Source organism: Theropithecus gelada, chromosome 2 (genome assembly GCF_003255815.1).
Source record: "Theropithecus gelada isolate Dixy chromosome 2, Tgel_1.0, whole genome shotgun sequence".
Lineage (NCBI taxonomy): Eukaryota > Metazoa > Chordata > Mammalia > Primates > Cercopithecidae > Theropithecus > Theropithecus gelada.
Genome location: NC_037669.1, coordinates 173134118 through 173206206, shown reverse-complemented (window position 1 = coordinate 173206206; position 72089 = coordinate 173134118).

Genomic DNA, 72089 nt, shown 5'->3' with positions numbered 1-72089 from the left:
GACGTCTTACTGAGATTTATGATAAACACACAGGAAGCAAGAGAGCCCCAAGAGGTGCAGTGGCTTGCCCAAGCACACACAGTTAGAGGCAGAACCAGGGCCACAGACTCATTGTCACTTTTGCTTAGAGCTGTGATTCTCAACTAGTGGCAATTTTGTGCTCCAGGGAACATTGGGCAATGTCTGCACATATTTTTCATTGTCACAACAAGCTGGAAGGCACTAATTGTTTCTAGCAGGTAGAGGTCAGGGATGCTGCTAAACATCCTAAAACACACAAAATAGCTGTCCAACAAAGTGGTGCCAAGGCTGAGAAACCCAGTGATAGAGTCACTTTCAAATGTAAAAGTATGTGCACGCATGTGTGCACACATACACACACAAACGTGCCAATAAATGCAAAGTTGACAAAAAGAGGATAAAATAGCTATCTAAATTATTTCTAACACCTGTTTATAAGCAAAATCAAGAATAGTAATAACAACAGCAAGCCTTAGAGTTTTCTATGACTCTTCTCTTTCACTCACACTTGACTTCCAATGTCAGCATATCTTGTCATCTCTACTTTCAAACTAGATCCCCAAATCAGCTGCTTCTTGTCACCTTCACTGATGACTCCTAGTTCTGGTCATCATTATCTTTAGTATGGACCGATGCATTAGCATCCTAAGTGGTATATCTTCTTCAGCTCTGTACCTATTCAGCCAGTTTTCAACTCAGCAGCCACAATAACTTTAACAATGAAAACCTGATCATGTCACTTCCTTGTTATAAAGCTTAGTTCTCCACTCAGACTAACACTATATCCCACTGTACTATTGGAAATGTGTGGGGCATATTTTTGGCTGTCATGATAAGCTCGGTGCTACTGGCATTTGGTACCTGGGGCCAAAGAAAGCTAATTTTCCTGCCATGGGGGAGGTTATGGAGAACTGACTTGTCCAAGCTTGTTAGCACCTCTGGTAGGATGCAGTAGTTCATTGCCTACCCCACTCTCCATGTTGCTTTCTGTGCTCCAGCCATTGACCTTCTCCCATGGTCCTTGGACCTGCCAATTATGTTTTAATATCAAGGAGTTGACACTAGTTGATCCCTGCCTAAAAACCTCTTCCCCAATTACCCAAATATCTTACTTCCTCTCTTCATTCACATATCTCACTTAAATTGTCATCTCATTAGAGAAACATTAAGTCACAATCTTAAACAAAGTGTTAAATTTTAGTTAAGAATTTAACTAAATTATTAAATTATTATCCCCTTCATTAAAGTGAGGGGTTAGTCTGCTGAATGTTCCTTCATTTCACTTATCAATAGCTAATATTATTTTGTTCGTGTATTCTGTTTATTATCTGTTTTCCTATGAGAAAGTGAGCTCCAAGAGGGCAGGGGTTTTGTCTACTCATCTTTGTCTCTTCGTGCCTAAAACAGTGCCTGGACAGAAAAATTATTAGAATAATGTGCAAGGAGTGAACAAATGAATGCATACTTTCACTTAGACAAAAGAAAATCCCGCTAGAAATGTGCGTGTGGTCAGAGTGGAGAGAAAAATCATAAATTTCCTCTTACCCTGGTGGTGGTGCATTTTAAAAGCCTAACATTACCAAAAAGAAAATCCCACACTCATCAAGTATTGTTTTCAAAATTATACTTAAGAAATAGTCCTAATTGTTCTGTTTATTATTTGGTGAACATACCTTTGTGGACTGAGTATTACAAATAGGTCAGGATATTTTTCTAATACTTCAGGTATCATGGACAAAAGGGGAAACATTCAATTTCATCTATTCACAGAAGATATAATTAATACCCTTATTAAGGGATACCAAATTTTATGGACTATTTTGTGCTGACAATATTAAATGTGTAAACTCAGTAGGAATGGTGAAGTAAGGAAAATTCCTCTTCATTAACTTTGATGGGAGCTGGGAGTCTGACAAAACTGCAATTGCCTTGGGGTCTGGTTTCAGGCCAAGGAAACAAACTTCTTTCAGAGGAAAGTTTGAGTTTGGAGAGACAGGCTCCCAGAAGTCCTCTGATTAGCAAGCAAAATATGCTGTCATCTCTAATCAAACTTTTCTTAGCTCTGATTGTCCCCACACATCATCTTTAAGCCCCTGGCTAAAGAACCACAGAGGTGTAGCAGAGCAAGGAGAATGTTGTTATGGAGAAAGAAGCACCTGTAATACTCACCATTTGGATATATGGACCCCGTGTGTTTTGGGTCAGGTTCCATAATATGAGAGCCTGCGGTGGGTATTTTGGTGAAAGTGTTTTATTAGGAGCTACTGTCCAGAGAAGGGGAGGAGAGAAAGCAGAATAGGGTCAGAAGAAGAATCTAAACTAGGATATAGTCTTAACAGGAATCTAGCCTTAGTCTGACCTTATGCAGAGCTCTGGAATATGAAGTATACTGCAGAATTGGTCCTCCTAAAAGCAAGGAAACCAGCCTTTCATACCCTTTGGCAGTCCTTGGCCTTTGGCTGCTCAATAGGATGGGATGTCACCTCCCTGGTGAAGAGCTCCCACTCCATGGAAGACAATTCTCTAAGAAGGAGGCAGCTATGAGACCGGAGCAACCAACAATCATGACAGCTGTTGGGGAAGAAGTGCCCCTATACTTTGAAGGGCACTTGGATGAGGGAGCAACAGCATTTGCCTGTCTGCCAGTGGCTCAAAGAGATGTGAATCACAAATACAATTAGTTAGAAAAAAAAATACCCCATATTACCCTCTCTAAGTATCACTGCTTGGCACAGCATTATTCACAGTGGCCTTGGGAATCATGTCTGGCATCTTGAGGGTTCTCTGAGGGAATTCTGCTAATATAGGGCAATGTCCACATGGTATTTGTAAAGCCAAATAACATCTTCTCTCCTTGAAACTCTCCAAGCCTTTTACAAAGAGTCGTACTAATAAGTCTCAGAGAATAGTGGACAAAACTAAGAAAAGATGTTAAACATCAAATTTAAAAGTTAAAAAGAGTCTATTTACCAATAACTTTGAATAACGATCAACTGAAACCATTTCAGCAAGTCCTTTAGAAATCTTATTTGCAGGTATTTTGTTTTACTAATATTCTTTTTAAAATAATTCTCTAATGCAGCTTAAGGTTTCCCAGCCTCAGCACTACGCACATTTTGGGCCAGATAATTTGGAGCCGTCCTGTGCATTGTAGGGTACTGATACAGTTTGGCTGTGTCTCACCTTGAGTTGTAATAATCCCGTGTTGTGGGAGGGACCCAGTGGGAGGTAATTCAATCAGAGGGGTGAGTTTTTCTGTGCTGTTCTCGTGATAGTGAATAAGTCTTATGAGATCTGATGGTTTTATAAAGGGGAGTTCCCCTGCACATGCTCTCTTGCCCGCTGCCATGTAAGATGTGCCTTTGCCTTCTGCCATGATTGTGAGGCTTCCCCAGCCACGTAAAACTGTGAGTCCATTAAACCTCTTTCCTTTATAAATTACCCAGTCTCAGGTATGTCTTTGTTAGCAGTGTGAGAACAAACGAATACAGGTTAAATACCTGTATTTAGCAGCACCCTGGCCTCTACCTACTAGATGTCAATGGCATGCCTGCTCCACCTCTTCAACCTCACAGTGCCAAATGTCCTCTGGAAGGTAAAATGATTCCTTGTTGAGTAACATTGATAAAGCCAAAGGAAACCAGGACAATCTTTGGGGTCATGGCAGGGCTATCCACTATGTGTTTTGAGCAAGCTAAAAAGTAACTCTTAAGCCTTGGTTTTCTCATTTGTGAAATGGGAATAATACAGGCTTATTCTAATGATATAAGTAGATAATATTATATAGCATACCACTTGAAATATTAGTCAGTGTTTCTTCTCTTCCTTTCCTTCTGGACTGAAATATTTTCAAAAGTGGTTTGTATTCTTATGAATAGAATAGTGGATATAAAAGACCATTTTATACAAATTAGAACATGATACATGGTTTTACTGCAAAGATCCAACACTGATAGAGAAAAAACTAATTTATCCCAACTGTCCTTTTTCAGTTTTTATTAAATATTCTTTGAAGAAAGTATATTCGGAATTTAAATAGGCATTTATAACAACTAACATTTTCTGAATGTTTGAATAAGTGCCAGATTCTGTTCTAAGCACTTTATATTGATTATCTCCTGAGTAAATACAACTATCCCTAATTTATAGATGATAAACAGAAGCAAGAAACAGGTTAAGTTTTTCACCCAAAGTAACAGAAAATGATGACTGACATGGTTTGGCTTTGTCCCCACCCAAATATCATCTTGAATTGTAGCTCCTATAATTCTCATGTGTTGTGGGAGGGACCCAATGGGAGACAACTGTATCGTGGGGGTGGTTTCTCCCATACTGTTCTCATTATAGTGAATGTCTCGAGATCTGATGGTTTTATAAGGGGAAACACCTTTTGCTTGGCTCTCAATTCTCTTGTCTGCTGCTATGTAAGATGTGCCTTTCACCTGCCATGATTGTGAGGCCTCCTCAGCCACGTGGAACTAAGTCCATTAAAATCATTTCTCTTCCCAGTCTTGAGTATGTCTTTATCAGCAGTGTGAAAACAGACTAATACAGTAAATTGGTACCAGTAGAGTAGGGTGCTGCTGAAAAGATACACAAAAATCTGGAAGTGACTTTGAAACTGGGTAACAGGGAGAGGTTGGAACAGTTTCAAGGGCTGAGAAGAAGACAGGAAGATGTGGAAAAGTTTGGAGCTTCCTTGAGACTTGTTGAATGACTTTGACAAAAATGCTGATAATGATATAGACAATGAAATCCAGGCTGGGGTGGTCTCAGATGGAGATGAGGAACTTGTTGGGAACTGATGTAAAGGTGACTCTTGCTATGTTTTAGCAAAGAGACTGGTGGTATTTTGCCCCTGCCCTAGAGATTTGTGGAACTTTGAACTTGAGGGAGATGATTTAGGGTATCTGGTAGAAGAAATTTCTCAGCAGCAAAGCATTCAAGAGGTGACTTTCAGTTTTAAAAAGGAAACAGACATAAAAGTTCAGAAAATTTGCAGACTGATGATACCATAGAAAAGAAAATCTCATTTTCTGAGAAGAAATTCAAGCTGGCTGCAGAAATTTGCATAATTGATGAGCCAAATGTTAATTGCCAAAACAGTAGGGAAAATGTCCCCAGGGCATGTCAGAGACCTTTATGCCAGCCCCTCTTATCACAGGCCTGGAGGCCTAGGAGGAAAAAAATGGTTCCATGAACTAGGCCCAGAGCCCCTCTGCTGTGTGCAGCCTAGGGACTTGGTGCCCTGTATCCCAGTTGTTCTAGCCATGGCTAAAAGGGGTCAAACGTATAGCTCGGGTCATGGCTTCAGAGGGTGCAAGCCTCAAGCCTTGGCAGCTTCCATGTCGTATTGAGCCTGCCAGTGCATAGAAATCAAGAATTGAGGTTTGGGAATCTCTGCCTAGATTTCAGATGACGTATGGAAATGCCTAGATGTCCAGGCAGAAATTTGCTGCAAGGGCAAGGCCCTCATGGAAAGTCTCTGCTAGGGCAGTGCAGAAAGGAAACGTGGGGTTGAAGCCCCCACATAGAGCAAAGTCCCCACTGGGGTACTGCCTAGTAGAGCTATGAGAAGAGGGCCACCATTTTCCAGACCCCAGAATGGTAGATACATTGACAGCTTGCACTGGGCATCTGGAAAAGCCACAGGCATTCAATGCCAGCCCATGAAAGCGGCTGGGAGGGAGGGTGTACCCTGTAAAGCCACAGGGTTGGAGCTGCCCAAGTCCATGGGAATGCACCTCTTACATCAGTGTAACCTGGATGTGAGATATAGAGTCAAAGGAGATCCTTTTGGAGCTTTAAGATTTGACTGTCCTGCTGGATTTTGGGCTTACATGAGGCCTGCAGTCTCTTCATTTTGGCCAATTTCTCCCATTTGGAATGGGTGTATTTACTCAATGTCTGTACCCCCATTGTATCTAGGAAGTAACTAACTTGCTTTTGATTTTACAGGCTTATAGGTGGAAGGGACTTTACTTGTCTCAGATGAGGCTTTGGACTGTGGACTTTTGAGTTAATCCTGAAATGATTTAAGACTTTGGGGGACTGTTGGGAAGGCATGATTGGTTTTGAAATGTGAGGGCATGAGATTTGGGAGGGGCCAGGGGCAGAATGATATGGGTTGACTGTGTCCCCACCCAAATCTCTTTTTTTTTTTTTTTTTTTTTTTTTTTTTTTTTTTTTTTTTTTTTTTGAGACAGAGTCTCGCGCTGTGTCACCCAGGCTGGAGTGCAGTGGCGCGATCTCGGCTCACTGCAAGCTCCGCCTCTCAGGTTCACGCCATTCTCCTGCCTCAGCCTCCGAGTAGCTGGGACTACAGGCGCCCGCCACCACGCCCGGCTAGTTTTTTTTTTGTATTTTTAGTAGAGACGGGGTTTCACCATGTTAGCCAGGATGGTCTCGATCTCCTGACCTCGTGATCCACCCGCCTCGGCCTCCCAAAGTGCTGGGATTACAGGCTTGAGCCACCGCGCCCGGCCCCAAATCTCATTTTGAGTTGTAGCTCCCATAATTTACATGTGTTGTGGGAATGACCTGGTGGGAGATAATTGAATCATGGGGGCAGTTTCCCCCATACTTTTCTCATCGTAGTGAATGATGAGATCTGATGGTTTTATAAGGAGTAATCCCTTTTGCTTGGTTCTCAATTCTGTCTTGTCTGCTGCCATGTAAGACGTGACTTTTACCTTCACCATGACTGTGAGGCCCAGCCATGTGGAACCGTGAGTCCACTAAACCTCTTTTTTTTTTTTTTTTTTTTTTAAATATCAGCGCATGAAAACAGACGAATATAACAGAGTTTGAATTTATACTGAGGTAGCCTATTGGAAAGCGGAAGAGCTATGACAAAACCTTAAAAGACAGTTGGTGGTTTGGGAATAGAAATACAAGAAAAGTAGCTACAACGACAGTTGATGACATTTTGTTGGTCTGCCTCTAACATCTAGTCCTTGAGACACAATTAAGACCTTGCATTGATTTAAGACCTTAGAGGCCCTAAGCATGGAAAAATTGGAGTTACCTGTCTCTGCCCTCACCTGTCATATGCAGTTTAAATTAAAGCAATAAAAAATAAAATAAATTTTTGAAATTCCAATAAAGTTTTATTTTTTCCTATGATGAATATATTAATGCTTTTTGAAACATTGAATATTGAATTTTAAAAATATTTTATCATGTTTAGCTTGTTTATTGGATATTCAGTACTAATAACTCAGAGTTTCTTCATGCTCCTGCAAACCTATGGCTATGGAATTTATGATCTTGACCTTGGCTGTGGAATGAAGAGTTCATGACTTTGGATTGGTAAACTTGGTTCACTCATCTAACCTTGGTTGGACAGGCTCATTTAGATCTTTCATGTTCATTTTGATCTAGGGCAAACACCAGCAGACTTTTTCTGTAAAGGGCCAGATAGTAAATACCTCAGGCTTTGTGAATCTTGGGGTCTCTGCTGCAGCCACTCAATTCTGCCACTGTAGTTCAAAGCAGTTATTGACAATATATGAATAAATTGATATAGCTGTGTTGAATAATATTTTATTTACAAAAACAAGCAGCAGGCAAGATTTGGCCTGCGAGCCACAGTATGCCAACCTGATCAAGGGTCCTGTTTTCTGTGTATACTTTCTTAACCATCAATTCTTCATGCTTTCAATGCAGTGTTTTGCCTACAATTATATTATATTGCTGCCAAGTAGGTGATGATTCACTTTTGGCCTTATGATCCAGAAGACCTGGTTTCCCTAGAAGTGGTTACTCCATCATTTATGCTAAATAAACAACTCTTTATAAAAATGGAAAAAATACAATAAATGCTCCAGATAGATTTATAAATTACACCATTAATAAAGATACATCATAATTAAAGGAAGTATTTCTGGAGAATGTTGCCTAGAGGAAATGCTTGCAATCATGCCACTAGTAAGTGACAGATGCAAGAGTAGAGCAGAGCTCCTGAGCCTCAGTCTGGTACGTTTTACTATACCCTTTTACCTCTTTCCTCCAATCCTGCTTACCCTGTTTTTTGAATAAAACACTTCTCATCTACTCTATGTCTCTGAATTTAATGTTAAAGGGCTCTGATGTCTAAGCTCTTTTAGGTAAAGGTTCTCTTCACCTGGTTGTGGCTAAAAAGAGGAATCAATGATTGAGTGACAAAGTCCAGTGGCTATTTCTTAACTCTCACTCTCTTTGACCAACATACTTCATTTGACCTTTTCTTTTTTATTTTATTTTATTATTATACTTTATGTTCTAGGGTACATGTACACAATGTGCAGGTTTGTTACATATGTATACATGTGCCATGTTGGTGTGCTGCACCCATTAACTTGTCATTTACATTAGGTGTATCTCCTAATGCTATACCTCCCCTCTACCCCCACCCCACAATAGGACCCAGTGTGTGATGTTCCCCTTCCTGTGTCCAGGTGATCTCATTGTTCAATTCCCACCTATGAGTGAGAACATGTGGTTTTTGGTTTTCTGTTCTTGCGACAGTTTGCTGAGAATGGTGGTTTCCAGCTGCATCCATGTCCCTACAAAGGACACGAACTCATCCTTTTTTATGGCTGCATAGTATTCCATGGGGTATATGTGTCACATTTTCTTAATCCAGTCTGTCATTGATGGACATTTGGGTTGATTCTAAGTCTTTGCTATTGTGAATAGTGCCGCAATAAACATACGTGTACATGTGTCTTTATAGTAGCATGACTTATAATCCTTTGGATATATACCCAGTAATGGGATGGCTGGGTCAAATGGTATTTCTAGTTCTAGATCCATGAGGAATTGCCACACTGTTTTCCATAATGGTTGAACTAGTTTACAGTCCCACCAACAGTGTAAAAGTGTTCCTATTTCTCCACATCCTCTCCAGCACCTGTTGTTTCCTGACTTTTTAATGATCGCCATTCTAACTGGTGTGAGATGGTATCTTATTGTGGTTTTGATTTGCACAACCTTTTCTTTTCACAACCATATTTTCTTTCTAGAAATTTCCTTCCCTTACGGTTTCCCAGCATTGTTTCTCAAGGTTCTTTTTCCTCTCACAGTACTTCATTTTAAATTTCTTTTACTGGCTCTTTGTCCATGTAAATGCTAGTGTTCCCCACAGTCTTGCCCTCAGTCTTTCCCTCAGTCTTTTTATTTTTCCGTAATTCTCTCAGAGATCTCTTATCCATTTCCATGTCCTTGACTACCGTTGACCTGCTAAATCTTGCAAAATCTATATCTTGTCCCTTTTCTGAGATCCGTATTTCCATTTTCAACCAAACACAGTCAGTTTTGCTATAACGTGACTTATGAATTCCAACATTATGCAAAATCATGCAACAAAAACAGTAGGACTTGTGGAAAATCAGAGTTAGAAGAACAGTCAGCCAGTAACTCTAGTGGACTGAATGTTTGTATCTTCCCCCAAATTTTTATCTTGAAATCCCAGCCCCTAACGTGGTGGTATTCTGAGGTGAAGCCTTTGGGAAGTGATTGAATCATGAGGCTAGAGCTCTCATACATGGGATTATAAAAGAGACCCCAGAGAGGTCTCTTGCCCCTTCCACCATGGGAGTTACAAATAAGAAGATGGTTATCTATGAGGCAGTGAATCCTCACCTGACTCTGAATCTGCTGATGCCTTGATCTTGAACTTACCAGCCTCTAGAACTATGAGAAATACGTTTCTGTTGTTTATAAGCCAGCCACCGGATTTATGGTATTTTGTTACAGCAGCTGAGTACACTTAAGACAATGACACAGAGAAAAAGATAGAAACCTAAGAAAAACAATGTCACAATTTTGCACATATTAAATGGTTAATAAATGCACAAATACTATCACAAATATGGCACTTTACCTTAAAGAGGGCTTGAAGTTTGCTTGTAGAAATGTGATTTGAAATCATTGTACTCTGTGTTACCCTGAAGTGGTAGAAAGAGGGCTATGTAAAATCAGTTGGAAAGTTGTGAAACCAGATATGGATGGGTGTGGCTCATAACAAACAAATGCTGCAAACTGGGATAGTGGGTAGATGTCTGAGGTAGGCATGTGTGCAAGTTTTGGTATTCCTGTGTAGTTTGATTCACTGGTGTGCAGTTTTCTGCCTTCACCTAGTGTTTTTTTGTGGATGAAATCACACATAAGCAAATGCAAAATTCTTGTTATGCTCAAATTATCTCCTAATATATTAATATCATTGCAACACATTCAAGGTTTTACAAGTGTTATGCCAGAACTGATGCCTCCCAGGTATCTCAGTCTCAACACATCAAATCATGATATGTCCAACTATTTTTTTTTCTGCAGTGTCTTTCTTCCTCCACAAAGTCTGTTGATGCCATCAACAAATAGCCAACTGCCTGAAACAGAAACCTTGACATGGTCTTCATCTACCTCTCTGTCACTCATTACATCCAATTAGTCATCAACTACTGTCAATTCCACCTCATAAATATGTCTAAAGTTCATCTTCTCTTCTCCATTGTGGGAATTGTACTGATTCAAACTTACCATCTCTTGCCAGAGCTCTTGCAAGAGCCTCCTACTTTGTTTTCTGGCTCAATTTTTATCTCCCAACACCTGATATTTTAAACAGCCATCATGATGATCTGTCTCAGAGCAAGTTTTCTGAGAGTAAAGGCACTGAGTTTAACTCCATGTCCTGCCCTATTATCTCTATGATTTTAGGTAATTTACTTAACCTCTTTATACCTCGACTTCCTCATCGAGAAAAAGGAAATAATAATAAATCTTGTGTCACAGGTTTGTTGTGGGGATGAGACCTTTAAACAGCTTAACACAGTGTCCAGCATATGTGTTAAAGGAATAACAGTTATAACCAGTATCATTATTATGATTATGATTAACATTGTCATCATCATATCATTGTTACCATCAGGATATCATTATTCTAGGAAAGCTGGAATTAAGTTCTTCAAGCTGAAAAACCAGACTTTTTAGCTTTTATTTCATTTATTTAAATTCAATATATATATGTCACATATTGAATGCTTACTGCATCCAAAGCAGCACCAAGGGAGACAGTTGAATCTAACTACCAAGACTGACAAAAATTATGTATTAATATTTCCACCTTAAAGCAGATTGTCATGATGGCTATAAATAAAGTAAAAAGGGAGTATAGGAAAGGAGATAAATTCTAATGGAGGATTTTGGAGGCCTTTGGGGAGAAAATAATATTTCAATGGTCAAAAAGATTGGATGGCCCTGAGAACCATCTATGAATGATAATCTCTATCTTAGAAACATGATGTGGTTTGTATGTACGTGGAAGAAGGAGAGTTTAAAAAATGACAACTATGTCTATTGTGGCTGGAGTGTGGTATGCAGGATGAAAGGAGCTGGAATGAAACATGGGTTACTGATGAACTGGGTCAAGGTGAGGGTTCAGCAGGTCTGGTTCATTCTACTTTGAAGTGAACTCTGAATCCATTCATTCATCTTCATCCCCACTATTGTGGCTCTAACCCAGGACATGGCCTTTACTCACATGGAATACTGCAGAGCTTTCCTATCCAAATCCCTTTCTCTGGCCTGCAGAGCTTTGTGCTGTCTTGACTTTGCTATAATACACCTGCATTAACCACACCCCTTATCTCAGTCATGATGGTTTTCTTATGACCCTTGAAGAAGACAGGTCTGTTACCATCTTCAGACTTTGACTCTTCCTGCTCCTCTACCTGAAGTTCTTCCCCTTTTCTTTGGATGACTAACTTATTCTCACCATTCAAGTTTCAGCACAAGTATCTCTACTTCAGAGAAAACTTTCTTAACAATCCTATTCAAAATAGACCACCCTTGTCACTCTCTATAGCATCACCATAGATGACATATTATTTATTTATCACCTATCAATTCCACCAAGACACAAGCTCAGTAACTGTTCTGGCTCAGCATTGTATCTGTAGTGCATAAAACCATGCCTGTGCATACTAAGTGCTGAGAAGTTCTGGTTCAATGGACACATGACTCTAGGTAGCTACAGCTATACAGTTGGATAGGAAAGGCCCTGAATGACAGACTGCAGAATTTAGGTTTTTCTCTTTGACAGTAGAGATTTTGTGAGTGGATGTGTTTTCTCCTCCTTCTCAGCTTCTTCTCCACCTACCTAAGTCTCCACTCGTTCGTCATGGCTCAACTCAGTCTCCACCTTACAACAGTGATTATCCTTGGTTACGTCTGTAAATACTCTCTCTTTTTCTCTCCTTTGCATCCTTGGCTTTTAAATAAATATTATTTATGTTGTTTTTGGCACTAATCATATGCTGCAAAGAGTTACTTGGTATTTTTCCATCTGTCTAAATTTATCTTTCCAAAAAGACTTCTGAATATTTTAAGAATGTCATGTATGACCTATGCCCTGTGGTTCTTGCCATGTCTCTTATAGGTCTGAGGTGCCCCCAGAAGTTTCTTGTGTGCTCTCTGGTTATTTTTAAGATAATTAATATTCTTTCAATTTCATTGTGTGAATTGTCCTCAATTCAACACATATTTATTGTGTGCCTAGAGTGTGCTGTGTTCTGTGGCATATAAAGATGAGAATGGTACAGTCTTTGCACTCAGGTAGTCCATGATTCACCTAGGAAAAGCAACTGCATATATCAAATGTAATAATTAAAGCGCTATTACATAGGTTTGTGCTGACTGCAATGAGACCATGAATGAAAGATCAACTGATTTCATCAGAAGTGAAAAAGATTAGAAACTCAACTGAGTTGGGACCATGGGCAGGATGTGCAGCATTGCCTGGGGGCAAGGCATTCCATTTGGAAGAATGGTACGGGCCAAAATTCTGTGGTGTGAATGTGCTGATGACTCTGTGAATAGCCTATAAACTAGAGTGGCTTGAGCAAAGGGTGCAGATGTAGAAAAAGAATAGCTGAGAATAGGAATTAATTTAAAACATATTTTACATGTTTTTAGAAGGAAGAGTACATGCAAAGGTGATGTCATACATACCTCTTCCCAAGCCAATTGCATTAGAGTTATTCTGTGATAACGAGTTCCCAGAAGGTGATGGCATTGGACTGATCCCACAGGCAACTAACCTTTTCCCAGTGAGTGTGCCCCCACCTCTAAAGCAGGCTGGTGCTGGCAGAGCCGTCTCTGTTTCATCTTGGTTCCATGTGTTTACACTACTACAAAGTTAACATAACCCAACCAGGATGGGGTGAGCTCACCAGAAATGTGAGCCCTGAGTTTGATTCAATGTGGTTCAACTTTAAAGCATTCCTGAAAATGCATTTGGCATCAGCAACTAGAATTTCAGTTCTCTGGGATGTGCTTGCCCTGTGGATGTGGCTTGTGAACAACACATGGCAGAGGATATTTATACTGAGATGAACAGAGTTTTCATCCTGAGAGTCTGCTGGAGGCTCTGTCGGGATGACATAGGTGTCTGCATAGTCAGGCAGGGTCTGGCAAACATGTCGCCTTTGGCAGATCAGGAAGGACAGGCCTAGTGTTGTGGTGTCTTAACGGGGAAGGGGAGGCCAAAGGTGGAGCAGTAATAGCCCAGATGTACTGTGCTTTTCCAGAACTTGATTACACTGCTTTCTGATACAAGAGAATATGTACTTAGGAGCTGGACAAAAATCACTAACTTCTAATTCCTAATCTGGGTAGACCAGGGCTTTAACAGCTCTCAATTTGGGTTAAGCACGCGCTGAAACATGATGGCAAGGAGAGAGATTAGCAAAGTCTCTTCCTCACACTGGAGAGATAATGCTTCAAAGCAGCCGTCATCTGGTGACTGACAGGGACTTGGTGGACAAACATCCTACAGCATCCTTGCTCCTTTGCACAGATGATTGATTCTGAGGTGTGCCCTGCACTGTCCCAGGGTCCCCCTGAGGGATTGAGCCTCAGTCACCCACAGCAGAACTCTGATCTATAACATACCCTCTACTGGCTGCCTGTTCTCCCCTGCCTCACTTCCCCCTTCCCAATTGTTGCCTTCTGGTGTCATCTCCCAAATAAACCACTTGCCCTCAAATCTCTGTCTCACCCCTTTTGGAGGAATCACCTTGTATAGCCAGAAAAGACATAAAGAATAGAACCTGGACACAGAAGATTTTTTTAAAAAGAGTAGATTGAATGTTACAGACATTTATTGAAAACCCATTGTAAGCCAGGTTCTGTATCTGACACTTGTCCTGTAGCAGGACTGTAGTCCCCCCACCTCCCCTCAGCACTCATCTGTGCATATTGAAGCTGCTCACCACATAGCCTTTCTGGCCTCAAGCACATAATCTGTCTGCAAACTGAACTCAGAACTGAGGTGGAATGAATATTGCTAAGGCAACTCTCAATCAGTGATGGATGGCAATGACTAGGTGAATAAGCACGTTCCTCACCGCTTGGGAGAGGTAGCTCTCAGGCACAGATTCCCTATTTCCCAGGGGTCCCTGGCAGAATAGAGTCTCTAATGTCCGCAACAGGACCCTGACCATTAGCATACTTTGTGACCTGCCTCCTCTTTTCTCTCTTCCTTCTTGAGCCCCCTACCAGTGCTTCCTGAGACCTTCTCCCAGACAAACCACTTGCATTCAAATCTTTATCACAGGGCCTACTTCAGAGGGAGGCCAAAACATAAGACAACATATGTATCTCATTTGGTGCTAATAATAAACAATGGAGTCAGATAATATAATAATGGTAACGCCTACTCACTCTTCCAAGTACTTTACACATATTAACTAGTTTAATTCTCACATCGCCATAATAAATTATACCTGTGTATGGATGAGGACAGAAAGGCACAAAGCATTAACAGTATGGCCTATAGTTGCACAACTGGCTAGTAGAGGAGCCAGAGTTCTAGGTCAGGCAGTCTGGCACCAGAATTGACCCTATTTTTTATTTAAGGAACCAAGACTTAGAAACATTAATTAACTTGACAAAGGTCCCATGATGACAAGCAACAAGACTGAGATCAGAACCCATATCTGTCTGAGTCAATGAACTTTCCCTGCTGTTATTAACAAACATTTTCCCGAGGTCCCTGAATGGATCTCTGGTTCTCTGGAGCAACAGGCCTGGACATGTGGAGCCCCATCCAGTGGTAGCCTGGCTCACTACACCCCACATTATTGTGCTGAGAGGGAAACAAAGCCAGCTGGGGTACTGTAGGAGGGATCCCCACAAGCCACCAAGTAGCCTGAAGTTACCCAATGCTTCCACCTGGATGTTTTCCAAGATGTGAAATTGCTTAATAAGAAAAACAAAGAAGATTTTGTTCTCTATGTGCTCCTGATCTTTCTTTCTAGTAAAATGGTTAGTACTTGATTAATGTATTGTTCTTCAAAAGAAAGGGGAAAACGACTAAGGTTTGGGCATCAAAACATCTAAGACTTTGATTTCCAGAATTCTTCTGTGGATCACCTCTAAGTCACTAATGACATCAGTAAGAAGAAAACACTCAAGAGTCACAGCTCATTGCAGTCAGATGCCTGTTCACACCAGAGCTATGTCACTTCTTAGCTGTGTGAATGTAGCAAAATTATGTCACCACTCCGAGCCTGACTTCTATCAAAGTGAGAATAATAATAGTGCTGACTATGCCAATCTGAGGTGAGGATCAAAATGGGGCAAGGCATAGGGAATATTAAGAAGGCATGGATATTAAGAAGATATAATATACTAGTGATGTTAAAAGATTGCAAAGCAAAGTATGTGTTCCTTCTCTTAATTTTGTCAATATTAATTAATGTAATCACTATTTACTTAGTATATTTGAGTTCTCAGACACTGTTCTAGGTTCTGAGAACCCAGAGTAAATAAACAAATGAAATATTTTGCCACACATTTTAGTGTAAACAAAATAAACTATTTAGTTTGTTAGAAGGTGATAAGTCCGAAGAGTAACAGATCAGCAAGGAAGGGCAGAGGAAGTATTGGAGGAAGAGCTACACTTTCACATAGAGTGGTCCAGGAAAGGTCTCATTAAGTAAGCAACATTTGGAAAGAGAGATGATAAACTCAAAATAGATTAAATACTAAAACATAAGACCTGAAACTGTAAAAATCTTAAAAGAGAACATAAGGGAAATGGTCCTTGACATTAGTTTTGGTAATGAATATTGACACCAAAAGTACAGGCAACAAAAGGAAAGATAAATAAGTGGCACCACATCAAACCAGAAAAGTTCTTCTGCAGGAAATAAAACAATCAGTAAATGAAAAGGCAACCAACTGAATGGGAAAAAATATTGGGAAACTGTATATCTGATAGGGGGCTGATATTCAAGATCTGTAAGGAACTCACACAACTCAACAGCAAAACCAACCAGTCAATCAAATAACCCAATTAAAAAATCAGGAAAGGATCTGAACAGATGTTTTTCCAAAGAATGCATACAAATGACCAATAGGTACATGAAGTGGTGCTTGCCATCACTAACCATCAGGGAAATGCAAATGAAAACCACAACAAGATATTATCTCACACTTGTTAGGATAGCTGTTATCAAAAAGGCAAAAAATAACAAGTGTTAGTGAGGATGTGGATAAAAGAGAATCGCTGTACACTGTTGGAGGAAATGTAAATTAGTATAAGCCTTATATAGAATAGTATAGAGGTTCCTAAAAAATTAAAAATAGAACCACCATATGATTCAGTAATCCCTCTGCTGAGTAGGCACTTAAAAGAAATAAAAGCAGCATGTCCAAAAGATCTTTGCACTCCATATTCATTGCAGCATTATTCACAATGGGCAAGATATGGAAACATCCTTAGTGTCTGTCAATGGGTGCAAGGATAGATAAAATGTATGTGTATGTATATGTGTGTATGCATTACAGGAAATATTATTTGGGCTTAAAAAGAAGGCGAATTCTGCCATTTGTGACAACATGGATGAACCTGGAGAACATTATGCTAGGTGAAATAAGGCAGACACAGAAAGACAAATACCCCATGATCTTACTTATGTGTGGAATCTACAGAAGTTGATCATTAGAAATAGAGAGTATAACAGTGGTTACCAGGGGCAGGAGGTGGGGAAATTGGGGACTATGTGTCAGAATTGTTAAATGAGTATGTTCTGGAGATACAATATACAGCATGGTGACTAGTTAATAATAATGTATTATATACTAGAATTTTCTAAAAGAATAGATCTTAAGTGTTCTCACTAAAGTGTGTGAGGTGATGGACAGGTTAACTTGATTGGAGGAATCATTGTACAATGTATTCACATATCAAAACATCATGTTGTACATCTTACATACATACAGTGTTTGCTTGCCAATCACACCTCAATAAAGTTGGGAGGGGGAAAGACTTAAAGTGGTGAGCATGCAGATCATAAAGGAATAACATAAACATGTCTGAGACACTTTGGTAAGCACTACCCTGGTGACTAGCCAATCTTGCCACACTCTCTAGCATTCCATGGCTATGGCCTTTGAAACAAGCAGAGCATGCCCCAAACCAGCACAGAGAAAAGTGACTTCAGCTGGTCCTCATTCTGAGCATGCTGTTGTAAAGTATGTGTATCTAACAAATTCTTGTATCTGGAGCTCCAGTTTGAGAAACCTGGGAAAATAGCCCAAAAAGTTTGTGTAAAACCAGCAGCTTGGGAGAATTATTCTACAAAGCCAGCAACCATTGCAGACTCTTGAGTTTCAATTTGGGCTGTAATCATGAGAGAGCCTTCACGTGCAAGGTGAGTATGGAGCTGGCAAATCCTTCCCATTAATATCTGCACAGGAAAGCTTTTCTTTTCAGCAAGCTGCTTCTGACCATGAGAAAATCAGTAACATTCCTGGCACTGTAGAACCAAACCTTGACAAATTCAGCAGCAACCTCAGCATCACAGAACTATGAAGAGGTCAGCAGCATCCCAGCACCAAAATCACAGTATCTCCAATAGCATCGAAGCATTAAAAGGTCAGTGGTGACCCCAGTATGATGAAATGAGCCTAACGGTAGCCTCAGACCACATCCAGACCACCTAAGGAGCAATTAGATTTACAGGGTTTGTCACTGCTAACCCTCTGCAGAAACTACTTTTGACATGTAGAGAGTGAGAATCAGAGCACTGAACAGAATTCCCAGGCAATACATTTGGCCTGAGCCGTACTTAACATGTGTTAGACATAAGTTGCTATGCTTGGCTTCATAGTCACTCTCCTTTTAGCAAAGCAAGCATAAGGGATTGAATGTGTCTCAGCTGCTCCGGGATGTCTCCTTGCAACTCACAGATGACGCAGGCGACTCGGAGGCAGAGCAGAAGACCAGAGTTCTAATCCTATGCATGTCTATCTGGGAACCTGAGGCAAGAGGCTAAATTCTCTGCATTTCCGTGTCTCCGTTTGTGTAATGAGAAACTATGTCTTCATGTTTAATGGGGATTTTCCTGAGGCTAAACCATAAATAAAGGAGAAAAGATTCAAATCTCTACAAGCAGGACATCTCATCAGGGTTTGGGCCTTTGTGCAAACAGTGTTCAGGTCCTACTGGATAGCTAAAAATCTCTCTGTGGGAATTTACATTAATATGCAAATGAATCAGGCTTTGAGCTCCCTTCTAGACTACCAGACAACCAACATTTTCACCTACTTCCTGCCCATCTCATCTGTACTGCTCATTGAATTCTTACTAGTAAATATATTTTCTCCACTGCTTTACATTAGAACTAGCTGTACTCCAAATGGCGATAAAAGAGGGTTTTGAAATATTTATATTTATTTTGAGAGTTTCTTTAAATTACTGTTGAGCTAATGAACACTGAACTATGTGGCAATCACAGTGCTAAGTGTGTTTACACGTATTTTCCCCATTGAATCATATCTGTATGAGGTAGGTATTATGAGTTGAGGTTGCTGTTTTTAAATGATAAATTCAGAATTCAGAGAAATAAGGAACCCACAGAATTCACACAGCTAAAATGTGGCAATGTCAACCCCAGTCTGATTTCAATTCCTTGCATTAACCACAAGGCTGCATTAGTTGACTATTGCTGCAAAACAAGTTATTCCAAAACTTAACAGCTTATAACAATAAACATTGATGATCTCACCCAGCTTCTGAGATCAGGAATCAGAATATTTTAGATGGATAGTTCTGGTTGACAATCTCTTGTGAAATTACAGTCAAGATGTTTACTAGGGCTACAGTCATCCCAATGCTTTGATGAGCTCGAAGAGCCAAGTCCACTCACATGGATGTTGGTAATTAACTTCAGTTTTCCACCATGCAGGCATGCTCATAGGGCTGCTTACAGACACAGAGCTAGCTTCACCACAGTGAATGACCAGAGACAGAGAAAGAGCAAGACCCACATGAAAGTCACAGCAGATATAGAATTTAATCTTGGAAGTGACACATCATCACTTCTGTTATGTGTTATTGGGTTATTGGTCACAGAGACCAACCCTAGTATAATACGGGAGGGAACTGTATGAAGGCATGCATACCAGGAGGCAGAGATGACTGTGGGCCACCTTACAGGTTGGCTACTGTTACCTACTAGAATTTTATGCTGTCACTTAAAAGGGACTCAACAGACCCCTTGGCTCCAGGTTTCCCTACCAGCTAAATATTGGCATGTAGAGTGTAGAGGATGACATTTCTAGTCATCTTCTCCTTAATTCAGAGACCAGGAAAAAGAGAAAGAGAAAAGCTATATTAAATTATTTATTTCTGGATCCTCTACAGTGCCCCTAATGATACAATATGGTGAGGGTAGTTAACTACTCTCAGGACACCCCGGCCCCCACCTCTGCCATTTTTGATGAGAAGAGAGAGAGAGAGGAGAGGAGAGAGAAAGACACACACACACACACACACACACACACACACACACACACACACACAGAGAGAGAGAGAGAATGTGTTTCCGGACTCCCTAAACACAGACTTGCCATCAGATTTAGTACTATTTTTCTCATAACATGGCAGGACATTATCAAGCTTGGGAACTGAGAAAACACGATGAAGGAGAAAGGGAGAAATGAACCATAAATGTTGGAATTATTCCACAGCACCAACAAATGATAAACTCCTGCTGTTCCTCACATAGATCTGTAACCACAATTGCACTTGTCCCTTTTAAAAATAGCAGTTGGAGTCTAGAATATTTCTAAGACCGTAGAGTGTCATCTTCATTTTTAAACATGAATAAGCTACACAGATGAAGCCTGTGGGGGCTAAAGCATTAGAGAGACACAGAACAGAGAAAGAGGCAGGGGCAAGATTTACCAGGACTTCCAGAAAAGGGTTGTTTATTCATTTATTCTTTCAACTAGCACTCAAGGAGCCTTTATTATGAGATAGCTACTAATCATTTAGGGGGGTATGAAGATATAAAAAGGACTGTCCCTACTCTCTAGAAATGAAATAGCATAGATTGATTCCCATAGATTTAATAGACAGATATATAGCCTCCATCATTTATTCATTTATTCTCGAAATATTGCTGTATCAGGCATTTTGCTAGACAATGGTGTGGCAAAGATGAATAAAAATGTTATCTGTTCTTCAGGGTCCACAGTCTTGGGTAGGGGTGGGGAGATCCAGGATTGAGGTGGATGCAGAATGATAAGAGAAAAATAAATAAGTGGCACCTAAGGTAGTTTGGGGAAGAGGGTGGAACAGGTACTAGGGAAAGTGGTAGTGTATCAGACTCTCAAGGAGAGAGTTTAAATCAGTATTTAAATTTACATCTGTATAAGTGACTTTCCACCTGTCTGCCTATTTTTTTAATGGGGCATGGCTCGGAGGTGCGATTATAGTTTGAGTCCCAGCTCGACTGCTTTTTAGCTGTGCAATCTTTGTAAGTTAGCTTCTTCATGCCTCAGTTTCCTCATTTGTAAAATGAGGAAAATAATAGTGATTACCCTTTATGATCACTATGAGAATTAAATGAGTTAGACACTTTAAAGCCCTTTTAAAAAAAAACAAAGTACCTAGTACAGAGTGAGTTCTGTGTAAGTATTAGCTATCTTCACAGAGACTAACATTTTCCACTGGAATGTCTCCTAGCCAACACTTCTCAGGTATGTTTCTGGGTCTTGGGAATTAAAATTAGGACCTATGAACAGGAAAGCCTTAAGACGCTAGTCTTGAGAGTGCTCTAAGAAATGAGGTGAGGAATCTTTATGGCTTCCCCCTGGGAAAATCCAGAGTTGCAACCTCTTTGGCAGGCAGTATTCTTTTTTTGGCAGGAATCAGGAATTCCAGATTCTTCACAGTATCAGGGACCTTGAGGAGGAAGCGGTTGTACTCATAAAGTCATAGATATTCTGGCTTAAATGACTGCAACTGGAAGAGCAGGAGCACATTGTTGAGTCTACAGTAGTTTTCTGATGTGCAGAAAATGGCAAATAAAAAGCTGTACTTGCTTCAATCTTCATATCCTTATCATTTCTTCCCTTCCCCACTCAATCCTTTTGGGAGGCCTAGAGACTGAACCCACTGCAATGAGTGTATGGTATGTAACCAAGTAACTGCTCTGCAAAGTATGGAGTGGGAAATCTTATTTGTAGCAAAAGAAGTAAAACGAATTATTATAGTGTTTTATCTACATTGTGGCATTACGATAAATGTATATTATTATTCCATGCCATTTAGCTCCTAACCAGTCTCCTGAAGAGGATCTTATTATTATTCCTATTCTAAGATGAGTGAAGAAATATTCTGAGCAATTGATGGGCTTCTTAGTGTTATTATCAGTAATTGGAGTACTGGTTTTGAGCCTAACTCTAGGACTCTAAAGCAAGTGCTCGTAACTTCTATGATATGAGGTGTAAGAACTAAGGAGTTATAGAGTTTCAGAAGAGGAATAGAGGAGGAAACAGTGAGAATGTCCCCAGAGAGGTGGTATTTGAGTTGAGTGTTAAAGATAAGCAGAGTTTTTAGACATGGAAAAGATAAGGCAGGTAATTCTAGATGAAGAAATTGTTAAAGGTCATGAGGGCATGAGTGTCGTGAGCCCCCTGGAAGAATGTAGAAGAGTCTGGTGAGAGTAAAGCACGGGTGTGTGGTAGAAGATAAAGTTGGATATGGACACATTCAAGGAAGGTAATCTGTTCCCTCAATCAAATGGAAATGGAAGTCCATCTTTGAGGCAGAGGGCAGAAGGGGCTGAGGGAATGGCTCCATGTTCTACACTGCATCATAAATAGTAGATATTATACCTCTACCAGCCTTTTGCCATGGTTGATGCTTAGTTTCTGCATCACTGTCTGAAGACAGTGGCACAGAGCCCAGCTGCTGAGACTCGAGATTGCTAGTGCCCTAGCTGTTGAGATTGAACTTGTTAGTGGGAAATGAGCAGCAGAAGAGAAATTAGGAAGGAGTTGAACTTTAGACCCTACTGATGGGTCACAAAGCAGAGAGGGTGTCTGGCCATACCAGGAAGGACTTTTTTTCTGGCTCCCAGTGGCAGCACTGATGATTTCTCACAGCAATGCCAATCTGGACACAACCATTCCACAGAATGTTTTGCTGAACTGTAGTTCATGAAGACATCAAGTCTAGGATTTGTTGTAAGTGATCCTTTTCTTTTCCCATACCATTTTAGACTAGAAATAATCCCCAGCCAGCTGGTATGACACTTTCAGAGGTAATGTGAATACAAAACAACACAACTCTGACCTCTTCCTTATGGGAACACACATGGCATTATAGAAAAAGCATTGGTTTCGGGACCAGCAGTTCAGATTCAACCCTCAGCTCTCAGAATTAAGCAGTTGTGCGATCTTGGACAAAATTTAGCTTCTCTGAACTTCAGTTTTCTTAACTGTAGACTAAGAAAGCATGCCTGACTTTATATGAACAGGCTAGCTATCTCAGGGTGGATGTGAGCAGAAATTAGATAGTGCAAATGAAATGAAATGAAAACACACTGCTAGTCTAAAGCAGTGAGCATTTAGACTGCATGAGAAAAAATTAAATTATTTTAAAGTATGAAGGAAATGTAATCTGCTTCTCCCATCCTGCCTCCTGCAGTATCCAGCAGCAATGTTCATAGGCACTAGTCAATGTCTTTGCTGTTGAGTCTCCCACAGTATCACAGTTGCTTCCTTTCAGGGACTGGGACCATGTGCACTCAGAGACTGTGTCATCTCTGCCTCACAGACAGAAGGGAGAAGAGTTTCGGCACTACTGGCTGCAGGCACAGTCTCTGATGCCTTTGCATTCCTCTGTATGGTGGCAAATAGTCAAGATGGTGATATCCAGATGTATTTACATTTGAATGTGGCTTGAACCAACAGCACCTATCCAAAAAGTATCCCGCTCCCCTGTCTTCTCCCTTGGCATAGTTGGGTACTATCCATTTGTAGTTCTATGACCTTGAGAAAGTTAATCTCTGTGTCTTGGTATTCTCATATCTGTGATATTAGCATCACAGTTCTCCTTTCTAGTATTATTATTATGGAGATTACTTAGATATTATATATGTGGAGAATGGCACATCATTCCTTTACAGGGGTTGCAGCCATACTAAACTAAATGCTCCATGGGAGCACGGTGAGAGGTGTGGGTGGATTTGACATATAGTAGAGTAAGAATAAGTGAATCCAGAAAAGCCAACTGTCATAGGCAATGGAGATGGGATGTCAGGAGATTTCTTTGAGCAACAACAATGACAAAAAATTGAGACTCAAAGAATTGGAAGTCACAGGTAAGTGAGGAGGAGGGAAGGACTCTAGGCATTCACTCTAGCATGTGCCACTGAGCACAGTGACACAATACAGTGAGAGGACAAGGTGGTCATCAATGTCACCAGAGGGAGAAGTGGGAATGTACGCTGAAGTCCTCAAATGCCATGTTGAGTAGCATAGACTGTAACCCCTAAAGTCAGGGCTTTCCAAACTTCAGTCATTCAGTATCAACTTCACAATTTTTGCTAGATCTGAGTACTGCAGTATCTCTTCTTTAACCATTTACTTAATTGGTCTTTAAATGGACTCACCTTCTTTTAAACTAAATAAACTTACTCTATAAGAAAATTCTACTACCATTGTAAATAATAACACATACCATTTGTCATAAATACAAGAAAATGAAACCCATAAAGTAAAACCAAACTATATTATTACGCTCTTTCTAGATACTTTTGCCTAAAGACAACTCTGAGCCCCAGCCTACTATCTCTTGGCTAAAAAAGGAAATGAGCAGGTTTTTGAAGAGTATGACAGTCATAAAGCACTCCTACAGTGAAATTTTCCCGTAGAAGAGTGGAGAGGGATCTGAGAAGTTGCTGCTGTGGATTTAACATGAGGTAACGCTGTCATCATGGGCCTCTAAAAGCATTCTCAGAGCTACCAGTGCCACGTGTCCCATTATTAGGAAAATCCTCCTTGGGTGATGAGAAAATCTTTGAAGTTTCAGGAAAGAAAATTTATGTTCTTAGGACATATTTTTGGCCATATTGTGGGGTGTGGATTTATAGGGACGGAGACTGGTCACAGAGAGATCAGGTAGAATGAAGCTGCTGTATCCCAGGTGACAATGAAGGTCTGAATAAGTGGAAGTGCTATAGTGTATGGAGGAGAGAAGTCATTGATGGAACATTAGTGGAACATGGATTGTGCTTGATGATTGACTGTGTAAAGGATCTAATATGTCCAAGGGGTCCCCTTGGATGAGTTGAAAGATAATGATGCCCTAGTGAGCTGGAGAACACGGCAGGTGATATTCCAACTTTTCTGCAAACTTGTCTTGTAACCTTCTCCTAGGCTTGTACATCCCTTCTGCTGTTTCGAGTTGGTCAGACTTCTGGGTTGCCCAGTCAGACCTGGGGAAGAGTTCACACTGCAGACCCGTCATCCTGCCTAGGACTATCTCAAGGTAGGGGGGAAGGCTGAAGAAAAATCACACTACATTTCTCTCTCTCCATTTTAGTACTATTGTACAGTGGAAAACGTTTTTCTTCTTCTTTTCTTTTCTTTTTTTTTTTGAGATGGTGTCTTGCTCTGTCACCCAGGTTGGAGTGCAGTGGTGTGATCTCAGCTTACTGCAACCTCTGCCTCCTGGGTTCAAGAGATTCTTGTGTCTCAGCCTCCCAAGTAACTGAAATTACAGGCGTCCACAACTACACCTGGCTAATTGTTGTATTTTTAGTAGAGACGGGATTTCACCATGTTGGCCAGACTGGTCTTGAACTCCTGACATCAAATGATCCACCCTCCTTGACCTCCCAAAGTGCTGGGATTTCAGACGTGAGCCACCATGCTGGGCTCCAGTTGAAAACTTTTTAAAGGATGGTCAAATACATGGTAAACAAGACCTTCACAATTCACTCAGAAAATCCCCAAGAATCCAGATGGAGGCATGTAGAGTCCAAGAGCTTATCAATTTTCTTTTTCCAGTCTGTGACTAAGTGAGGTAGAGAAAGTTAGAGGCTAAGTGTATGTATTTGCACATTATATAATGTGTTAGACCTCCTGGAGAAACAATTTTCTTGACCTCACGTGGTCCTACTTCACTGCTCAGACAGATATCTTCAATTGCTATAGTAGAATTCCTGCCCTTTTATTGAGGGGCCCATAGTTATCACATCAATTTGATACATCCTGAAATGACTCCACCCATCTTATTCTCCCTGATCCAGACGAAAATAACAGCTGGAGGTCACAGCAGAAAGTGGTTAATGAACTAGCTCAGAATATGGTACAAATAACTGTGAACAGGTTAACTAAATAAAATCTAGCAATAAATTAACCCAAAGGAATGAATACCTAGTAAAGTTTCAAATCCTTTGGGCTTTATTTTGAAGTGGAAAATGAACTTTCCCATAAGGCTCCTTGAAATCAACAGTCTCCACGGTTGTGAAGTCCTTTGATTGGGTAAGTACCAATGGTCTATAAAGGACACTCCCAGGAGCCCAGCCACAGAGTCAGCTCTTTTCTGAAACAACACTTTCTTCCATTTCTAAGAACGATTATGTTTATTTCAAAGTGAAAACTCATTTGATGATACTTTAAGTTGAAAACACACTAATGGTGGTGGCAAAAATGCATAAAGACTTTCTGTGGAAGATCAAAATATTTCCAGGTAACTTCCGTAATGGGTGGCCGAGTGATGTAATCTGACATTTCATATGGAAATACAAACATATTATCTGAATAGGAAAATGGAAGGGAACACAGAAGAAGATGATAGGCATTCCAGGAATTATAGGGAAATTATGACGTTCACTATTTTGAGAAAGTAGAGTTTTCTCTTTCCCTCTTTGTACATCAATTTCCTTTAAGTGAACATCATTTGAATTTGTCCTTGTTTGACAAATTTCTACTTGAACCTCTTCTACTTGTTGATTCAATGTTGAACCTTATCGACTTGAAAAGATTTAAAAGGATGTTTCTGATTAGGCTTAAAATACTTCTTAGCTACAATGTATGAGGTCAATAGGTTTTGCAAGTTATAGTCATTCAAAATCCTCAGTCAATACAAGCCAACAGGTCTATTTCCTTTAACTTTCTAAAGGAGAGTAGTTTAAGCATATAGCTGTATTACAGCCTACAATGTTGGATAATCAAAATGAGTGATATGGGATATAGAACATAATCTTCCTCCATCAAGCCATGTTTCCTAGCCCAGAAGCACTTTCTCTGATACAGCAATGGGTTTCTTCATTCAAATTGTAGGCTCTTAACACAGAAGAGGAATTTTAATGTTCACTCACCTCATGCTGCTACATCTAGAACAATGGTTTCCAACCCCGGATGCTCACAATTACCAGGGGAGCTTTTAAAAATTGCATATGCCTGGGCTCCACTGCTGAGCTACCAAATCCTTATCTGTGGTTGTTGGAGCCCAGGCATCAGTGTTTTTTACTCCAACCTCTCTCCCTCCAAGACACTGATCAACAGCCAGGATTGGGGACCACTGACTCTGAATTCAACCCTGTTTCTAAGTAGTCAGGTTCAAGCAATGCGACTCATATATAAAAGATACAACTTATAATATGAGCCCATATGCAGTATTTGTTTTCCTGTTTCCAGATACAAGATGATTTTTTGTTCTTTTTTCTACAGCCAGGAGAACAGAATTGGACTCAGCAAGAATGAGGTCTTGGTTGAGTGGACAGAGAGGATAAGAGGCAAGACACCCCCAATACTATCCCTTCCCTCTCTGTTCCAGGGTAAATCAGTAACATCTTGATATGGAATATGATCAGAAACTAGAGAGTTGACCCACTAGATCCTGAGCCTGGACTTTGTGCCTTCTGACAACCAAATCATTGGCTTGAGCAACAATGTACTTCTGCCTGAGGAGTGGGCCACAGAGTCCCTCCCAGCCTATAAACCCTGAAGCATTGCACCAACTGTAATGCATATCCAGTATAGTGGATATTTTTTTATTGGCACCTGAAATATGCACTCCTTAACTCTCAAAAATCATGTTGTAGACATTAACTTAATGAGATAATGAATAATTATTGAGCTTCTACTTGTGCTTAACACTGTGGTAGGCACATTTATGAACAGAGAATAGGAATTAAATCCCGACTTTAGGGAACCTCTATATTATGCACCTGTGTAAAATAATGGAAAAAAAAAGTGAGCGGAACTCTGATCAGTGACCAGAGATCTCTGGGACTTTGGACACTGATCAAAACTGAAAGTACATATAGCAGAATGAAAAGAATAGAGTTGGACCAAAATGGGGACATATTAGAAAGGATCTTGAGAATCCAACAGAAGAAGTTACACTTGCTGCATGGAGTCAGTGGGGGATTTGGTCCAATGCCCCAATGATACACGAAGGAGCATGAAACTGGAGGACAGGGAAGGGCTCAGTGGGTAAGGAAGGCTGTTGATGTGACTCAGGCAGAGGTAATTATATGATGTTGTGGCAATGGTATTCCATTTTGAATAGGAAAAAATGATAGAATTAGTCGTTGGGAGGGGAGAACAAAGAAGAATGAGTCGAAGGAGACACAAGATTTTTAGAGTACATGAGTGTATAGACATAGACAGTCATGTTGGGAAAGAACTCAAAAGTCTGCTTTTACACATACTGAGTTTTAAGCCATACTAGGATATTTAAATTAAAATTTCCAGCTGGTAGTTACAGATAAGAGGCTGGAGTCCAAACAAAATAAGAGATCTTCAGTTTTAGATTAAGGAAGATCCACAAGGAGTGTAGTCTGAAATGGGAGGACTGATGGGATTCTTTAAGATTGAGAACCTAAGTAAAACAGAACACAGAGTTGCAGTCTGGGGAACAGCCTCAAGAGAAGAGATAATCAATAAGTTTTGCATGTTCGTGAGAGATGTGCTGGTTGTTATTTATACGTGTTAATAACTCCTCTGTAGTTTTGGTGTGATTGAAATCTCAGACTTTTGCCCAAAGCAACTCCATCTTATGCTATCAATTCAAAATTTTCCACAGAGAATACAGTACCTTTTGCACATGATCTTATGTTGACCAATTAATTAGCTCTAACAGGAAGTTTTCTAAAGGGGAGAAATGTATACAAAAAGGGGAGAGGCAGTTACTTTTTTAAACTGTGACCTTTATTTTTCATATTTTATTTATCTTTTTTTTTTTAGCAGATAAGGTTAAACACCTTGCTGTTCAAACTGTATTACTAATTTATTGAATTTGTGGGAAAAACATTAAAACTTAACAGTATTAAGCACTATAACAATCTTATTTATTTTTAATCAATAGGTCATTATTCATTCTCTGATTATCATTCAGTCATAGTTCTCCATATTATTCCAGACTGTGAAATATAGAGCAAGCCAAGGTGCATAATAGAGAATCTATGTAATGGGATTCAACAGAAAATAGTCACAAACTTTCTTTTAGACTTTAAATGATATCACTAACCTATCTGGGCCAATTTTACCTCATCTATAAAATGGGCCTAATAAGAACTAACATGCTCACCTAATAGGTTTGCTATGAAGAATAAAACTAAAAAAATGGAATAACTTCCTCATATGGTTTCACTATGTCCCCACCCAAATCTCATCTTGAATTGTAGTTCCCATAATCCCCACGTGTCATGGGAGGAACCAGGTTGAGAGAGTTGAATCATGGGGGCAGTTTCTCCTATCCTATTATTGTGATAGTGAGTTCTCACGAGATCTGATGGTTTTATTAGGAGCTTTTCTCCCCTTCACTCATTTTTCTCCTTCCTGTCATCCTGTGAAGAAGGACATGTTTGCTTCCCCATTCTGCCATGATTCTAAGTTTCCTGAGGCCTCCCCAGCCACGTGGAACTGTGAGTCAATTGAACCTCTTTTCTTTATAAATTACCCAGTCTCAGGCAGTCCTTTATAGCAGCATGAGAATGGACTAATATACTTTCTAAGCCATGAAGCCGATAAGCATGAAAATCATTATATTGCAAATGCTGTGGTCACCAGAAAAAGATTCATCTAATAGTGAAATGGTAAGATAAGCAAAGGAGTGTTTGTGGGGCAGATCCCAAGCAACTCTGAGGGATTCTGAGTGAGAGTGTTACTGAGATTCTCTTATTTTGACTATCCCTCAAAAGGAAGCACTCAGGCAAGGATTTTTGCTCACATTGTTTACTTGGGAAGCACTGTAAGGGAGTGAGAAAGGAAAACAGGGAGGGAGTAGAACCATAAAGCATGTACAAATGAGGTTACTACTGTGAGCAGTAGATGCTCCATCCCACTGGGTACTATTTGGGACACTCCTTGAAATTTTCCACTAGGGGGTGAGGAATGTCAGGTACTTAGGTACCAACTTCCATTGCATCCTGGGAGGGGTACTCCTAGAACCTTAGCTCCTAGGCACTTCCAGGCTGTGACATATAGGAGCCAAGCATGCTTCCTGTAGAGTGACAAAAAGCCATGGGTATGTACAGAAATGTCTGCTGGTGACCTCCAGGATAGGTCAATGACATTTAAAAGGGGCATCCGAGCATCTGTTTTAGAGTCAGACAGACTTGGTTTTGAATCCTGGGTCTCCTCCCCATAAGTTATTCTGTCTCAGCACATCACTCAGCTTTCTTAGCTTCAGTATCTCCAGCTGCCAATTGGGAACAACAGTAGCTACCTTGCAGCATGTTAAATACATTATTATGCATTATTTCAATGGCGTGGGTAATAGCCAATATTATTTTAAAATATGCAGTGTTCTAGGAAATGTCTCATGCTATAAAGGAAGTCAGTAAGAGAGATCACATTTGTTTGCAGCATGGCTCCAATTATGTGAAGTATATGTATATATATATGTAAGGGCTATAATTGGGGAAAAAATATACTAAGAGATTAAAAGTGATTAATTCTGGATAATAGATTATTTTATTTTCTTATGCACAGTGTTTTTTCCATTTTCTATATTTTCTACAAAGGGTATATACTATTCCATAATCAGGAAAAGGCAAATTTTATAGAACTTGTTTTCCAGGGCTCTTGTAAAGGTAATAGTTAGTTATATTAATACAAAAAAGTGCTTTTATAGCACATGACAGAATGTGTGCTCAACATATGGTCATTATAAAAAAGAAGATGCTGCTAATAAAAATAACTAATTAGATGAGTCGTTACTATTTGTCAGATCCTGTACAAAGCACTTTATGTTTATTTTCTCTTTTAATTCTCATATCAGTCTTACGTGGTAGCTATTGGCCTTACCACCATTATAGAGAGATAGGAAGCTGAGAATTATTAAGGAAGTTTTGGTTTATTTTTGGAAACACTTTTCTATATCTTAAAACCCCTCAGAATGGCTTTGGCACTTTTAAATAAATGATTCAGAATGGCATGTATTCCTTTACTTAAAAAAATGCCTCGGAGATTGATACCGTTTTGATAACTGCTATGTTAACAGAAAAATTGTTAAAATGAAATGTCAAAGAGTAGCTCGTTGGTCACTTCAGTCTGTGATCAGGTTGTGTGTGGAAATCAGATGGACTCAGGCAGCTTTCAGCTTGGCCTGAAAAGTGAGATTTGTATGCATCTCTGAAATGCAGTTATCTTTTCTTACAACAAATGAAAGCTGAAGATAGGCATTTCAGCATGCCACGACCTCATATCTGAGAGACAAGATTTGAAGAGAAGGCTGCTGCTTGGACAGCTCTATTGCAGTACACATAACAACAAGAACAAAAATTCCAGGACACGTTCATGTGAGCACAGCATGAGGAAAAAAAAAAAAATTGCATTAAACAGAATAGGTTTACTTCATTTTATTTATTTTGCTGACCATAAAGCTGAGGCCCTTTTCCTGTTTCTTTGTTATTATTGTTGGTTTGCTGTGTACTCTGAAAGCATTTAGGACTTAATTAAAATAGTTTAAATCGTCGTAATCTGTCAAGCTTCCAGTTCCCCTTAAAAACCTCTCTGCTCTCCTCTTAGTGAATTTCATTGTAAGGAAATCAAAGAGAAAAGCTCTAGAAATTGTCACCATGAATATAAATGGGGAAGAGGGTATAGAAAGGGAGGGAGGTGAAAGTGCCTGCATTATTTGAATAATAGCAAAGCCATTCATAATTTCAGCTTAATTATCTTCAAATGATAAAAGGCTTCAGCTACTGTTTGTCAGAAGTAAAGGCCTTGGAAATAAATACATAACACTAGCTCTATTTATTTTCATGGCACTTCTCTGATTCTGTTTCTTCTTGGTGGAGAGGATCCAAAAAGAGGAGGAGAACAATAACTTTGGTTATGACTGTTTTGATTGAAGGTGGCAAGGACACTTGTAAGTGCTTTGGACATACACTACCTTCAATTCAGTGGAGGCTCCTGTGTGGATGAGCAAAAGATCTTGTGTCCCAGATAGAGAACAAACGTTGGTTTCCAGGAGATAGGAACACTGGAACTTCTACAAGTGGGTTTATATTTGTAGATTTAATCTCTTAAACAGTGTTAAGAAAACTTAAGAGTCAAAAATGCCCTGTCATATTGGTTTGATATCATTTTAGCACCATTTTTTGACATATCTCTTGATTTTGCCTATATTTTCCATCACCTGTTTCTAATTTATATTTTCTTGTGGTGTTGCATGCATTATTTTGAGCTATCTTAAGTTATTTTTGGAAGAGAATGAAGTATAAAAACGTTTTAAAAAAATAGTACGTAGGCAATGGTGAGGTCTGTACTCAATACTTGGAAAGATGGAATGAAAATACTTGTCCTTAAGGAGTGAAAATAAAAAAGAGCCCACACTATGCAGAGGAGACTGCGTGCCAGGGAATATGATTATAGATTGGTTGTTCCACGTGGAGAAGGAATATTCCAGTTAAAAGCGGTAATTTGCTGTACTCTGAGATACCAACTGAACAGTTTACCATTGTTGCAGAGAGAGCCTCTAAACCTGGGGATCACAAGAATTTCGCCAAGAGAGGTCTCTACTGCAGGGCAGAGGAGGTTCATCAGACATCATCATGGCCCAGATAAATGATGTTACAAATACCTATTTCCTTTTGTTCTATATCAATGTCAGTGTAGCAACTTCATGATTACTCACTGGGCTTCAGGCACTTTGATGGGGCACCATAGACAGAAAAGTATACTGCGTCCTAGAACAAACCCTGTCTCACTATAAACTTACTCATTGAATTTCTGGCATATCAGTAGTAATGTATACTTAGATAAGAGTTTAACACTAAAACACTGATCATGACAGTGTATGGACAGAGTCTAGTTTCTCTTCCTGTGAGGTTGTGTCCTAGTCTGAATTTATCACCTCATCTAGAAAATAGAACTTAAGAGAGTTCTAAGTGGCCAGGCCACAGCCATCCCTTGGTTATAGCCTCTCCCTGGAGTCTGTCTTTGGTCGAGTTCCCATAGACTTCTGACTTAATGATTTGACTGCAAGAATTTTATTTGAAAGATAATCCTGAGGATCACCCAAAAAGAATAGAAGGGAGTCCAGGAAGGGAAAAATCCAATGTAATCAAATGAGGCTCAGTGTTGCTGGGAGACTCTGGGAGATGGTTGTGAATTGCCACAGTTGTCCCACGTGAGAAGTAGACTATTTAACTTTCATCACATTCCTTATTGGCCAAAAATTGTTTCCAGGGACATTAACTCCACAGGACTTTGCCTAGGCTAAGCATACTTCTTTGGTCAGAGAAAATACTCAGATGTCAAGTTGCAGGTGCAAGCAGGAGGAAACCCTTGGAGTGTTGGACATAGTGAGCACTGACAAAATTGGGAGGGTCATCAGCAGGGCCTGGTACAGTGTTCTTTAATAATGGCAGCATAAGAGACAGCACTCTTGCATTTCCTGTACCCCTACTCATGCTTCACTATGTACTTACTGTATTCATTGAGTTTGATTCTGAATTATTTAGCATACTTTATGAGAGCAATCCATGTTGGATCACTAAAAAAGAACAGTAAACTAAGGCTTAGAGTACTAATGGCGCTTTAAGAAAATAAGAAAAAAAAGCATTGAAACTCCGAACATGCAAAATCACACAATTTTATCAAATCTCCACATTGATGTTATGGTAGGAATTGTTTCCACTTTGAATTATAAGTGGTGATTTGGGAGGTGTGGTAATCAGACCTCAGGGCTTCTAATGGTGTTAATGTAGTCCTGAGAAAGAAGATGAATCCAATCAGAGGCTAATTAGCTTCCTATCCCTAAGAGCATTGCATGGTTATAACCACCTCCAGGAGGAGATGCCTTTCCAACAGCCATGTTTCCTTTTCTGGGAATGGCCTCAGCATGTAAGAGTGGACGTGAGGTAGCAATGCCTTTACTGGATGATCCTGTCCCTTTGGTCATAATGATTGAACAAAGCTGTGCCAATCAAAGTTGTGCTCTGAGGAATTTTAATATTTGGATGAAGAAACCAAGAGCAAAACTGATTGGTCCTGAGAAACGTTAAGGCGGTGCAACTTTAGAAAGAGGGTCTGATGTCGTTTGGTTCTGTGTTCCCACCCAAATCTCATGCCAATTGTGATTTTCAGTGTTGAAGGAGGGGCCTGGTGAGAGGTGACTGGATCATGGGAGTAAACTTCTCCATTGCTTCTCTTGTGATAGTGAGTCAGTTCTCAGGAGATCTGGTTGTTTAAAAGTGTATAGCACTCCCCACTGCACTCTCTCTCTCTCTCCTGCTCTGCCATGTGAAGATGTGCCTGCTTCTCCTTCGCCTTTTGCCATGATTGTAATTTTCCTGACACTTCTGTAGCCATGCTTCCTCTACAGCCTGTGGAACTGTGAGTCAATTAAACACCTTTTCTTCATAAATTACCCAGGCTCAGGTAGTACCTTATTGCAGTGTCAGAATGGTCTGATACAGGGTCCATGTGCTCTTCCAGAGAGTTGAGGTCTTGGTTTTTCTTTCCATTCCAAAGCCAATGTCATGAAACTCTTCCTAAGACTCTACCAGAGTGGAGTGGATAGAACATTTATTTCTTGCCTGTTTAGCATCTAGCCCCCAGTTCTGACTTTCTAACAGGACCCAGGTTGACATTCAGTTGTCTGTTTCTGTGGAGAAGATGACCCTACCCTTAAGTCAGAAGTGGGCACTGGTGGGACCAATCCAATTGTTTATCTCTATTTCCTTTGTCATAGTGACCACCTTGGTTCACAGAGACTGGTAAAGTATTAGACACATGACCCAAATCAAGACAAAAAAAGATACAAGGTGATTTTTTTTTTTTTTTCAGAAAACTGGGGAAAAATCATTCTTGCTTTTGTAAAGAAGCTATCCTAAGAGATGGCTTCTCCTCTTAGGGATGATGTTTTGCTGATGTAAAGGCTGGCAGTACTGCAGCCATTTTTCCACCATGTGGGAAGGCAGCTTAAAGATGAAACATTAGGGAGGGAAGAAAGACATAAAGACAACGTGGACTTCACATCATCACTGATCATTGAGACTTTCCCTGTCACAAAAATATCTAGTTATCTGAGCCAATAAACCTCCCTTATTGTTTAAACCTGTTTGAGTTGAATTTTCCATTCCTTGTGGCTATAAGCATATAGTTTCTCTTAGGTCAGATTTTCCAGAATCAAAATCTGAGACAAAGATTCATGTGCAAATCTTTTTTCAGGGCAGGGATCTCAGGAGAAACTGGAATGTGTGGCATGTAGGGGTGTGAAGAAGAAGAAATTAAACAAGGTGTGATATCAGGCAGAGAGCTTCAGTCATATTCTGAAAGAGAATCTCTAGTAAGTCATTCATAATTTACCTTTAACCCAAAACCAGTGAGCTAGAATATCATACTCTCACATCATTCAGGTACTGGCTAAAAATGGCCCCAAGGGGACACAGAATTTCAGACATTTACAGCTCTCTGTGTAGGAAGGTGAAGTGGCTCTAGAAAGAAGTCTTTCAAAAAGAGCTGCAGGTGCAGGCAACAGCAAAGAGAAGCCAGAAGAGGAATTAATAAAAGTAGTAAAAAGGATTAGGATCAGAGTGAATCTGAGTGGAGTACCAACAGTATCAGTACACACATTTATTGTCTTTCAATTAAAGTTCATCGATTCCTTTTGTTGAGTACCTACCAAAAGAACCTGTGGTTAATATACACAGGTAAATGAAGGGCACAAAATCATAGTGATAGTGAACATGATGCTTTTGACAAAGTTCAAGGAGTGTGTAGGTGTCAATGTCACAATAGATAGTGGAATGGTTTAATGAATCTGAAGCATAGTGTCCTGTACAGACTCCAAGATAGTGTTCTTGACTCTCCTCTTTTGCTATTTAATGGTTTTGTTAGTCCTCTCCAACAGTAAATAGGACTGGCCTGAGTATCAATAAGAGATTGCAGAAATGGTGGGGTGTGACTTTATGAGGCTAGTCATAAAAATCATTGTAGCTTCCACCTTGTTTTCTAGGACCATTCATTCTTGGGGAAGCTAGATGCCATATCATAAAGAATCCATGAAGCTGTATAAAGGGGCTTACATGGTGAGGAGCTGAGACCTCCTACCAACAACCTATTATGGAAGAGAGTCCTTTAGCTCAGGTAAGACTTCAGATGATGACAGCCCTGGCTGACATTTTTTTTTTTTTTTTTTTTTTTGAGACTGAGTCTTGCACTGTTGCCCAGGCTGGAGTGCAGTGACGCGAACTCGGCTCACTGCAATTTCCCCTGACTGACATCTTAACTGCAATATATAATGTGAAACCTTAAACCAGATAGCTCAACTATGCCACTCTTGAATTCCTGAACCAAAGAAACTGTGAGAATAATAAATGTTCATTGTTTTAAGCTGCGCACTATTGGGGGTGTTTTATGTAGCAGTAGACAATACACAATGCAAACCATTTACATATCTGGAACATACTTTTTTGAAGAACAAGTACACTTTTTATTCCACTCATTCATTCATTCATTCATTCATTCATTCATGGAGTACTTCATGCCAAGAAATGTACTATGTAGAAGTGATGCAGACCTTGTCCCAGTCTTCTAGGTGCTCCATCTAAAGCCTAGAAATTTTCAAACATACCTTGGGTTGCCTTAGGATTATCTGCTACTGATGTCAATATACATAGAGAATACCATATAATCTAGCAATCCCAATATGGTTATGTATCCAAAGGTAATGTAATCAGTATATTAAAGAGATATCAACTGCACTGTACTGCCATATTTTGTTTTGTTTTCGTTTTTTTGAGACAAGATCTCACTCTGTCACCCATGCTGTAGTGGAGTGGTGCAGTCACAGCTCACTGTAGCCTCGACCTCCCAGGCTCAGGTGATACTCCCACCTCATCTTCCTAAGTAGCTTGGACTACAGGTGTGCACTACCATGACTTCACGCCTGACTAATTTCTTTTTGTATTATTATTTTGTTTTTGAAGAGACAGAGTTTTGCATGTCACCCAGGCTGGTCTTGAACTCCTGGGCTCAAGCAATCTGCTTACCTCGGCCTTTCAACGTAATCATGGTGGGATGACAGGCGTGAGCCATTACACCCAGCCTCCCATGTTCATTGCAACATTATAATAGCCAAGGTATGGAATCAACCATCAATGGATGAATGGATGAATGGATAAAGGAAATGTAGAGTATATACACATGGGATATTACTCAGCTTTAGAAAGAGTTCCTGCCATTTGCAAAAATATGGATGTATCTGGAGGACTTATGTTAAGTGAAATAAGCAAGGCACAAAAAGACAAATACCAGTGGGGCGCAGTGGCTCATGCCTGTAATCCTAGCACTCTGGGAGGCTGATGCGGGTGGATCACCTGCTATCAGGAGTTCAAGACCAGCCTGACTAGCATGGTGAAACCCCATCTCTACTAAATACAAAAAATTAGCTGGGTGTGGTGGCACATGCCTGTAATCCTAGCTACTTGGAGGCTGAGGCAGGAGAATTGCTTGAACCCAGGAGGTGGAGGTTGCAGTGAGCCAAGATTGTACCATTGCACTCCAGCCTGGGCAACAAGAGCAAAACTCCGTCTCAAAAAAATAAAAATAAATAAAAAATGAAGAAAGAAAAAGAAAAGAAAAGAAAAATACCAGATGACCTCACTTATATGTGGAATCCAAAAAGTCATATTCATAGAGTAGAGTGGTGCTTACTAGAGACTGGGGTGGGAATAGTTGGGAAAGAGAAGGAAAACACAAAGCTGAATGGAAAAGCTATTTGCACATTTAGCTAAAAGCCTGAGCAAAAAAGAAAAATGTTAAAGGCAAATGCCCGCAAATACATCATTTTGTCAAAAGCCAATGGGGTTGTCTTAAAACTGATGCCCTCCACTGACCCAATGGCACCAAGGAAAAGATAAGTTCCTGCCACATATCCAGTGCTGAGAATTATCTTGACAAGACCATTCATTTTTGACATTGCACATGTTCTGAGACATTGCATTCCTGGAGGATGGGGATAATTGTGTGCAGTGTTCAATATGCTCTGTATTCAGTGTCAACTCTGCACAAATGAAGCACTTATGCCTTTTAGTTGGGTGAGGATGATGATCATAGTCAGTCGACCCAAGTGCAATATTCTGAAAATTCAAGAGCCCAGTCAGATCTGAGAAGTTGGAAGATCTGACATTAATTTCTTCAAACAAATTTGTCCTCTCTAATACAAGGTTAATGGTGAAATCATAAAGAACAGAATCTGTCTAGTTTCTTCCTCACAATTTACATATTTTTTTCATTTCCCACTTCTGAAAATATAATGCTAGAATTGGGCTCAGGCATTATGTAGCTTTTCTGCCCCAATAAGTATTTGTTTTGGATGATACAAATGGTATGTACAAACTTACATAAGGTGCATGGTTTTAGGTAGCATGTATAATTTGATAAAAGTCAGTATCACTTAATTAGAGGTTTTAACAGAGATCTATGCCATTATGCTAGTATTTTTATGGGTCACTTTTATAGCTTCTTAAAAGGTTTACTTTACATATACCAGCTGAAAATATTTAAACTATACAACTATAAATTTTGACACATGTGTACACTTGGGAAATTATTATCTCAAAGAATATAATGAACATATCTTTCACATCCAAAAGCTTCTTCTGTAATTCTTCCCTCCTGCCTTTTCCCACCAACCCATCCTCTGACCACAGGCAAACTGATTTACTTTCTGCCATGTTGATTTGTTTATATTTCCTAGAATTTTATATAAATATAATTTTATACTGCCTATTCTCCTACGCTGGCTTCTTTTGCTCAACATAATTATTTTGAGATCCATCATTTTTTTTTTTTACAATAGATAATAGTTTGTTTTTTTCCTTGTTGAGCAGTGCTTTTTTCCTTTCTGCTACTGATGAACATTTGAGTTGTTTTCAGTTTTTTGTTTGTTTGTTTTGTTTTGTTGGAGACAGAGTTTCACTCTTGTTGCCCAGGCTGGAGTACAGTGGCGCAATTTTGCCTCACTGCAACCTCCACCTCACAGGTTCAAGTGATTCTCCTGCCTCAGCCTCCTGAGTAGCTGGAATTACAGGCACCTGCCACCAACCCAGCTAATTTTTTTTTATTTTTTTATTTTTTTTGTATTTATAGTAGACGTAGGGTTTCACCATGTTGGCCAGGCTGGTCTTGAACTCCTGATCTCAGGTAGTCCCCCTGCCTTGGCCTCCCAAAGTGCTGGGATTACAGACGTGAGCCACCACGCCCAGCCTGTTTTCAGTTTGTTACTATTACATAAAGCTACTATGAACATCTGTGCACAAATCCTTATGTGAATATATGCTACCAATTATCTTGGGTAAAATTCTAAGAGAGGAATGGATGGGTCATATGATGGGTATATATTCAATATTTTAAGACATTGTCAAACTGTTTTCCAAGGTGGTTGCACCATTTTACATCGCCATCAGTTGTATATAAAAGTTGTAGTTGCTCTACATTTTTACCAGCACTTAGTATATGGCCACACCTTTTAAAATTTTACACATTCTAGTGGGTGTTAGTGATTATCTCATTATAGTTGTTGCTTTTGAGACAGAGTGTTGATCTGTCACTTAGGCTGGAGTGCAATGGCGCGATCTCGGCTCACTGCAACCTCCACTTACTGGGTTCGAGCAATTCTCGTGCCTTTGCCTCCCAAGTAGCTGGGATTACAGGTGTGTGCCACCACACCCAGTTAATGTTTGTATTTTTAGTAGAGATGGGATTTTACCATGTTGACCAGGCTGGGTTTGAACTCCTGACCTTAAGTGATCCATTCACCTTGGCCTCCCAAATTGCTAGGATTACAGGTGTAAGCCACCGCACTCTACCTCCTCATTGTTTTAGGATGCATATCGACTCTGAGGAATAACTAATAATGGTGAACACCTTTCGTGTGCTTATTTGCCATCTGTACATCTTCTAATCTTTTGCCCATTTTTTGATTGGGTGTTTTATATTCTTATTTATTTATTTATTTTTTGAAATGGAATCTCATTCTGTCACCCAGGCTGGAGTGCAGTGCCACAATCTCGACTCACTGCAACTTCCACCTCCCAGGTTCAAGCAATTCTCCTGCCTCAGCCTCCTGAGTAGCTGGGATTACAGACACCCACCACCATGCCTGGATAACTTCTGTATTTTTAGTAGAGACAGGGTTTCACTGTGTTGGTCAAGCTGGTCTCGAGCTCTTGACCTCAAGTGACCCACCTGCCTTGGCCTCCCAAAGTACTGAGATTACAGGAGTGAGCCACCACTCACTAGTTGGATTAAGAGTTCTTTAAAAGATATGTGATTTGCAAATATATCTTTTCACTTTTTTAAGAACGTCTTTCAGAGAGAGAATTCTGAATTTTGATGATGTCCAGCTGCTAAATTACTTCTTTTACAGAATATAATTTTGATGTAGCATAGAAGTCTCTCTAATCTAATGTCACAGACTTTTTTTTTAGTGTTTCTTTTCGTAAGTTTATAGTTTTTTTACTTTACATTTAGTCTATCATGTATTTAAGTTTTTGTTTATGGTTTTAGGTATGAACTGAGGTTTTCTGCTGTACATGAATATTAAATTATTCAAGCATCGTTTGTTGAAGAACCCGTCCTTTTTCCATTGAATTGCCTTTGTGCTTTTGTCAAAAATCAATAGACCATGAATGTATGAGTCTACGTCTGTGTTCTGCATTCTGCTTTATTGATCTATTTTCTAAATTTATGTCAATACCACACTGTTTGTAGTATGTCTTAAGGTCACATGGGGCCACCTCTCCAACTTTGATCTCTCTCCTTTTCTTTTTGGCTAATCTAGGTTCTTTGAATTTTTATACAAATATTAGAATCCGATTGTCAATTCCTAGTAAAAATCCTGGTAGAATTTTGTTTGATATAGAATTGAATCTCACATAAATTTGAGTAATACTGATAACATATTAGTCTTCTAATACATGAAAAAGACCTATCATTCCATTTATTTATGTCTTGCTTGTTTACTTTCAGCAATGTTTTGTATTTTTCAGTGTATAGGTCTTGCATATCTATTATCAAATGTACCCTTATGAACTTTATATATTGATGCTATTGTAAATGCTATTGTAAATTTTAACTCTAAGTTGTTCATTATCAGTATAGATTAAATGCCTTTGGTATATTGATACTGATCCTGAAAATTTGCTAAACTTATATATTGGTTCTAGTAACTCTTTTGCAGATTTTTAATATATTTTACTCAGTCAATCATCATCTATGAATAAAGATTATTTTTTCCTTTCCAATCTGGATGCCTTTAATTTTTTTTTATTTTGAAATAATTTTAGATTTACGAAAGAGTTGCAAAGATCATATAAAGTGTTCCTCCTTATCCTTCACCTATTTTCCTCTAATGTCAACATCGTACATCCTTGTGATGGCAGTGGCTGCTGCCATCAAGCTGGCTGCGGCAGGGAGGCACGGCTTGGGCTGAACCCTCCATGGAGCTAATGGGAGCCGGGCCCCTTCTGAGTTGGGACTGGAGCTCCCCGGTTGCCATCCAATGCAACTGCAGATCCAGGGCTCCTGCTCAACTGAGCAGGCAGCAGCCCCACCCTCCTGTGCGGGGCTACAGCCACCCAAGCTGCAGCTGTGGATCAGAGCCTCCCTGTGCTCTTGGGGGAGGGCCAGGTGCAGGGAGGATCTGCCTTCCCGGGTGCCAGTGTGGCTGCTGCCGCCCTCCTAGGTGCAGGAGTCGGGTGTCTCTGCAGCCTGCGCCTCTGGGGGCTCCAGGAAGGAAACCCATCTCCCCCATCTTTGCAGGCTCAAAGATGTCTGCTTGGCCTCTCTCCACTCCCCGCATCTGCTCCCATCTCCAAACAGGTTTGGGGTCGAGTCCCAGGGCCATGAATGGCAGCAGGAGGCAGAGTTCTGAACGGAATGGATCCTCAGTAAGGCCTCACCTTTGGGCCAGGGAGAGTCTGAAGGCTGGGGGCCAGGCTGCGAGTCCTGTGGATGAGAGTGGGGACTCGTGGTACCTCTTCTGGGCCTTCCCGTGGCCATGCATGGGCTAATCAGCATGCACTTCTTCCCCTCTGAGGTCCGTAAAAGCCCTGAGCTCAGCCAGAGGAGGGCAGAGGATGGACAGAGCATGAAGAGGACAGAGAGACTATGGGACCCGACGACCGCTAGCTGTAGATAGCTGCAGAAAGGAGCAGGTAGCTGCAGAGATGAGTACCGTCTCTGCTGACAGCTGAGGATGATAGGAAGACCAGCTGCCCAGAGGCGTACCCTCTCTGCTGAGAGCTGCAGACGGTGACCTGCTGGCAGAGGGAAGCTGCCTCCTCTGCTGAGAACTTCAGAGACCTGCAGAGACACGGGAATGACTTGCCTGTGGAGAGAAGCCACTCTCCCCAGGGCCTCCTCTCTGCTAAGAGCCGAACACTCTACTGGACGACCTGCCTACAGAGAGGAGCTACCCAGTCCTCTTAGCTGTCCTAACACTAAATAAAACTCTTCTACACCCTTCACTTGTCTGCGCACCTCATTCTTTCTGGGTGTAGGACAAGAACTCAGGCAAAAGTGATGTGGCCGCAGAGGTTTCCAGCCACAAAAATTAACACCCAGAGATCCCATAACACTTGGTATGTTTATCAAATGTAAAAATTTAACAGTAGTGTACTACTACTAACTAAACTAGAGACTTGATTTACCCAGGGTTTTACATTTAATAAACTCCTCTTTTTTCTTCTCAGATGAATCAAGGATACCTCATTGTATATAGTCATCGTGTCTTCTTAATTCCCCTTGATCCATAAAGTTCTCAATCTTTCATGACCTTAACACTTCTTTTTTGTAGAGTAGTGGTAAAGTATTTTGTAGAATTTAGATTTGTCTGATGTTTTCTTATAAATATATACAGATTATTAATTTCGGGGAATATTATTACTTTTAACCTAGTTTTTTTAGTTATTTATTTTTTATCATTAGTGAGTATTACATTTTATGATTTTTTTTGCATTTGTTGTTTAATAATAGGGCTTTTATTTTTTCTTCTGTTACTCTAATCTATTGCATTGTTCCATTTATTATTATTATTATACTTTAAGTTCTAGGGTACATGTGCACAACATGCAGGTTTGTTACATATGTATATGTATGCCATGTTAGTGTGCTGCACCCATTAACTTGTCATTTACATTAGGTATATCTCCTTTTATAAAAAATATAAACTAATCTTATATTCCTGGCATAGAACCCAGTTGCTTAGATAGGTATAGATAGACAGATACATAGATACATAGATAGATAGATAGATAGATAGATAGATAGATAGATAGATAATTCTTTATTCATTCTGAATTTCATTTGCTAATATTTCATGGATAAATTGTGTCTATGATTTGAAGGGCTATTCATCTAAAATTTACTCTTCTTATAATATATCTCTAAAGCTTTGGCCTCATATAGTGACTTGGGAAGTAGTCTCACCACCTCTATTTTCTGAAACAATTTATGTTAGAGATCCATTGTTTTTGACTTAAACATTTGACAGAATTCACCAGTGAAGCCATCTGGTACTGGAATTCTCTTTATGGGAAGAATTTTCATTATTAAATAAATTACTTTAATAGATATAGAGCTATTAATACTTTCTATTTTTATGTGATTTTAAAATTTCCTTTTAAGGAATTTGTCTACTTCATCTAAATTGTTAGGTTTATTAATGTAAAGTTAAGAATAACTTTTGTTATGAATCATAATTTGTTTGTATACTTTAAATGTACATAGGATCTATAGTGATGTTTTACTTTCATTTTCTATATTTGTAATATGTGAATTGCTCTTTATTTTAGCTCATATCTCTAGAGGTTTATGCATTCTATTGATTTTATCAAAGAAACAGCTTTGGTTTTATTGTTCTTTATTTTTGGTTCATTCTCTATCTTGTTACCTTATACATTTATCATTGTTATTTCCTTTGTTCTACTTTTGCTGGATTTTATTTGCTTCTTTTCCCTAGTTCCTTGAGATGGAAGCTTATTTAATTAACAATTTCTTATTTTCTAATACCAGCATTTAAAGATATTCAATTCTCTTTAAGCACAACTTTGGCCATATTCCACAAATATGCTATGTATAGATATGCTGTGTTTTCATTGTCATTAATGTAGACATTAATTTCATAGTATGTTTTAATTTACAAATATTTGTGTTTTTTCCAAATATTATTTTATGATTGTTTCCTAATTAATCCTTTTAAATATTTTATATCATATACATCAAAACTTTTACTAGTTATCAGATGCTGGGATTGGGGGAAAGAACGGGTGGTTAATGGGTGAAAAAAATATAGTTAGAACAAATAAGACCTAGTATTTGATAGCCCAACAGGGTGACTATAGTCAACAATGATTTACTGTATCTTTTTTAATAACTAAAAGAGTGAAATTAGAATGTTCCCAACTCCAACAAATTGTAGGTGCTTGAGGTGATGAATACCCCAATTACCATGATGTAATTATTAAACATTGCATGCGTACATCAAAACATGTACCACATAAATATATACACTTATAATAGTTAAAAATAATTTTTTAAAAGCTCCAAAACCATTTAAATTTATTGAGACTTATTTTACAGGCCAAACTATGGTCTACTTTGGCAAATGTTTCATGTGCACATGAAAAAAAGTACTTTCTGCCATTTGAGGACATTACGTTTTTAAACTATCAGCACTTGGTTGTATAAGGTTATTCAGGTCTTCTGTGTCCTTACTAATTTTATGTCTACTTATTTCTGTCAATTACTGAAAGAGGAATATTAAAATCTTCAAATGTAATTATTGATGTTTTACTTCCTTTACTTCTGTTGGGTATTGCTTCACATCTTCTGAAGCACTGTTTTAGGAGCATATACATTTATAACTATTATAATTTCTTGAGTCTTTCATTAACATAAAATGGCTTTTGTCGTTACTTGCAGTGCAGTCTGATTCTCTGATGCTTGTTTTTAAGATTTCTTAGGGAAAACTTTTCTATAGAGCTAATTTACTCCTATTACTAGGTGGTGAGCCTATTGATATATCTACTATATCCCTGGGTAATCAATGAGTTCTCTCCTCTTAGCTGGCCAGCCCACGTATGTTCTGGTAATTCTTGGAAAGTTGTTCTCTAGTTTTGTAGTCATTATTTCCTTGGCCTCATACATTTTTAGCCTCATTTTCACGATTTAGTCTTCAGTCAATGACTTGAGAGGACCCCATTTCAGATTTCTGGAATGCTTTCTCTATATAGATTCCCTCTCACTGATACTCTGGTCAGGCAAATTCCACCTCAAAATCCTTGAACTTTGGCTAGGCACAGTGGCTCACACCTGTAATCCTAACACTTTGGGAGGCTGAGACGGTAGGATTGCCTGAGCTCAGGAGTTGGAGACCAGCCTGACCAACATGGTGAAACCCAGTCTCTACTAAAAATACAAAAAATTAACAGGGTGTGGTGGAGGGTGCCTGTAGTCTAAGCTACTCCAGAGGTTGAGGAACGAGTATTGCTTGAACCCGAAAGGCAGAGGTTGCCGTGAGCTGAGATTGCACAACTGCAGTCCAGCCTGGGCAACAGAGCAAGACTTCATCTCAAAAAACAAAAACAAAAACAAAATAAAACAAAAAATTCCTTGAACTTTAATTTCTGTCTTCTGAACTTGACGAGACCACTGTGCTCTACTATATACTCTGCTATGTTTCCCCTTCTGGCATTGCATTCTCAAAAATACCTTCAGACAAAAAGCCATAGTGACAAATGGACTGAACCCTTTTACTTCTCTCCTCTTAAGGATCACTTTCTTTTGTTTCTTGTTTTCAAATGTTTGAGAACAGTCATTTCATTTATTTGTCCAGTTTTTTACTTATTTATAGTTATTGGGAAGTGTATTAGTTGGCAAGGCTGTCATAACAGAGTAGCACAGACTGGCAACTTAAACAACAGGAATTTATTTTCTCACAGTTCTGGAAGCTAAAAGGCCAAGACTAAAGTTTGACAGAGTTGGTTTCTTTCGAGGCCTCTCTTCTCGGCCAGTAGATGACCGCCTTCTATCTGTATCTTTACATAGTTGTCCCTCTCTGTGTCTGTGTTCTAATATCTTCTTCTTGTAATATTGGATTAGAGCTCACTCTAATGACCTCATTTTAAACTGATAACCTCTTTAAAGAGCCTGTCTGTAAATACAGGTACATTCTGAGCTTTGGGCGTTTACATTTCAATATATGGAATTTTTTTGGGGGGGCGGGGGGACACAATTTACTCACAATGAACAGTCCGGTAATGACTACTCTTTCATGCCAGCAACAGAATTTTTGAATACTTGCTATTTGCCAGTCATTTTATAAGCATGTTGCAGACTTTAACTCAATTAATTCTCCTAATATCCCTGTCCGATAGATATTATACACTCTAGTTTAGATCTAAGGACGCTAAACTCCAAGAGTTAAGTAATTTACCTAAGGTGCTGTAGCTAATAAGCAGAAGAGCCTGGATTTGAATCTGAGTATTATTCCAAAGCCCTGGTTCTTAACCACTATGCTTTCTTTGCTTTCTTTTAGGGCACACATGAAAGGCAAGATTAATGTCTCTAGATTATATTCTTGGAACTGTGGGCAGATATTCCTAAAATACCTAGCCTTGAAGCTTAACTGCATACAGAGTTTTACTTCTTAGCAACTCACAAATTTTCCCATGCCAGAAAACAGAAAAATACTAGAGTGTAATTCATTACTCATACAAAATAAACATCTTTCATTTTGTTTGTCTCTCTCACTCAACCTCTTACTTTATCTATATGTGTATAACTCTCCTTACGATATTCTTTTAAAAAGCAAAAATTGAGAATTTTATGTAAATGAAATGTCAAATAGCATAATGATCCAGCACATGTGGAGTAAAGTTTGCTTTATTTCTAAATTATCGGTTATATATGGATAGTTAGACAAAGATAACTCTCATCATTTTGGGAGTTAATTTATTCATCAGTCAAATAAAAGCGTTCATTTAGGCATCAGTAGAAGTAGTTAGACATTGATTTTTCATGGGCCCATTTATGTCAAGGATAATCAATAATTATAAATACATTATGACAGAAATGTCTTCTATCTCAAACAATAAATTAGACTAACTCTTGGCATCTAAGCTTCAGTTTTTAAGTATCTTATGACAGCAGGAGTCTTCTGTGTAAAATAAATAGTTAATACATGAGGCAGAAACAGACGTAGTAATATGTAGTGTAGATTCTAATGTTGATATGTCACTTTGGGGCACTGCAATGTGATTTCTATGCAGGTCATATTTTCATATGCATCTTGAACTATTTATGGTCAAACAAGAATGGACCTAAAGGGCCAAACTGATTGGGGTTTGTCTTATAAAATTGGTCCAATTTTAAAAATAAATATTTATTCTTTGTTCTCCTTTCTCAAAGAATTTCTTTCAATCTGTGACTAAAGTGTTAACATTATGTTCTTGAAGACAGAATAAGAGGTCGAAGAACAAAAGTCAATGATGCCTCAGTCAGGCATCAGAGTATTGAAAGAATACTCCACTATCGAAGCTCTTTACTCAGCTTATTTTTATAGACTAATGATAATCTAGGCATTCAACTTGTTCACTGAAAGTATAGCATCTGGTGTGGCAATAATGAAAACAGGAGCTTGAGACAAGGACTCAGAGGTAGTCAGTCTGGGAAGTCATCTCAGGAAGCAAGAATGAGGAACTGGGAAGAGGAAAACAGAGAAGTTATCAAAGACAATAAGGGTGTGTAATTTGTCACTGCAAATCCTGGCACTGAGTCCTACCGAGGAAACTCTGAAGCACCACGTAGAACATCCCTTAGAGTTTCCCCTCTGAAGGATTGCAGAATGTGGGTAATATTTTTCTGTCAACAATCATATCCCATTAATTGAGGGTTGTCCCCAGGGGCATTAAATCTCTCTCAATTCTGACCTGTGCCGGGCTGCTGGATGAGGAGACTTTCCAGTTCCTAGAGAAAGCCCAGGGGCAGAAAACCAGGTGAGCTTGAGGGGATGACATCAGCGGCCAGTGAAAGGAACTGTCCACTGTGGCTCCTCTGAGATCAGTGTTGGGATATAATACAGAGCATCGAAGATATCTGCCACAAGTAGAGTATTTGCTTTTTTATTTTTGAAGTGTAGGATTTTTCTGAGGGTAAAAGTGAGGATATCTTTCTGAGGATTTCTTTCTTCCTGATGAGCATGTTTCTTTTCAGTGAGGCACAGAGCACTGCTGAGCAGCAGCATTTGTTCAGTCTTCTAATGAAAGATGAGAGTGAAATTTTGTCTTTTTCCAGACATGGTGCCATCTGGACCTGGGATTAATGACCACAGAGATGAAATCTTTAAAGCATTAATCCCAGTGCAGTGGCAAATGCACAAATATAAACATATGTGCAAATCAGGGTTAAAGACTACTTAATACTTTAAGAAATCTGGAGGGAGTACATTAAGTGTGGCCTTGTGAGCAGATAAAATAGGTGGCCATTTACAACCTATATTTTTGGAGAGCTGCCATGCCTGTGGAAGAAACACCATACTGACACTTTTCTCATCTTTAAATCAGGGGAACTTCATTATAATAATATTTTTAATGATCTTAATTAACACACAGTAAACTGCATATCTTTAGACTGTACAAATTGCTAAAAGTTGACATGAATACACCTGTGAAACCACCACCACAATCAAGATAATGAATGGATCAATCACCTCCAAAAGTTTCTTTTTGCCTTTTTGTAATCCCTTGTCTGCCCTACTCCCTCCCCAGGCAACCACTGATCTGCTTTCTATCATTGTAGATTAGTTTATATTCTAGACAATTTTATATGAATAGGCTCATACAGTATGCAACCATGCTTTGTCTTTTTTATACTCAGCATAATTATTTTGAGATCAATCTGCATTGCTACATGTATCAATAGTTTATCCTTTTTATATCTGTATTTTTCATTGTATCGATATGATACAACTCACTTATTCATTAACCTATTGATGTATAGTTAGCTCTTTTTCAGTTTCTGGCAGTGACAATAAAACTGTGTTGAATTATATACATGTCTTTGTATGGACATATGTTTTCTGTTCTCTTGACTAAAACAGAAATGGCTGGGTGATATGGTATGTATATGTTTAACTTTTTAAGATACTGACAGACTGCTTCCAAAGTGGTTACATCATTATACATTCCCACCAGCAGCGTATGGGAGTTCCAGATGCTCCGAATCATTGCCGACAGTTTGTGTGGTCAGTGATTTGACCGCTAGTGGGTAGGTAGTGTTATTTCAGTGTGATTTTAATTTGCATTTCCCTAAAGACCGATGATTGGGAATATGTTTTTATGTGTTTATTTGCCATTTGTATATCTTATTTGATGAAGTGTCTGTTCAAGTTTTCTGCCGATTGTCTCATTCTGTTGCTTGTTTATTATTGAGTTTTGAGAGTGCTTTATATCAGTTCTTTTTAAGTATCTGATTTGCAAATATTTTCTTTCCAGCTGTAGTTTGTCTTTTCATTATCTTAATGGTGACTTTTTAAAAGCAGAAGTTCTTCAATTTGATGAAATCCCAGTTTTTCTTTTATGAATTATGCTTAGCCTAAACTCAGGTCATAAAATATTTCTTCTATGTTTTAATCTAGAATTTTACAGTTTTAAGTTTTATATTTAGGTATATAATGAATTTTGAGATAATTTTTATAAAGTGTGATTTATAGATCAAAAATCCTTTTTTTTCATTTGAGTTTCCAGTAGTTCAATCACAATGTATTAGTCATAGCAGAAGAAAAGGTAATCATAGTTGTAGACCAATTAAGGTTTCTCTCTTTGAAGGCTGGGAGGCTGTAGCATTTATCTGCTATAGTCAGACAGGTTGCCAGATGCTTTGGATCATTTCTAATCTTACCTCCAGTGGACAAAATAGGTGTAGCAGATGTATTTGGTATGCCCATGGCCCACCTCTTATTTCAGTTGCTGCGGCAAAGGGCATCTGGACCAGCTCAGGTTCATCTCCTTTGCCACCTTCTACCTCAACACACTGTGCATTCTATCTCTGGATATTCTCTGATGTCACATAGTTAGTGCTCCTTAGCATTGCAAATGCAGCCTGGAAATACAGGGAAGCTAATGCCTCAGGACAAGTCTCAGCCAAAACACATCAGTAAGCAGTGGGTAAATGTTCCTGTCTCAGATCCTTCAGGAGAGCACTTCTGAGGGGCATTCTATAAACTCTTCTTAGGAGCTCATGGAAGGACCAAGTTCTTGGTACCCACAGTACAACCTAACAATACAGTTTCAAACTTCCTTTTCCCCTTATTTTTTCAATCTCTCCACTCCTTCATTGATGCTCCCTGGGATTATCTTCCAAATAAAATAACTGAAACCAAGTCTTTGTCTCAGGCTCTGGTTTCAGGGTAACTCAAACTAAGAAAATAGTTATTTTTATTCTCATATTAGAGAAAATTAAATTTCACTAAGATAAAAACAAATGTCCTAAGTCACCAAGCTCATAAATGATGATGCTGGGATTTGAGCACAGATCTATTTGTTTCTGGGACTTTTGTTCATTCCTTGATAGGATCATCCTGTTCATTCACCTGCAGCTTAGCAAAAGCATTAATGTACAGCAGCTAGAAGCTGGAATTTAAAAGTTCAGGAGCCAGATTGCTTGGTTCTGTCACCTGCTGACTGTGAGACCTTGAGCAAGTTCCTTAACATCTCTGCCTCAGTTTTATCATATAAAAGTTGACAGTTTTAAGATGGCCAAATAGGAACAGCTCCAGTCTCCAGCTCCCAGCGTGAGCGACACACAAGACGGTGATTTCTGCATTTTCAACTGAGGTACCGGGTTCATCTCACTAGGGAGTGCTGGACAATCAGTGCTGGTCAGCTGCTGCAGCCTGACTAGCAAGAGCTGAAGCAGGGTGAGGCATCACCTCACCTGGGAAGTGCAAGGGGGAAGCGAATCCCTTTTCCTAGCCAGGGTAACTGAGACACACAACACCTGGAAAATCGGGTAACTCCCACCCCAATACTGCGCTTTACCAAGGGTCTTAGCAAATGGCACACCAGGAGATTATATCCCACACCTGGCCAGGAGGGCCCCACACCCACGGAGCTTCCCTCATTGCTAGCACAGCAGTCTGTGATCTAACTGCAAGGCAGCAGCCAGGCTGGGGGAGGGGCACCTGCCATTGCTGAGGCTTAAGTAGGTAAACAAAGCCGCTGGGAAGCTTGAACTGGGTGGAGCCCACAACAGCTCAAGGAGGCCTGCCTGTCTCTGTAGACTCCACCTCTGGGGAAAGGGCACAGCTAAATAAACAAAAAAAAAAAGCAGCAGAAACCTCTGCAGACACAAACAACTCTCTCTGACAGCTTTGAAGAGAGCAGTGGATCTCCCAACACAGAGGCTGAGATCTGAGAATGGACAGACTGTCTGCTCAAGTGGGTCCCTGACCCCTGAGTAGCCTAACTGGGAGACATCCCCCACTAGCGGCAGACAGACACCCCACACCTCACACAGCAGGGTACACCCCTGAGACGAAGCTTCCAAAGCAAGAATCAAACAGGTACACTCGCTGTTCAGCAATATTCTATCTTCTGCAGCCTCTGGTGCTGATACCCAGGCAAACAGGGTCCGGAGTGGACCTCAAGCAATCTCCAACAGACCTATAGCTGAGGGTCCTGACTGTTAGAAGGAAAAGTAACAAACAGGAAGGACACCCACACCAAAACCCCATCAGTACGTCACCATCATCAAAGACCAAAGGCAGATAAAATCACAAAGATGGGGGAAAAGCAGGGCAGAAAAGCTGGAAATTCAAAAAATAAGAGCGCATCTCCCCCGGCAAAGGAACGCAGCTCATCGCCAGCAATGGATCAAAGCTGGACAGAGAACGACTTTGACAAGCTGAAAGAAGAAGGCTTCAGTCCATCAAATTCTCAGAGCCAAAGGAGGAATTACGTACCCAGAGCAAAGAAACTAAAAATCTTGAAAAAAGAATGGAAGAATGGATAACTAGAATAATCCATGCAGAGAAGGCCATAAATGAACTGACAGAGATAAAAACCATGACACGAGAAATACGTGACAAATGCACAAGCTTCAGCAACCGACTCGATCAACTGGAAGAAAGAGTATCAGCGATTGAGGATCAAATGAATGAAATGAAGCGAGAAGAGAAGTCTAAAGAAAAAAGAGGAAAAAGAAATGAACAAAGTCTTCAAGAAGTATGGGATTATGTGAAAAGACCAAATCTACGTCTGATTGGGGTGCCTGAAAGTGAGGGGGAAAATGGAACCAAATTGGAAAACACTCTTCAGGATATCATCCAGGAGAACTTCCTCAACCTAGTAAGGCAGGCCAATATTCGAATTTAGGAAATACAGAGAATGCCACAAAGATACTCCTCAAGAAGAGCAACTCCAAGACACATAATTGTCACATTCACCAAAGTTGAAATGAAGGAAAAACTGTTAAGGGCAGCCAGAGAGAAAGGTCGGGCTACACACAAAGGGAAGCCCATCAGACTAACAGCAGATCTCTTGGCAGAAATTCTATGAGCTAGAAGAGAGTGGGGGCCAATATTCAACATTCTTAAAGGAAAGAATTTTCAACCCAGAATTTCATATCCAGCCAAACTAAGTTTCATAAGTGAAGGAGAAATAAAATCCTTTACAGGTAAGCAAATGCCTAGAGATTTTGTCACCACCAGGCCTGCCTTACAAGAGACCCTGAAGGAAGCACTAAACATGAAAAGGAACAACTGGTACCAGCCATTGCAAAACATGCCAAAATGTAAAGACCATCGATGCTAGGAAGAAACTGCATCAACTAACGAGCAAAATAACCAGTTAATATCATAATGACAGGATCAAGTTCACACATAACAATATTAACCTTAAATGTAAATGGACTAAATGGTCCAATTAAAAGACACAGACTGGCAAATTGGATAAAGAGTCAAGACCCATCAGTTTGCTGTATTCAGGAGACCCATCTCACATGCAGAGACATACATAGGCTCAAAATAAAGGGATGGAGGAAGATCTATCAAGCAAATGGAGAACAAAAAAAAGCAGGGGTTGCAATCCTAGTCTCTGATAAAACAGACTTTAAACCAACAAAGATCAAAAGAGACAAAGAAGGCCATTACATAATGGTAAAGGGATCAATTCATCAGGAAAAGCTAACTATCCTAAATATATATTCACCCAATATGGGAGCACCCAGATTCATAAAGCAAGTCCTTAGAGACTTACAAAGAGACTTAGACTCCCATACAACAATAATGGGAGACTTCAACACCCCACTGTCAACATCAGACAGATCAACAAGACAGAAAGTTAACAAGGATATCCAGGAATTGAACTCATCTCTGTACCAAGCGGACCTAATAGACATCTACAGAACTCTCCACCCCAAATCAACAGAACATACATTCTTCTCAGCACCACATAGCACTTATTTCAAAATTGACTACATAATTGGAAGTAAAGCACTCCTCAGCAAATGTACAAGAACAGAAATTATAACAAACTGTCTCTCAGACCACAATGCAATCAAACTAGAACTCAGGACTAAGAAACTCAATCAAAACCGCTCAACTACATGGTAACTGAACAACCTGCTCCTGAATGACTACTGGGTACATAACGAAATGAAGGCAGAAATAAAGATGTTCTTTGAAACCAATGAGAACAAAGATACAACATACCAGAATCTCTGGGACACATTTAAAGCACTGTGTAGAGGGAAATTTATAGCACTAAATGCACATAAGAGAAAGCTGGAAAGATCTAAAATTGACACTCTAACATCACAATTACAAGAACTAGAGAAGCAAGAGCAAACACATTCAAAAGCTAGCAGAAGGCAAGAAATAACTAATATTAGAGCAGAACTGAAGGAGATAGAGACACAAAAAACCCTCCAAAAAATCAATGAATCCAGGAGTTGGTTTTTTGAAAAGATCAACAAAATTGATAGACTGCTAGCAAGACTAATAAAGAAGAAAAGAGAGAAGAATCAAATAGACGCAATAAAAAATGATAAAGGGGATATTACCACTGACCCCACAGAAATACAAACTACCATCAGAGAATACTATAAACACCTCTACGCAAATAAACTAGAAAATCTAGATGAAATGGATAATTTCCTGGACACTTACACTCTCCCAAGACTCAACCAGGAAGAAGTTGAATCCCTGAATAGACCACTAGCAGGCTCTGAAATTGAGGCAATAATTAATAGCCTACCAACCAAAAAAAGTCCAGGACCAGATGGATTCACAGACAAATTCTAACAGAGGTACAAACAGGAGCTGGTACCATTCCTTCTGAAACTATTCCAATCAATAGAAAAAGAGGGAATCCTCCCTAACTCATTTTATGAGGCCAACATCATCCTGATACCAAAGCCTGGCAGAGACACAACAAAAAAAGAGAATTTTAGACCAATATCCCTGATGAACATTGATGCAAAAATCTTCAATAAAATACTGGCAAACTGAATCCAGCAGCACATCAAAAAGCTTATCCACCATGATCAAGTGGGCTTCATCCCTGGGATGCAAGGCTGGTTCAACATATGCAAATCAATAAATGTAATCCAGCATATAAACAGAACCAAAGACAAAAACCACATGATTATCTCAATAGATGCAGAAAAGGCCTTTGACAAAATTCAACAGCCTTTCATGCAAAAAACTCACAATAAATTCAGTACTGATGGAATGTATCTCAAAATAATAAGAACTATTTATGACAAACCCACAGCCAATATCATAGTGAATGGGCAAAAACTGGAAGCATTCCCTTTGAAAACTGGCACAAGACAGGGATGCCCTCTCTCACCACTCCTATTCAACATAGTGTTGGAAGTCTGGCTAGGGCAATCAGGCAAGAGAAAGAAATCAAGGGTATTCAGTTAGGAAAAGAAGAAGTCAAATTGTCCCTGTTTGCAGATGACATGATTGTATATTTAGAAAACCCCATCATCTCAGCCCAAAATCTCCTTAAGCTGATAAGCAACTTCAGCAAAGTCTCAGGATACAAAATTAATGTGCAAAAATCACAAGCATTCTTATACACCAGTAACAGACAAACAGAGAGTCAAATCATGAATGAACTTCCATTCACAATTGCTTCAAAGAGAATAAAATACCTAGTAATCCAACTTACAAGGGATGTAAAGGACCTCTTCAAGGAGAACTACAAACCACTGCTCAGTGAAATAAAAGAGGAGACAAACAAATGGAAGAACATACCATGCTCATGGATAAGAAGAATCAATATCGTGATAATGGCCATACTGCCCAAGGTAATTTATAGATTCAATGCCATCCCCATCAAGCTACCACTGAGTTTCTTCACAGAATTGGAAAAAACTGCTTTAAAGTTCATATGGAACCAAAAAAGAGCCCGCATTGCCAAGACAATCCTAAGTCAAAAGAACAAAGCTAGAGGCATCACACTACCTGACTTCAAACTATACTATAAGGCTACAGTAACCAAAACAGCATGGTCCTGGTACCAAAACAGAGATATAGACCAATGGAACAGAACAGAGTCCTCAGAAATAATACCACACATCTACAGCCATCTGATCTCTGATAAACCTTAAAAAACAAGAAATGGGGAAAGGATTCCCTATTTAATAAATGCTGCTGGGAAAATTGGCTAGCCATAAGTACAAAGCTGAAACTGGATACTTTCCTTATTCCTTATACGAAAATTAATTCAAGATGGATTAGAGACTTAAATGTTAGACCTAATACCATAAAAACCCTAGAAGAAAACCTAGGTAATACCATTCAGGACAGAGGCATGGGCAAGGACTTCATGTCTAAAACACCAAAAGCAATGGCAACAAAAGCCAAAATTGACAAATGGGATCTCATTAAACTAAAGAGCTTCTGCGCAGCAAAAGAAACTACCATCAGAGTGAACAGGCAACCTACAGAATGGGAGAAAATTTTTGCAATCTACTCATCAGACAAAGGTCTAATATCCAGAACCTACAAAGAACTCAAACAAATTTACAAGAAAAAAACAAACAACCCCATCAAAAAGTGGGCAAAGGATATGAACAGACATTTCTCAAAAGAAGACATGCGTACAGCCTACAGACACATGAAAAAATGCTCATCATCACTGGCCATCAGAGAAATGCAAATCAAAACCACAATGAGATACCATCTCACACCAGTCAGAGTGGCAATCATTAAAAAGTCAGGAAACAACAGGTGCTGGAGAGGATGTGGAGAAATAGGAACACTTTTACACTGTTGGTGGGATTGTAAACTAGTTCAACCATTATGGAAAACAGTATGGCAATTCCTCAAGGATCTAGAACTAGAAATACCATATGACCCAGCCATCCCATGACTGGGTGTATACCCAAGGGATTATAAATCATGCTGCTATAAAGACACATGCACACGTATGTTCATTGCAGCACTATTCACAATAGCAAGGACTTGGAATCAATCCAAAAGTCCATCAGTGACAGACTCGATTAAGAAAATGTGGCACGTATACACCATGGAATACTATGCAGCCATAAAAAAGGATGAGTTTGTGTCCTTTGTAGGGACATGGATGCAGCTGGAAACCATCATTCTCAGCAAACTATCTCAAGAGCAGAAAACCAAACACCACATGTTCTCACTCATAGGTGGGAACTGAACAATGAGATCACTTGGACTCAGGAAGGGGAACATCACACACCGGGGCCGATTATGGGGAGGGGGAAGAGTGGAGGGATTGCATCGGGAGTTATACCTGATGTAAATGACAAGTTGATGGGTGCTGATGAGTTGATGAGTGCAGCACACCAAATGGCACAAGTATACATATGTAACAAACCTGCACGTTATGCATATGTACCCTAGAACTTAAAGTATCATCATAAAAAAAAAAGAAAAAGAAAAGAAAATTCAAAAAAAAATTGACAATTTTTTACTTTTACCTCACATTATTAAATAAACTAACAGTAAATTATTAGGACAATGCTTCACAAATAATATGTATTACATTTATTAATTACTATTACTATTTTTACATTATTGTGGTTGTGGTTGTCATTATTATCACCAAGCCATACCTTACTCAGATTGTCTTCCTCAACATCAAACCTGCATGTGGTAATCTAGTTATATTTCCTGTGGGAGTGACGAGGAAGAAAAGTTGAGAGGGATCTCTGCTGATGCCATATTCAATCAGAGGATGAAGGATTTAACTATATCTTTATGATAAAATCATGCAAGTTGAATAGATAGAATAAAATAATTTTACAAAGTGTTTGTATCAATTTGCACTCCCAAGGGGAGCATATGAGAATTTCATTTGCCTGGCAATACAAATGTATGAAGATAAAGCCACATCTTTTAAGAAGCCAACACTGACTGGTTAATGTAAGATCACTCCTCCTCCTTAGTCATTCTCTACTACACGGTCCTTTTCAATTTTTCTCTATTGCATTCATTTCTAACAACTTGTCTAGTTCACTTATTTGCTTATTTTCTCTTTCCCCTATTATCAGAAGCTCTGTGAGGGTAGGGACCTTAACTGTTAATTGTTTTGGTTTTACTATTTTTAATGGATATATAATAGATGTACATATTTGGGGGTTAATGTGATAACTTGGTACATTAATATAATATGTAAACATCAAATCAGAGCAACTGGGATATCCATTACCTTTAATAATTTTCTTTTGTTTATGCTAAGAACATGTGAATTGCTCTGTTCTGGCTATTTTGAAATGTATACTAGATAAACGTTAACTACAGTCACCCTACCGATTATTAAATACTATATTATCTTATTCCTTCTATCTAGCTGTATAGTTGTACCCATTAATCAACCTCTTTTCATCTCTCTGCCCCTACCTCTTCTCAGCCTCTGTTAACCATCAATCTACTCTTATCTTCATGAGATCCACTTTTTTTTTTTTTTTTTTTTTGATGGAGGCTCGCTCTGTCACCCAGGCTGGAGTGCAATGGTGTGATCTCAGCTCACTGCAACCTCTGCCTCCGAGGTTCAAGAGATTCTCCTGCCACAGTCTCTGGAGGAGCTAGGATTACAGGCACGTGCCACCCCGCCCCACCAATTTTTTATATTTTTAGTAGAGACGGGGTTTCACCACGTTAGTTAGGATGGTCTCGATCTCCTGACCTCATGATCCACCCACCTAGTCCTCTCAAAGTGCAGGGATTACAGGCATGAGTCACCATGCCTGGCCAAGATCCACTTTTTTCACTCCTGCATATGAGTGAAAACATGACATTTGTCTTTCTATACTTGCCTTATTTCAGTTAATATAATGACCTCCAGTTCCATCTATGTTGCTGCAAATGACACGATTTAATTCTTTCTTATGACTGAATAATATTTTAGTGTGTGTATATATCATATTTTCTTCATCTATTCACAGATGGGCACTTAGGTTGATTATATAGTTTGACTCTTGCAGATAGTGCTTCAGTAAACATGGGAGTGCAGATATCTCTTTGATCTATTGATTTCCTTTCTTTTGGGTATATATCCAGTAATGGAATTGCTGGATCATATGGTAGTTTTATTTTTAGTTCTTTGAGGACCTTCCATGCTGTTTTCCCTAGTGGCTGTACTAATTTACAATCCCATCAACAGTGTACAAGAGTTCCCTTTTTTCCATATCCTCGCTAATTTTCAATATTCCCTGTGATTTTGACAAAAGCCATTTTAACTGAAGTGCAATGATATCACATTGTGGTTTTGATTTGCATTTCTTTGATGATTAGTGATGTTGAGCATTTTTTCATACACCTGTTGGCATTTGTGTGTCTTCCTTTGAGAAATGTCTATTCAAATCTTTTGGCCACTTTTTAGTTGAATTAATTATTTTTTGCTATTGAGTTGTTTGAACTCCTTATATATTCTGGTTATTAATCCCTTGTCAGGTGGGTAGTTTAGAAATATTTTTTCCATTCTGCAGGTTGTCTCTTGACTTTGTAGATTGTTTCCTTTGCTGTGCAGAATCGTTTTAGCTTGATGTAGCCCTTACCTATTTTTGCTTTTGTTGCCTGTGCTTTTGAAATCTTACACAGAAATACTTCGCCCAGACCAATGCCCTGGAGCATTTATTTTATTTTTTAAATCAATTTTGGTTCAATTTTTTAATATGGTGAGAGATAGGGGTCTAGTTTCATTCTTCTGCATATGGATATTCAGTTTTCTCAGTGTCATTTATTGAAGAGATTGTCTTTCCCCATTGTATGTTCTTGATGACCCTGTCAAAAAAGGGTTGACTGTAAATGTGTGGATTTACATCTGGTTTCTTTATTCTGTTCCATTGGTCAATATATCTGTTTTTATGCCAGTACCATGCTGATTTGATTACTATCACTTTGTAGTATATTTTTCAAGTCAGGTAGTATGATGCCTTTTACTCAGGATTCCTTTGGCTAGTTGGCTCTATTGTGGATCCATATAAATTTTAGAAATTTTTCTTCTATTTTTGTAAATAATTTCATTGTTATTTTGATAGGGACTACATCGAATCTACAAATTGCTCTGGTAGTATTGTAAATTTAACAATATTAATTCTCCCAATCTATGAGCATAGAATATCTTTCCATTTTGCCATGTCCTCTTCAATTTCTTTCACCAGTATAATTTTCCTTATTAGGTCTTTCACCTGTTTGGTTAAATTAATTCCTAGGTATTTTATATTATTTGTAGCTATGGTAATGTTGCTTGTTTTCTTGTTGTTCTGTAACTCCTCCCTTCCTTTCTTCCTTATGATCTTCATTTGTGGTTAAGTGATTTTCTCTGGTAGTATGTCTTAATTTGTTCATTTTCATTTTTAATGATATGATTACAGGTTTTTGCATTGTGATTACCATGAGGCTTACAGAAACATCTTGTAGGTATAACAAGCTATTTTGAAGACATAAGTTATCTCAGATGACCAATAAATAAATAAATAAATAATAGAAACAAAACAAAGTAAAAGTGGTAAAAACAAAAAAAAAAGTACACTTTACTTTCATGCTTCCCATTTTGACTTTTAGTTATCTCAATTTATATATTTTTATATAGCCTATGTCTGAACAGGTTGCTGTAGCTATTACTGCTTTGGATAGATTGGTCTTTTAGACTTCTTCCTAGAATTATGAGTGGATTCTACACAACAACTACAGTATTAGAGTATTCTTGGTTTGTCTGTGTGCTTAATTTTGCCAATGGATTTTATACCTCCAAATGTTTCCTTCTTACATGTTAGTGTTTTTTTGTTTTTGTTTTGTTTTTGTTTTTGTTTTCCTTTTAGATTGAATAATTCCCTTTAGCATTTCCTGTAAGATGAGTCTGGTAGTAGTGAATTCTATTATTTTTTGTTTGTCTGAGAAAGACTTTGTCTCTCCTTCATATTTGAAGGATAGGTTTATTTGATGCAGTATTCTTGAATGATAATTGTTTCTTTCAGCACTTTGAAAATACTGTCCCATTTCCTTCCAGCGTGCATGGTTTCCACTGAGAAATCTTTTGTCACGTTAATTGAAGCTCCTTTATAAGGTATTTACTTATTTTCTCTTGCTACTTTTGGGATCCTCTCTTCGTCTTTGACTTTTGATAGCTTGATTATTATGTGTCTTGGATTACGCTTATTTGGGTCAAGTCTTTTCTGTCTTCTCTAACATTCCCATATCTAGCAATTTATACCTTTTTCAAATTTTGGAAAGTTTTATCTTATTATTTCTTTAAATAAGTGTTCTACTCCCTTGTTCTTGTTCAACTCTCCCTTGAACATCAATAATCCTTAGATTTGGGGATTTTTTGAAGTACTTTTCTATATCTTGTAGGTGATCGTTGTTTGTTTTCATTCTTTTTTTTCTCCTCTGTATATTTTCAAATAGCCTCACTGATTCCTTCCTCTGCTTAATGCATTGTGCTGTTGAGAGCCTGTAATGAATTTTATAGTTCAGCAAATATATTTCTCAGTTCCAGTATTTCTGGTTTTTTTTTTATTATTTCAATCCCTTTGTTGAATTTCTCTGATAAATTTCTAAGTTGTTTTTCTGTGTTATCATAGAGATTATTGTTTTCCTATAATTATTATTTCAAATTCTTGGTCAGAGAGTTCACATATTACCATCTTGGTAGAATCAGTTACTGGTTCCCTGCTTTGTTCATTTGGGGAGGTCATGATACTTTGTCTATTGTTGTTTCTTGTGAACATACACGTGTCTTCGTATTGAAGAATTAGTTATTTATTCCATTCTTCTCAGTCTAGCCTGTTTTGGTATTTATTAGATAATTTACTTAGGAATTATTTGTAATTTACCTGATGAATTTGTTATATTTTTCCCACTAGGTCATTGCCTCCTTTTTGACACTAAATGGCACCTTTAGCTCAAGTTTGCCTCTGCTCTAATAAAGTATGAAAGTGCTGTGTAGCCTGAATAGGATAGGGAAACATGACATCCTGGCAGTGTGGAAAGACTGGCGAGTCATTTGTGTCCAGGAGACTAGTTAAACGTATCTGCTAAAGTGTGGTGCTGCTAAATAGCCACTCAGATTTGGCTACATTACAGAGTAGAGCTTCCAGGCTGGAGATGATAGTCCTGCCTCTACATTATGTCTCTGGTGGTCCTGAGGGATATTTTCTCCCTTCAGAAACCTTCAATGCTTCCTGTGGGTTGAGACAGGGACGAGTATCCTGCTAGAGTACCCAAGATGGTGAGGAAGCTGATTGTCCACCTTGATCTCACTTTTTCATTGTAGAAATCATGAGTTAGGGGGAAATTTTCTGGGTACTTGGGGTCCGACAGATTGTGGGGGGAGGCATTGTGGATATGGAAGTTTGATTCTCTTACTGTCTGCTCAGTTTTTTCACTTCTCTGTGGCCTGAAAACTATTTCATTCTCATATTTGAGTTATAGGATATTGCTTGTGATAACCTCAGCACTTTAGATTTGTTTTTGGTTTCCTGGGTGTTGTGAGGAGATAAGCTAGCTTGCTTCTGTGATGTTGTTTTGGAATCAGAATACCCAACTGTCAGTTGTTAACTACTGTTTCCCTGAAACCTAGAATAGTTGCTGTCAAATAGTAGGTGCTTAATTAACATCTGTGAAATGAATAAATGTACCTATTGGTTTGATTATTCAATTATTGTTGCTGGTCTATTTAGGGGCCTTAAAATATGATAGTGGCTTTGGCTAAGCTTTACAAAATTTTCAGTTTATCTTAGATGTACTTTTTCTTCCTCCCAAAGATACATTATTGGGTCAAAATTTGATGCCTGTGGATACTCTAAAAATAAAAGATTCCAAGAATATTGAAGTTAATATGTTAGGCTAATCAGTTACAGATATTAGGTGACATGTTCAACTGTATTAAAACTATATAGATCAACAGGAAAAAACAATGAACTAATAGTAAAAGTAATTTTATCTGCTTTGGCATGCACACACATGAACCCATTTTTGCACTCATACACTGATCTTGTTGTGACACCATACCCCTCCCTCTTCTATTCAGATCAGCATCCTGAATCCTATAGAATGAAAGGAGGTAGGAAAATTGTAAATAGGGATGCAAGGGAAATCCTCAGGCTAGCAGAGTTAATCCACAAAATGTAAAATACTCTGTCAAGTTTTTAAGAACTAGCTACTAAGAAAAGACATCTCTGCTGACTGTATCCACTTTGAACACTAGTTTTATTAGACAGTTAGGGGTAATGTGCTAAGTCAGAACAACTGCTGAAGAATAGACATCAATCTCAAAATGGCTCAAAGGAAAAGAAGGGAATGTATTGTATCATGTAACATGAGTTAATGGATATGTTTGACTTTAGGCAAAGTTGGATTTAGGAGTTCAGATAATTTCATCAGGACTTTTTCTTGATTTTCCAATCTCTAATCTCTTCTTCCTCTACTCTTCATTCTCAGGCAGTTTATTTCTTCATGGTGGCAAAATGGTTGCCAGTCGTTTTACTTTCTATTCATCCCTCTTGACAAAGTATTTCTCTTGTCTATAAGTTTCATGGAAAGTCTTAGAATTAAGTGTTATCTGTCTGACTTAGGTTGTAAGCCAATATCTGACCAATCGCTATGGCCAAAAAGAGTGAATTCTCTGATTGCCAAAACATGAGCTTAACTTTGAGGCTGAGGGTAAAAATAACTCCATTCAAATGACACCGATTAAGTATGGGGGTGAGGAGCAAGGGACTTTGTTCTCCAAAGGAAAATTGAGGTGTGAATATCAGACGAAAGGTAAATAGGCACCCAGCAGGGAAAAGCAGTAAATGTCTTACATAGGCAACCTTTATATTATCCATTGTATCTGCATGGGTCACAGACAAAATTCCTCTAGAAAATTCTACTTAATTCCTGAAAACTCAAATCAGTTATAGTTGCCTGCTACTGTCCCTACTATCTACCAATAAGGCCATTCAGTACCTTTATATTCTTTATCCTCTTCCTCATCACTGTCATCATCTTCATCTGAAAACACTTGTTTCTATGGCTAAGCAGTTGAATAAACAAGCTAGGAAGTATGATACCTACCTTGTAGCACAGAGATTGTTAACCTGGATTCCACACCCCACCATCACCGGATGATATGCAAAACATCTCTGTGATTGGGTATGCACATTTTAATGTTTACAGTGTCCATAGATGTAATTCAATTATTAGAGGGATTAGGACTCCCACTCCGCAAAGATTTAAAGTCTACAAAATTAGAAAGGCAGTGAATTAATCCCAGAACCCATGCTCTTAGAATGATCATTTTTAACCTGGAATTCAGGAAGTCCACAAACTTTCATGAGAAAAGTTATTGCATCTTCATTTGTACTTTTAAGTGAAATTTAGTATTTCCTTTCACTATGAGTATAGATAAAAACCCACAGTTGTATTAGTAGTATCTGTAACTTTGTCACAATTGAAACACCCATTTTCCCATCACATTAGTTTTTACAAACATCAGAGATATTGTTTATACTTGTCACCACTTTGAAATTACAGTAATGATCAGATATACTGCTAGATCTTATTATTTAATTCATTAATAAAAAACTAATAATCACAATTTTTAAATATTTGATGACTGTGCTTTAATACAATGAGTTTCCTTTGTAATATTGTGTGTTTTTATTTTATGGATTCAAAAACATTATTCCAAGAAGAAATCCACTGGCTTTACCAGATAACTGAAGGAGTCCAAAGGGGTCAAAAAAGGTTAGAAACACATTTCTTAGCCACTACACTAACTCTTCTGTTAGACTTCCTGGTACAAAATTTTGCTATATTACTGTGGAGATATATTTTTATTTCCCCAAGGGGTTCTACCTAGATAATGTTAAATAATTATCTATCTAGTAAATCTCTGTCACCAAATCAGAAGCAAATTTCCCCAATGTGTCATTTATTTGGTGGGTTCAATCCTAGCGAGCATTCCTTCGTGTGAAGTTTAGTACTCCTGCATCAGGGTAGGGTTTAAATTTATATTCGAAGTTGATCCAGAAATAAATATTTTTCAAGAAGAGCACCTCGTAGATTTAGACTATAACGAAGTGATGAGAAATGTTAGCAAATTAGACTGTCATCAATATTGTAGTGCTGGATACATTTTCCCATTACAGGGTTTCTGTGCTTTCTTGTGAATTATGTCCACAACAGGTTTAAAGTTGGTCTCTCTATCTATTTGTTTTTAAGGGGAGGAGAAGTAGAGAGCAATTTTTAGTAGTAACATCATGTCTTCCAAATTAATGTTTAGGTAAATACAAGGTTTGGTAAAGCCCCTAGACGGCGGTTGTATTTGCCCACCCAACGTGAGCTTGTCATACAGTTAGGTAGACAGATCAGCAAAGCCTGTGTGTAAACTAATTGTTTATTGGTTACGTGTTGTTTGAATTGATGCTGAAGATTTGAATCATTCAAACTGCATTATTTTAGTGGAAGAACTTTAAAATATAACTTAAAATGTTATCTAAAGTTAAGAAAATATTTGGGTTTTATTCAAGGAAGAAAAAATTGTCAGGTCTTTAACAGTAAAGCAGATGATGACTCAGGGTTGCCACTATCCCCCACTGTGTGGGATAATGTTTTTGTTATGGTATTTATAACCTACCCATAACTTTATATTTCCAAGCTGCCTGTAAACATGTCTTCTCTGTCACAATTGCATGTGTTTATTCTAGAGGGGAGAGAGGGTAGACAATAGTATACTTTAGGTTATCCAAGCAAGTGACTGAGGCAATCAGAGATCCCAAGACATATTACTTAGAACTTTTTGGTTACAAGTAATAGAAAACAGAATTTAAACTGTTATAAGATGGTTACCTTATTAATTTTGCTTTGATTTTATCTGCTATAATTGCAAGTCATTGGCAGAAATGGCTTTAAGCCTAGCCTTATCCAATGCTGAAGCAAGGACTCAGGTTCTGACTTCTCATTACCGGTTTCTTTCCTTCCATGGTCATTCAATGACTGGACATTTGGGGGCTATTCTTTGATGCTTCTGGAAAGAGAAAAATTTGTCCCTAATTGACCTGACCTGGATCATTTGCTCATCCCTGATCCGATAACTACAGGAGAGGACAGAATAGGAGGATTATCTCAAGCCGGTTAGGATTCATGTCTGGAAAATGGGGTGAGGTAATTCCCTTCCAGGCTGAGTATGGTGGCTCATGCCTGTATTCCCAGCACTTTGGAAGGCCAAGGCAAGAGGATTTGTTGAACTCAGTAGTTTGAGACCAGCCTGGGTAACACAGAAAGACCTCATCTCAAAAAAAAAAAAATCCCTTCCAAACTTCAGGACTTGGGAAATTCAAAGCCTGATACTAAAGGAGAAAGAGAGAGACACCAAGGAAGCCTATAGAGAAACATCCCCTAGGCAAGGGAAGTGCGTTCTTAGGGAAAGGGCAAGTTGTAGGTCTTATGGATTTTCTTTTCCTGTTGTCTACTTTGGTTTATTAGATTGAGACTGGACTTGGGGAGGACAGAGAGATATTGGGCTTGGGAATGAAAGGGATGGAGGTTCAGCTCGGGGAAGTTGAAAGTAGGAGCAGGTATTGTCAGAATCGCTGTCCATGTTAATTAGTAAAGAACAGGAGGCCGGGCGCGGTGGCTCAAGCCTGTAATCCCAGCACTTTGGGAGGCCGAGACGGGCGGATCACGAGGTCAGGAGATCGAGACCATCCTGGCTAATCCGGTGAAACCCCATCTCTACTAAAAAATACAAAAAAAAAAAAACAAAACTAGCCGGGCGAGGTGGTGGGCGCCTGTAGTCCCAGCTACTCGGGAGGCTGAGGCAGGAGAATGGCGTAAACCCGGGAGGCGGAGTTTGCAGTGAGCTGAGATCCGGCCACTGTACTCTAGCCTGGGCAACAGAGCGAGACTCTGTCTCAAAAAAAAAAAAAAACAAAACAAAAATAAAAGAACAGGGTAAGAAAGGTATCTGCTAGACATTTGCTCTCATTTTCCTGGATTCTGAAAGGATTATCCTAAATTTAGCACAGTTATAATGAAATCCATCCTCAAACCCAAGTCAGGTACACATGGATGATCCAAGCACTAGCTGAGGGATAAATGCACAGTGCATCTTGAACATGATCATGTTTCCAAGCTGGAGGACTCTAGTACATGTGGTGTCCCGTCTGACCATGCTTTGTTGCTTCATCCTTGGTTTTCCCTGCTAATTTTTCAACTCTGGGATTGTGATGGATATTTTATCTTCTGTGGGGATATAACAGCAGCCCCTTCTGCTGCCTGTTCCTACAGTCCAGACAACACAAGTTAGACTGTAGCTATTGATATAGGCATTCTAGCTGGTCCCCCTACTCAATAATGCCTATCCACCCTATGCCTTTCATCTAATCACAAATACTTATATATTCCTACTCAAAATAATAATGTTAGTTCATTGTTATTGTGAACTTGAATGCATTAAGCACTATTATAATAACTTCATGTGTATTTATTCATTTATACAATAAGATCCTTCAATGCCTCTTTATTGCCTACAAAACAAAAAAATCCCACTTAGGTTATTCAAATCTCCCTATAAACTAGAACATATTCAATTTTCTAGGCTGCTCCTACATATTCTGTATTTTAGACACATAGAAGTTTTCTGTTTCCTGACTGTTATTTGCATTTTCTAGGCTTTGAATTTACTCACTCTGCCAATGACACCTCAAACCTACCTCTCACCACCAAAATCATCATGAAACATCAAACTCTCCATGGAGCCTTCTTCAATATCCCTTATTAGGAACAAATTTTCTCTCCTCTGTGACTCTAACACTTGTTGTTTGACCCTTGATTACAACATAATTGGAAGGGCACAGATCTTCCCTACTATACTTAGACTCATTTAATTTAGCACTTATTAACTACCTACCACATGTCAGGTGCTTATTCATTGTCAGCAGTACAGTACACAAGGCATAGTCCTTCACTTCAAAGATATTGTGGTCTAATGTTAGAGAAAACACAGGTCTCTGTAATTCCAACACAGTGTGAAAAGGCTGTACACATTGGGGTGACATAGAAAGTACAGAAGTATAAGCAGAAGTACAAAACAAGAGGTACAAAACTGTCTGAAATATAATCAGAGCACACTTGACAGAGGATGGAGGTGGACTATGATGAAGGAGAGGAATATGAACACATAGGCACAAGAGAAAGCACATTTGAGAGAAAGTCCATTATCAAAGGCATAAGTATTCAAAATTTATATAATGTTCAAAATTTATATAATGTTTTCAAAATTGATGTAATCTTGAGTAACGTGAAAAGTTTGGAGAGTGTTTTTAGGAGGCAGACTTTGTGCCTAAGAACATGGATGGTGAGTTCAATAAAACATGTATTTAAATTCCAGCTTTACAACCTAGGAGCTGTTTGACATTGGAAAAGTTAGTTAATTGCTTTGAGTTTTTCCTATGTATAATATGGGTTTTATTAAAATTTATGCTCACTAATGTATGCATTTTCTGTATTTGCTTTCACCCTACAATAGCAGAATTAAATAGTTGTGTTTCTTATAAGAATGTAACTAAGAAAAAAATGACCTACAAAGCCCAAAAAATCTGGCCCTTTACAGAAAAAAAACTTGCTAATCTCTGCTCTAGTACGTATCATTAAAAGAATAGGAAAAAAAAAAAACTTTTTTTTTTTTTTTTTGAGACAGAGTCTTGCTTCCTTGCCCAGTCTGGAGTACAGTGGAACAATCTCAGCTCACTGCAACCTCCACCTCCTGGGCTCCAGCAATTCTCATGCTTCGGCCTACCGAGTAGCTGGGATTACAGATGTGTGCCACCATGCCTGGAAAATTTTTGTATTTTTAGTAGAGATGGGGTTTCACTATGTTGGCCAGACTGGTCTTGAACTTCCAATCTCAGATGATCTACCCACCTTGGCCTCCCACGGTGCTGCGATTACAAGCATGTGCCACTGCTCACAGCCAGGAAAGTGAAAAATAAAAAACTTTTAATGTTTTACAGCTGTAAGAGAAAAATGTCTTAATAAATTGAGAAATAATAACCTAAGTATATTGTTTTGTTAAAAAAAATAGGCAAATTAAATTTAACAGAGTCTATTTGGGCAAAGAACAATTTATGTATCAGGCAGCACTCAGAGCCAAAAGAGGTTTAGAGAGCTCTGTTCTGCAACATGGGCAGTGACTATTTATAAACAGAACATGGAAATGAAGTACAGAAATAGCTTGATTGGTGTCTTAGTCTGTTTTGTACTGCAATAATAGAATACTGGAGACTGGGTAATTTATAATAAACAGAAATTTATTTGGCTCATAGTTCTGGAAGCCAGCAAGGCCGAGATTAAGGTGCTGGCATCTGGAAGAGGGTATTCTTGTTGCATCATCCCATGGTGGAAGGTGGAAGAACAAGAGAGAACCGAAGAGAAGAGCAAGAAGGGGGCCGAACTTGTCCTTCTATAAGAAACCCCCTCTCAAAATAACAATCCCAATCCTGTGATCATGGCATTAATACATTAATGAGAGCAGAGCTCTTATGGCCTAATCATCTGTTAAAGGTCTCACCTCTTAATACTGTTATAATAATAAGTAAATTTCAACACAAATTTGGAAGGAAACAAGCCACATCCAAACCACAGAGATAAGCTAGGTGTTTGCCTTATTGACCATGGTCTAATCAGTTGGCTGCCTGTGATTGGCTGAAGCTTGGCTGCTTATGATTGGATCAGTCTCAACTATTTGTTTTCACTACTATGGTTTTCAGTTTGTACGAAGTAGATTGTGGTTTGTTACAGAGGATATCCAAGTATGGAGGGAGCCTCAGGCCAATGATCTGCTGCTACTTTAAATTAACAGCTTAGAAATATAATGGCAAGGGCAAGAAGAAACAGATAACAGAGTAAAAAAATGATTGCTTCTTGGTTAGGATCAGAGAACTGCTGGATTTTTTAAAGGTTAAGTTTATTAATATCATTAAATATTTCAAAATAATAGTATGCACTATTTTGATAAATAAATTCATGCCAAGAAACAACCATAACACCCTCCTTTAATCTCCATCTTTTTCTGAAACTGTTAACCTCTCTCTCCTTTCTTACCAAAATTTCCTGAAGGACTTGTCTGTACTTTCTGCTCTGTATAGTTCTACACTTTTCAATAAAGGAAACTGTTCTTCACAATGCTATCAACATCCTCCAGGTTGCCAAGTTAACTAAATGTCTTTTCTAACATCTTATCTTACTCTCAGCAGCAGCCAAAAGTTTATTCTTCCTTTTTATCTTGAGACACTCTTCTTTTAGATTCTTTGTGTTCCTCTTACTCACAAACTGTTCCTTCCAACTGTCCTATGCAGGTTCTTCTTTATCACCCCAATCTTTTTGGGTCACTAAGTCCCAGGGATTGGTCCAGTACTTCCCTCTTCTCTGTCAATACTATCTCTCTAAGAAATCTTATCCATTCCCATGAATCCAACCAGAATCTTCTTCTTCACCATTTACTTGAGATTCCAGTAGGTTTTATATGGTTATTTCAAACTTTAACTAAAAGCAGAGCTTGGAAAAATTTTCACATCCTTCATCATAAGCCTGCTTCTTCTCTCACGTGTTTCCTTCATTAAAACCCCAAATCTAGAAATTATCTATCTATCTATCTATCTATCTATCTATTTATTTATTTATTTATAGATGGAGTCTCACTCTGATTTCCAGGCTGGAGTGCAGTGGCACAATCTCAACTCACTGCAACCTCCACCTCCCGGGTTCAAGCAATTCTCCTGTCTCAGCCTCCAGAGGAGCTGGGACTACACTCGCATGCCACCATGATGCCTGGCTAATTTTTGTATTTTTAGTAGAGACAGGGTCTCACCATATTGGTCAGGCTGGTCTCAAACTTCTGACCTCAGGTGATCCACTCACCTTGATTTCCCCATTTTCACTCTCCTTTCTAATCAATCACTATGTTCTATCCATTTTACCTTCAAAATACATTTCTGATTTGCTCACTTCTCTTCAGGTCCACAGCCAGCTTTTTAGGTCAACTAATCATCATTTCTTGCTTGATCCACTATGATAGTTTCTAAGTGATTTCTCAGCATCCACATTGACCACCACTATTCTTTCTCCACACATTAGCCAAAAGGATCTTTTAAAAATACTAAATCATTTTTAGCACACATCAATAGCTTCCTATTGCTTACAGAATAAACCCCAAATCTTTTATAATAGTATAAAAGGCCCTGAGGCATCTAGCTTCTGCTTCCTCCTCCTTCATTTCTCAATATTCTTCTCACTCATTGTGCTGTAGTCCCACTGACCTGCTTTCTATTCTATGAACAGTTCAAACTTTTTTTTCTGCTCCTAGAGATTTGTACTTGTCCCTCTATAGTGATTTTACCCCACAATACACATGGTTAAGTCTTTCTCATTGTAAGGCCCCAGTGAAGACTGCAAAGGAAACAACAAAATGAAAAAGCAGCCTGTGTATTGGGAGAAAATATTTGCAAACAATATATCTGATAAGGGGTTAATATTCAAATCATTTAAGGAACTCATACAACTCAATAGCAAAAAAACAATCAATTTAATAATGGGCAAAAAACCCTGAATAGATATTTTTCCAAAGAAGCCATACAAATAGCCAACAGGTATACGAAAATCTGCTCAGTGTCACTAATCATCAAGTAAATGGAAATCAAAACTACAATGAGATATCACTTTATACTTGTTAGGATCGCTATTATCAAAAAAATAAGAAATTATAAGTGTTGGCTAGGGTATGGAGAAAAGGAAATCCTTGTACACTGTTGGTGGGGATGTAAATTAGTACCACAATTGTGAAAAACAATATAGAGGTTCCTTAAAAATTAACAATAGAACTACCATATAACCCAGCAATTCCTTAGTTGGATATATACCTTAAGGAAATAAAGTCAGCACTTCATAGAAAGATCTCCACTCCCATGTTTATTGCAGCATTGTTCACAATAGCCGAGATATGAAAACAACCTTAGTATCCATCAATGGATCAATGGATAAAGAAATTGTTCTATCTATCTATCTAGCTAGCTAGCTAGCTAACTAACTAAAGATATATTATTCAGCCTTGAGAAAGAATGCAATCAACATGGATTAATCCATAGGACATTATGCTAAGTTAAGTAAGCAAGACACAGAAAGACAAATATTGTATGATCTCACTTACATGTGGAATTCTAAGAAACAGTCAAATATATGAAAATAGAAAGTAGAACAGTGATTACCAAGCACAAGGAAGGGGAGAAAATGGAGAGATGTTAGGTTAAAATGTACAAAATTGCAGCTATGTAGGATGAATAAATCTAGAGATCTAATGTACAGTAGGAGTACTGTATTAGTCCATTTGCATACTGCTATAAAGAACTGCCTGAGACTGGGTAATTTGTAAAGGAAAAAGGTTTAATTGACTCAGTTCAGCATGGCTGGGGAGGCCTCAGGAAACTTACAATCATGGTGGAACGTGAAGGGGCAGTAAGGCACCTTCTTCACAAGGCAGCAGAGAGAAAGTGCCAAGCGAAGGCGGAAGAGCCTCTTATAGAATCACCAGATCTCTTGAGAACTCACTCACTATCAAGAGACCAGCATGGGGGAAACCGCCCCCATGATTCCATTTCCTACACTTGATCTCTCATTTGACATATGGTGATTATGGAGATAATAGGAGTTATAATTCAAAACGAGATTTGGGTAGGGACACAAAACCTAACTGTATCAAGTACTACATACAACCCAACTATCG